General features: G+C 37.6%; 3 protein-coding genes across 8 annotated transcripts; 2 read left to right on the forward strand and 1 right to left on the reverse strand.

Annotated features, from left to right (window-relative positions):
• The first annotated feature begins 5,646 nt into the window (after window positions 1-5,646).
• On the forward strand, window positions 5,647-10,595 carry LOC121322151 (nuclear envelope integral membrane protein 1b-like). The gene is made up of 3 exons (XM_041261709.1): window positions 5,647-6,619; window positions 8,714-8,875; window positions 9,417-10,595. Exons 1-3 carry the CDS (start codon window positions 6,609-6,611, stop codon window positions 9,667-9,669), a joined length of 426 nt encoding a protein of 141 aa, XP_041117643.1. The 5' UTR covers window positions 5,647-6,608; the 3' UTR covers window positions 9,670-10,595.
• A 526-nt stretch (window positions 10,596-11,121) lies between these two features.
• On the reverse strand, window positions 11,122-24,330 carry LOC121322150 (major facilitator superfamily domain-containing protein 6-like). 3 transcript variants are annotated; one of them, XM_041261706.1, is made up of 7 exons: window positions 24,289-24,330; window positions 21,167-22,700; window positions 18,687-18,784; window positions 15,276-15,437; window positions 14,881-14,979; window positions 14,229-14,509; window positions 11,122-12,919 (listed from the first exon to the last, which is right to left on the reverse strand). In XM_041261706.1, exons 2-7 carry the CDS (start codon window positions 22,672-22,674, stop codon window positions 12,647-12,649), a joined length of 2,421 nt encoding a protein of 806 aa, XP_041117640.1. In that variant the 5' UTR covers window positions 22,675-22,700; window positions 24,289-24,330; the 3' UTR covers window positions 11,122-12,646. The 3 variants fall into 3 exon arrangements, with proteins under 3 accessions (XP_041117640.1, XP_041117641.1, XP_041117639.1); XM_041261707.1 differs by lacking the exon at window positions 24,289-24,330 and adding an exon at window positions 24,008-24,282 and having other exon boundaries at window positions 14,229-14,506; XM_041261705.1 differs by lacking the exon at window positions 24,289-24,330 and adding an exon at window positions 24,008-24,282.
• A 4,353-nt stretch (window positions 24,331-28,683) lies between these two features.
• On the forward strand, window positions 28,684-51,426 carry LOC121321534 (probable 3-hydroxyisobutyryl-CoA hydrolase 3). Of its 4 annotated transcripts, XM_041260523.1 has the most exons (6): window positions 28,694-28,769; window positions 31,930-31,995; window positions 33,089-33,161; window positions 33,586-33,638; window positions 48,829-48,907; window positions 51,061-51,426. In XM_041260523.1, exons 3-6 carry the CDS (start codon window positions 33,098-33,100, stop codon window positions 51,162-51,164), a joined length of 300 nt encoding a protein of 99 aa, XP_041116457.1. In that variant the 5' UTR covers window positions 28,694-28,769; window positions 31,930-31,995; window positions 33,089-33,097; the 3' UTR covers window positions 51,165-51,426. The 4 variants fall into 4 exon arrangements, with proteins under 4 accessions (XP_041116460.1, XP_041116457.1, XP_041116459.1 ...); XM_041260526.1 differs by lacking the exon at window positions 31,930-31,995 and having other exon boundaries at window positions 28,684-28,769; XM_041260525.1 differs by lacking the exon at window positions 28,694-28,769 and having other exon boundaries at window positions 31,816-31,995.
• The last annotated feature ends 20,663 nt before the right edge of the window (window positions 51,427-72,089 follow it).

Below are 72,089 nucleotides of genomic sequence, written 5' to 3' on the forward strand. Positions count from 1 at the left end.
TGATTTCGATACTCTAACTTGTGGTAAATAATGTTATATGCATTGTCTCCTCACAATTGGAGAAGTTGGTGTGACAGCTACAAGTACATTAACAGACTGATAACCGCAGACTGTTACTGTGAGGAAGGGTATGTGGCTTATGCCCATGAAGTCCAGTCTTATTTTCCAGACTGGTTGTTTAAACAGTGCCTGTTTCCTCTCATATTCATAATCCCCCAGTGCTCAACCAAGCTTGTAAAGGGAATCAGTTAAGTCATTCAAGCGTAGTTTCCAGGAGGAAGCTAAAATTAGGGCACCTAGATATCAATTAACTAAATGAGTCAATAGCTTTTGCTGGAGTCTTCTAGCCCAGTATTACTGGTAAGAGGGGCTGAGACACACAAGTGAGGCAATGACTGGGCTTGGATCTTCTTTTGCTGTAGACCAGAGCTGTTATTATTACAGAGAAACTTGCTTAATGTCACCACCCTGTTATTATCACCACGTTGAAATGTCCCTGACAGAATATATTGTGAGTCGATGGTGCCGGTTAATCTCACACACATTTACTAGTTGTGAAACAGATTCCATCCTACATAATGTCACTTAAAAGATTAGGAGTTTTACGTCATTTTCTGTAGTGAAGTCGCCGTTTTCTTTTACATTTTGTTTTTTATTACAATGTGTTGCGGTATTGTTACTGCATATTGAAAATAAATTGTATTACTAAAGACTATTGTAATCCATGCATGCAGTATCTATTGCTGTATTTGACTGTGTGCACTTATTTATTTATTTACTTGTGGTGGGACTGGGAGAGACCAAAGGGGTTTGTTGTCATTTGTTGGTTAAGGTTTCATACCATTGTCAGTGATACACTCTGTCGCTCCAACATCTTATACAGTTGGTTTCACAGACCCCAATTATCACCAATCTTGGATTAACTAATGTTATTTTAGGTAAAATAATCCAACACTAGTGCTAATCAGGGCCTGTGAACCCAGCCGATACTTCTACCTTTTGTTCTGTCTCTAGTTCTCTTGCTGGGAGGTGCCCCGACGTTCTATAAATTACGTCCACCACGTGGTTTATTTTATGTAAGGACTTTTTTTTTTTTTTTTTTTTTTGTGGCAGGTAGGCTATCTTTTGTTTCTCTTTGTTGTCATAATCGTTCAAAAAGTGCATTGCCTTGCATAATAAATGTACTGGTTTACTAATAATAATATAATAAAATAAAAACTAATTGGTTACGAAGTCGTACATTTTCAAACATCACAGGTGATAGATGATGACGTAACTTTTTGTTTATTATGTTCCTCCTTCTTTGTTTAACCCGGCGGTGATATTAAAAAGGGACACTTTTCAGAAAGGAAAAAAAAAACTGTTGCATGTAAACCAATGTATTAAACGGTATATTCTGATATACTACATCTTTGTTTGGTTAAGAGTTTCGACTGTATTCTTTTCTGTGTATATCACCTGTTTTGGTGTGATGGACGAGCCCCAGTATCACCGAATTTGAAACTACAGTATTTCTATTTCAACATGAAGGCTCTGTCGGCTTCAAAGTATATGCAGATTTTATTTTGTTTATTCTGGTTTGCAGAGACCGCGTGGAGTAACACAATTAAAGGTATTACATTGTGCCAGCAATCGTATGCGATGTTTTGCTAGTTGCTAAATCATTTCCGTCTTTTTTTTTTTTTTTTTATAGAAACTTAATTATTGTTATATTGGTAGGCTACGCTTCATCAGGCAGCAAGGTATATTGTTTCTTGTTCAAAGAAATTGCATGGTGTTGGATATTACCAGTGCTGATTACATGACACGTAGGTAACCTGTACTGTTTGGATGTTGGGGTTTTGCCAGTGTATCATCATACGCTATATTTTCGAGTATTCTGCCATTTGCAGGGTTCTCCACAATACATGTCAAGGAAGCAGTGGTCTACTGCACAGCCCCAGGTCAGGTGTGGCTGAGGTGATGGGACTCACTAGTACATGGATGGGGTCTTTGTTACAACCATATTCTTAACTGTTAAATTAACTCTGGTGTAAAATCAACCCAGCTATTGTGAGTAACCACACCTCCAATTATACCATCACAGATACACGTGGCTTGCAGCTTCTATAAAACCGCAAATGTAGCATCTTCATTTATGTGAAATTTAAAATTAAAAATAATTCTCCTGTAATAAAAATCACGATCACCTAATGAAATATTAATAATTCTACTGCAGGAATTATTATTGAAGTGACTTTGTAGCCAGACTTCTTAAATACCTTGCCTTATAACCTATAAAGTATAACTGTACAAGTTAAACATTTTCCTAGAGTGTGTTTTTTATATCAAATGTCACGTAATCAGAAGTTATTTCCACCTTGTTTTACAGAATGTATTGAAGTGGTATTCAATCTGGAAATAAGTCAATACCAGGGGCACTGTTTTTGCTACAGTTTAAATAGGACAGTAGAATGGAAGGACATCTGGTCAACATTCCAGGTAAATGCATTTGACTTTCAACAAGACCACAAAGATTTCTTTCGATCGACTTACATGTTCTTAACTATGTGACCCTTCCTTTGATGTCATTCAATATAAACATGCATTTTCAGGCCTAAGACCAGCTTTTCACATTACAGATACTGTAGGTTTTATTTTTTAGGCAGGTTTACCCTCAAGCTTTTTGTTTTACTTTTTTAAAGATGTATTAACCATTTCTAGCCTCACTGTTCTTACACCTGTCAGTCATGTACTATGTGTGTTTCTCCATGTTATTTATAGTAAAAAAAAAAAAAACACTATTGTTGTCTCATTTGTCATTTTTTTTTTCATGTTAACTCTCTTAGGTGAATGTGCAAAGCCAGGACAATGTCCACATTGTTTTTTCTATGGAAGATAACAATTGTAAAGACCCAGGGACATTCATACATTTAATTCAATGTGTTTTAAGATTTTATTGGCCTTTTCCAAATGCATCAAATGAACCAAGCTTAACTATTGCACATATTGATGAGGAAGTCTGCTTTGGAATAAAATCAGTCAAGCCCTCTGTTAAGTACTCAGTGCGTGTAACCAGAAAAAGTAACTGGAAATAAATTGCTTTTCCTTTTAAATGTGGGAGCTAATTTTGAAGCATTTTGCCCTGATTAATTTGATGATGAGATGCAGTTAACAATTTCACTCAAACGACTTTTGCGAAAAAAAAAAAAGAAAGACCATCTGTGGTGTTATTAGATTTCCCTGGATGAGCCATTATTGTTTAGAACTTCTGAGTGAAAAAGGTTGGAAAGTCAGTTTTCCGAAGGAAGAAATTCCGAAAGAAAGTGTGTAATGGGTTGCATACCAGGTTAAAGGTTACAAGAGCAGCTCCTGAGCTATATGTTTATGGTCATCGCAGCCCAGAACACTGTTTTACTAGCTTACAGTAACAACCTGTGCCAAGGGTTAACACTTTTTGTCGGCTGCACAATTTAAAATAGTTTGAAATCTTTTCAGATTTTGTAATATAATATAGTTTAAGGAGCTTTGGCCTGAGTTCAGGGGCTGGTCTTCAGTTGCAAGTCACAGATGTATATTACAAAAGGTAGGTCATCCAAACTGTCTTTACAGGTGTACCATCTCGTGAACAGCTGCCGTGGATCACGTTTCCTTTCACGCTGCTGGCCATAGGCACTACAAACAAGCTAAAAAGACATGCTGTATTTGCTGATCTAGCCCATGGTAAAGTGTCTGTGGCCAACAACTGGAACTTCAAAATGTCATATTAAGATAACGATAAGGGGATAGTTAATGTAAGTGAAGGCTACTTACTCTTGAAATAACAGCTAAATGTTTCTCTTTGTTTCAGAGCATGATCTGTATCGTTTTTCCCTGTTTGTGATCGGAATACTGCTGTTCTTTTCTGAACGAAGATTATGCAGGTGAAGATTTACCGTTCTAACCACATTCTAAGATTGCAATATTTATCATATATATATATATATATATATATATATATATATATATATATATATATATATCTATATATATATATATATCTATATCAAATCTCATAAGTTAAAAGAAGTTAAGTCTGGTCAGTACCTAGAACCCAAAGTGCTCCAGTAATGGTGTCTGGCTCAGTACGATAACAGCAAACTAGGAGCTGTTGCTGTGGTCCAGTGGTTAAAGAAACTGACTTGTAACCAGCAGGTACCCGATAAAATGCCAGCTCAGCCACTGATTCATTGTGTGACCCTGAGCAAATCACTTAACCTCCTTTGCTCCGTCTTTGGGGTGAGACGTTGTTGTAAGTGACTGCAGCTGATGCATAGTTCACACACCCTGGTCTAGTATCTTGTAAAGCACTTTGTGAAAGTGGTCCGCTGTAAAAGGCACTATATAAAATGATGATTATTTTATTATTATTACAAACACTGCACTAGTCACACTTAGCTGAAGGAGGCAGTGTGGTCCAGTGGTTAAAATCCAGGGCTTGTAACCAGAAGGTCACCAGTTCAAATCCCACTGCTGCCACTGACTGAATCACTGTGTGACCCAGAGGAAGTCACTTAACCTCCTTGTGCTCCATCCTGAGAATGAGATGTTAAATTAATGTCCTATTGTAAGTGACTCTGCATATAATGTACAATTCAGAGCCTACCTCTGTAATGCTTAGTGATGGTTGTCCACTATGAAAAGGTGCTGTATAAAAATAGTTATTATTATTATTATTATTATTATTATTATTATTATTATTATTAATAATAATAACTGTATTCACCACAATCATGGGAGCACTGTGACAGGACATGGAGCCGTGCCTGTACATTGCCTTTGTGTATTATTATTTCAGGACTGAAACCATGTATTGTTTGGCTGTGCAATTACACATTGCTGTGTAGTTGCCTGCATTATTGTTTAACGGTGCTAAACCTGAAAACAAATTAAAGAAACTGTTTGGACCATGAACACTGTTTGCTGTCATTGCTTGAAAACTGAATCACCGCTACACCTGCACACTGCAACCCGCTTTGCCACACGTGGTGTCAGAACACTGGATTATGGATGTCGCTGTGCTTGAGAGACGGGAGGCTGCGGAGAGAAAGACAGAGGAGAGGTACACAGTGCTGGTCGAGAGAGTCAACAGCAGGGAAGTACCCCAGGCACCAGCAGGACCCGTGATGGTGCCCCCTAAAGTAAGAGCACAGAAAATAACGGCAGAGGAGGACCCAGAGGGATTCCTGGTCGCCTTCGAGCGGTTGGCTACCACCATGTCATGACTGATGAAGCAGCCAGCCAATCCAACCTGGTTAAACAATCCATCCTCCAGCGACTCAGCATCACAGGGGAAAAGTATTGACTACGATTCATGGAGTACTTAAGGACACCGGAGACCTGCCCCAGGGTGGTTTCACAGCGATTGTGCGACCACATGGTTCACTGGTTTAGCCCCCCCAGGAAGACAGGGGTACGCGTAGGCGAAGCTATTGCCCTGGAGCGATTTTGCCATGTGGTCAGCACTGACACCCAGGCCACTCAGACCTTGCACTACTACCTATTGAGACATTCATTCAATCTGGTCGCTGACCACGCCCCACTCAGATGGTTAAGGATAGCAACGCCCGGATAACTCGGTGGTATGTAGCGCTGCGTTGTGTTTTTTGTATTAACTGTTTATTTGTAATTTGTTAGATGGCTAAGCAAGCCGGGAGCTGTCGCTGTTAAGCCAGCATCCAACCCAGATTACAAACGCTGCGCCAGTCACTTTTAACTGTATTCAACACCAGCACAGGAGCACCACGCAAGGGTGCAGAGCAGTGCCTGTACATTGCCTTTGTGTATTATTATTTTGAGACTGAAACCCTCTATTGTTTGGCTGTGCAATTACACATTGCTGTGTAGTTGCCAGAATTATTATTTAACAGTGCCAGACCGTGAAAACATATTAAAGAAACTGTTTGGACCATGAACACTGTTTGTTGTCGTTGTGTGAGCACTGCATCACATCTACACCAGCGTACTGCAAACCACTTTGCCACAACTATATGTTTAGAAGTTTATTAATCTTACAGTTACTGTTTCCTGGTACAGACCCTGATAGGCTGAGTTCCTGAAGGCTATATAAGATGTATAGAGATGATAATTTACATTAACTCCTACTGTGCCTATTAGAGATAGAAATGCTAATGGTGTGCCTTTAGCAAAGTGATGCATTTTTTCATCTCATGGCTTAACGGTGCAGCAGGCTAATTCTCTAGCCACTTAAGCGTTTCATCTTGGGAGGCTTGTTCAGAACTGGCTCTGGTCACAATTGAAATGAATGAGTCTGGCAGTCTCAACCTAGCCTCCAGCAAAGTCCACATCGCAGAACCACCACACAATTTTCAGCTTAATTGGAAATCTGTGCTTTTAGAGAGGCTGTAAACAGTGTTCTTGCCCTCAATATTTCACAAGCACTTCAAAATAATGAGTTCTAGTAAGTTCTGCAGTATTCATACACAGATTTCATGATGAAATTCCCTGTACTATTTTGTCTTATAGAAAAAGACATTTTTGTTTATGCTCAGTGGATGCTGTTATCTATCCTACACGGCGGTCCAGCAGATAGTGAATCACTGGGGTGAAATAAGGACAGATTACTGGAGATGCACAGTTGGTAAGTAAAGTGAATTTCGTGAATGCGTAAATAAGCTGTTCCCTCACATGGTATATTTATTATAAAAATTGAAAATCCTAAACACATCACTCCATCCCTACATTCTCTCCCTGCTGAGCAGCAGAGTTTTCAGTTTCGTATGCTCAGGTGTTCTCACCTGTTGAGGTCTGTGGATATGGCTTTACCTGGTATTGGCAGGAGTCTTGCTGTGCAGAAAATTTTTAGTTTGCACTCAGCTATGGTATTTGTTGCCTAGCTGAATTTGTTGCTTTCACATTTGTGAAGCTTTTCAAGACTGCTTGACAAGGCCTTTGCCCTGCCGTATTCGTATTTTATTCGTAAAACACCTTGAGTGTTATCAGGGGATTTAACTTGAAATCACTTAGAATATTGTATTGTAATTTTTCAATTCTCCAATGTGTATAAAAGCTCCCAGTTGCATGTCGGGTTCAATCAGTTGTAATAGAGTATGAAAAGTAGATTTGTAGCTGGTGTATCCATGACTTCACAACCAGATGGTGTCCTATAACTCTACTGACGGTGTTATGGCTCTACGGTATATTAAGTATTCTACAGAAACTGATGTCAGCAGACATTTTGCAAGAGCCTTTTTTCTTCAGTTTCAGTAAATCTTTTTCAATGTTTTTCCATGTGTTTTGTTTTTAAATATCATTACAGGCTGCCTGTTATTTTCTGGATTTATCAGCTTTGCTGTCTGTTATAAGTGTGGACCAATAACAAGTAAACAAAGTTTAACCCTCCTGACAAGGGCACTGTTCTTAGTGTACTGCGGGATTACATATCCTCAATATGCATGTGCAGTCATCGCCATCTTAGTTGCAGGGTTTTTGATTTCCAGGTTAGTGGGTCTTCAGACTGGGAGTGTGCTAATTACGAATTAGTGCGGTTTCATTTATTTATTTTTTTGGTAAACAAAATATATTATTGCTTTTGAAAATTAATGTTAGTTCATTGTATTATACAAAAATCATTACTATAATACATTTTTTACATTTTGTATTTGAGTGTATAACATTACTGCCTTTTTGCAGTAATGTAAGGCCATATGTCATTGATGAAATCCTTTGGCCACTCCCTTATTCCTGTTCATATAAGTTTAAAACAATATGTACTGTGTCTACCCTTGTGCGGTTTCATTCTTTATTTAGTTATCCTTTAATGTCTTTCAGTATAAGGAAAAAGATAACTGAAGCCAAATGTTAAGCATCTTTCACGTTATGTTTTTTGCTTAATATGTTATGCTTTACCATTAATATGCAGTAAGAAAGTTATTATGGTGCAAAGGAATTTAAAACATATACAGTACATAAGCATGCACAGGTGACAGGAAAAAGCCACCTCACAATGAGCTGCTTGGTCTTTTGAGAGACTTGCTCATATGCTGGAGCTTCACTAGGTGGCAGCTGTGGGTATTTTAGTGGGATTGCTCTTTACTATTTAAAATAGTCTTGAAGTATGTGTCTATATATTTCTGTGAATCAAGTTTCCCAATAAATTCTTAACTGCCTAAAAAACAAAAGTTTAAAATACATTTTAAAACAAGTTGAGTCCGGTCATGATCTATCTGTTCTTTGTCTATTAACTTATCTGGATCTTTGTGCTAGTGACATACTAGAAGGATGGATTCTAGCATATGTGTTCTCTAGAGCAGGTTTAACAGGACTGGGTGTTTCTCTGTGTTTAGAATAACAATGGATTTTGGATGTGTCACACAATCAGCATGAAATGTCGAGCCCTATTCACAATGCTCATGAGACCTGTTTTGTCAAGCCTTATTAAATTCACCAAAACAGACTTTTAAAAGGCTCTGTAGCTTTATCAGTAGAGCCCATTAACACAATACTAAAAAAAGTACTAGGCTTTACTGTTTTAGTCCTGTAATGTTTAATTTCTCCAAGTTAGGTTAACAAAATAAGCTTTAATGATAGATAGACAAATAATGTGAAATGACAACAAGTCCTCTACTGAGATATACACGGTCAAGCCCTGATGTCAAGCTATTTCCTAAAAGCTTTTTATCACTTCAATTTTCTGCAGAATAATAAGAGTTATATTTCAAATTCCAAAAAGCAGCTCTAAAGCAAATAAACTAGAAGTCAGACTGCTTAGTGAAGAAGAATACAGAGAACAGGGTGACACTGAGACCAGAGCATCCTTGCAGGAGCTGCGTGAAAACTGTTTGAAGCCAGGATTCCCTGCATGGGAAGCAATGACAAGACTCCGCTCTCCTAAGAGGTAAAGACTTGTTCCACTGTATGCTAAGGGCTCATCCTGAAAATTAATTTAAACATTAAAAAATATATTGTTTCTGATTCTGTTTAAATATTTGTAGACTTCAACGATTGACTGCTGTCTACAAAATGAAATGTGCCTATTTGCTGTAAAAATGTGGAAGTGTTTTGTAGACCAGCTGGTTCCAGCAACCAGTAAGATACCAATGAAAGTATGTTCACAGAATCAGACAGCACCATGTACATTAGAGAAATGCACATAGTACATTGGGGGTGGAAAAAAGGAAGCAACATCTGAGATGAGTTTATTTATGCATATACCAATTTTCTGTTTGAATCCATTTCATTATTAGTTGGTTAAACTTGATGTACTTTAGAGTCAAAGTACGACTCAACAAAAGCTGTTGTTGAGTAACTGAACGATACCTGGTAGCCTCAAACACAGTCATCAGTAAGTAAGTGAGCATTTGTGAGTGTAAAGGTGTCAAATAAAAACTGTATTATTTCAGTACTTTGACCTGATTCTCTTTAAATAATTCCTCCAGGTTCGCTGAGTTTATACAAGGGGGTTCCCATGTGACTGATGAAGAGATCCTTGAGCACGACAGACAGTACTGTTTGGGCGGCACCTACTTTGAAGACTGCATCTTTTCCACTAGAGGCGAGGAGCAGGGTGATCACGACTGGCCAAACCCACTACAATCCCAAGAGCAAGAGGATGCTGATGAGGAAGACCTGGAATATTACGAACCCATCAAACAGAACAGTTTACTACCGGTTGATATAGATTTATTCTAAAATCACAAAGGGGTCTATCTGAATGATCTTCTATATCACTAAATAAAAACCAAAAAGTGTAGAATAAAGATAAACACTGATTTAGATGATCAGAATAGACAACTGCCTCAAATATATTTTTAAACTGTATTCAGGTTAGCTTCATTATAAGAATTTAGGTGCGTATTTTAATAATATCTATCCGAATACCTTGTTGAAACATATCAGGCTTGGCTTGGCATTGTGGGGTCATTTTAAACGTGCCATTGATTTGAACCCTTTAAACTCAGGTCAACATTGAGTAACAGCCATTAATCCTTTAAGATACAAGGGTGCATGAAACAGGGTTTACAATTTGGCAACATGTTGGATCTGTTTTATCCAAATTATCGGTTTCCTTGTAATACTTGAGTCACTCTGAAATGTCTTAAGAAAAAAACGTTGGAACAACCACTCATTTCCTTGTGTACTTCAAGGAATTAAAGTACTCACAGGTGTAGATTAGGTTGTTTTTGCACTAAGAGGACCATGTTCTTTTATGACACTTTTAAACTGAGTGTATCTATTAGACACCCCCTGAGGTTTCTAGAATGTTTGATACAAGTACCTATCCATTAGACACGTGGCACAGATTAGCAAAAACAAAATGTAAAATACTGCAGGAGGGAATAATCTAAATTCAAACACACCAAGTGCTCTTTTAACATTTTTAAACTGCAGTTATTGTTCTATCAGCCCAAGCTCTAAATGTTTGATGTATTACAAAAAATAGATTAAGAGTTGCTGCGTTTTTAAAAAAACAAAATTAAATTAAAAAAACCTCAAACTGCTATGTAACAGTTTGAGGTTTTTTACCATGATAATTGGAGTCCTATTTCCAAATATCATGGTATAAAGTAAATAGTTTTTATTCATTTTTAACACTCCAGCATGTATTTCTGAATTTTTTTCAATTATTTTTAATTAAAAATAAATGTTTTATTCCTGAAAGTTTTTTGTTTTAAAGTTAGTTTGCTTTAGATTTGATTTAAAAAAAAAAAAAAAAAAAGTCCTTCTGTTGTAGCTACTAAATAATTCCCTTTATCTAAACTGTCTTGGACTTCCATTTGCTATAGATCTCAAAAGTGTAATCCTATATTAAAGCAAGGATGCCAACGTTTCATTAACGAGTGTAGAACCAGATATGATTTGATAAAATGAAAATACAGTGCATGTTTGCTAACAGCACACTAGAGACTGGCATAGCGAATGGAAGGGCATTACAGAATGTGTTTGCTATAACCACTTTAAAGAACACTGCTGTGGAAGATGCAGTATCAACAACATGGTGTGGGCGCACAGTAGACAATGGTGACCATTATTTATACATTAATTCTAACCTGTATAAGTGTTATAAAGGCCATTACAGGTCTTTAGATTGAATCATTTGAAAAAAAAAAAATGCATTAACATGTGTGAATGTAGGTTACCATGACTGTATATTCAGTGCTATTTATTTAATGGAACATCACTCAGGTATGTACAATCAAAGCTTGCTTTTTTCCCCCCCAATAAACTGTTTTAATAAAAGTACATCTTAATTCCAGTTTATTCTTTTCATTTTTTTCAAGTTAATTGTTTTAACATTACAGTACATTGCATTCCTTAACACTGTAGCTTTCTTTAGCTGGAAACCCCAAACCATTTACAAAATCATTGATTAGAATACAGTAAACAAGAGGTTAAAGGCACACATTGTTAATTATACACAAGTCCTTTACTTGATTAAGCTGATTGTATAGGTATTAAAAAAACACACAACCTATGTTTTGACAAGTTTATAGTGCTGGACACTGACTGCAAACATATTTTAATATTTACTTAAACCCTCAACACTTCATAAATTAACGAATATACGGCTTTGCATTTTCCAGTGTATGCCTTAAATACTACAAACCTTTTTTAAAACCCATAATATGAACCTTGTATGTATTTATTTATTTATTTATTTAGCACAGCATTGTGTTAAAACTCCAATTTCATTTTCAGATGCCTCTGTACGCCCCTGTAAAAAACATTTCTTCTGGAATTGTCAAAAACAACAGGTAGACAGGAAGTCTAGCACACCATTGTTCAGGAAAACATTTCCCCAATTAAACTGTAGCTTAAAACTTAAGCAACAGGGCTTTTAAAAAATAAAAAAGTTATGTAAATGAAATGTCTACTGTGAATATGTGGACTGCATTAAGTATTAGGCACTTTTTGCAGTTTGTAGTCTGGACTTTTCTGATTTTCAACCTGGCTCCAGTTTGGAATGGACCTGGTGTTTGAAGCCGCTGCTAAATCAGCAACAAATTGGCAGTAATAACCAGTGAACGAGTCGACACCTTTGCTTAATTGCCACAACTTAACAAAAAAATAAATAATAATAATTGTAATTTTTGATGAAAACGGAGATGATTTCGTAGGGGCTGTTTCTTCAGTTAGTGTTTACATTAAAGGACCACTATTTTGTTACTATGGAGAGCAATAACAAACCTATTTAGTGTTTATCACTCATGACCAGTTAAAAATATGTGGCAGTTAAGCAAAGATATCAGACTCGTCTGCTGGTTATTACTACCAAATTGTTTCTGATTTAGCGGCAATTTCATACACCCGGTCCGTGTTGAAAACAGAGCGCAGAATTCCAAAAGGAGTAATTTGGGAGTTTTAACATTAAAATAAACAATCTGAAATATTAAATAGTGTTTAGAAAAAATGCCTATCACTGGATGTACATAAGTAGTATTCATTTTATTTACTATAGCTACCAAGGTGGCAAGTTGCACATACTGTAAGGCTTATTAATATTGTGCAATTCTTTTTTAAGAATGAGAATCATTCCTCAGCAGCAAACACAAAAATACCATCCAGGAGTTGTAGCTTCCTGATTTTCTCCTGTGCAATTTGAAAACAAAATAAAAAGGCAACAAACGCCTTGCTACAGATACTGCCAGTATGTACACCTCTTCCGTATTTATAGTTGCTGGAAGGGATTTGTTGGAGACAGGGCTGAATTGGTAACAATATTTCCTGGCAGAGGGTTGCAGTTCTCCACAGTCTCTGCTGGGCTGGTGTCTGGAAGGCCCTGTGTAGCCTGCAGGGAGTTGTTTGTGCCTTCCTGAGCTGCAGGAGCATGTGTGCTTGCTGGATCTTGATTCTTTGCTGCTGCTGGTGGAGTTTCTGCTTTATTTAAGTTGGGAGAAGTCTTTCTTTGAGTGTGAGAAGTTGATGGAGACGGTTCAATTTCCTGAAAGGTATACAAGTTTGAGTTTGAATTTGCCAGGGAGCAGCTGACAGGCAAGTGTGACAGGTAATGTATACAGATGTATTGACAGATGTCCTTTTAGCCGCATTTAAGCTCAAACTAATGTTTTTGTTAAAGCCGAAATAGGTTGCTTTGGGATTGAGAACCTCACAATTGCTTTGCAACGATAAACAAATGCACCTAACTTCTATCCTGAACAGTGCTTTTGAACAGGACTTGCAGTCCATAAAATGTTTATTTAGTGAACAGTGCAACGTATATGTTTTATGTGAGGTGTACATTTCGACACAAGCTGTACTAACTTTGGGCAAATTCATGAATCGCTATATATTGAAAACAATATTGTTAGTTGAGGCAACACTTTGCAGGAAGTAGCCTTGGACTAAAACATGAAATAAAGCTGACAGTAAAATTTCATAGATCAAGTTATTTCCGCACTGCACTGGCAAGAATGACATTTTTTAAAGATGTTCATGAAATAAGTCACTGTATTGAATTTCACATCATGTGGATGACATCTAATAAATAACTGCACTGCAGCACATTAACCCAGTCATCCAACCGAGAACTTTTATGTATACACTTTGTACTGTTTTTTTTTTGTTTTTTTTTAATTATCAGGTTAAATGTTTACCATCAAATAATTTCTTGAAACAAGTGCCCATCAAAATCAGGCAAACTAAACTGTCAAGATATAGATTTCAGAGGATCAGGTGTGGCTACAGTGAAAAAGCAAGTCAACATGACCTACATTCTCAGGATGTTAAACAAGAAAATCAGAGAATGTAGCTTACAGGGATGTTTGATACTATATTGTGGTTTGCGCTATTGCATAAAATACCTTCTCACCTTTCTACAGGGGCCAGGAAGGCATGCAAAAGAAGAAACCAGATGTATTCTGTTATTGCACAATACCAGTATGCAAGCTTTTCACGGTGGTAACCCGGACGCTGACATCACTCTTAAATGTCAGCTTAAGAGTTAAATAAAAAATGACATTGACAAATACTGCCTGTCTGTGTGCAAAACCAGACTAACCTTATCACTGACAACCACCTTTGCTAAAAAAATAAGAGACATAAAATACTTTATATTGCCAGACCCTTTGTTTCTCTCCAGGATATAAATAAGGCTCTCCAAGCTATACCACAAACTTCATCAAACATGGGTTTATGAGCTCAGTGGTTTGTCTAAGTGAGCTAAAGTGTGACTAATGAGAGTCAGTGAAGCCTGGAATGAACTAGACTGCTTTTCACTGCTGTCATCGCTCCGTGTTAAATAAGCAGCTCACCTGTATAGGCTGGTGCTCAGAAGCCTGATTGCGTTTCATCTTCACCATCTCTTTCAACTGATAGATGGCAAAAGTAATGGTAACCCAGGGAGATGAAGAGATCACCCATGCTGGTTTATTCAGGTCCTCCTGCTCCTCCTGGTGTTTGGTTTTCTTCAGAGGTGGTTTGGGCTCCACTCGGGGCAGAACCACTTCAGACTGGTTTTGTACAAGGTCAATGGTGGCTATGGGAACCGGGCTGGATGGAACTGGTATGTTTTCTGCCAGCATCTTATCTTCTGCTTCCCCCACAAACACATGAAACAGTTTTGTATTTTTGCAAATAAAATTTACATGTAGACAGTACATCTAAAAGATGTTTTCGGTTATCTATCTAGTGCAATTCATTATAGTTATGTGCTTGGGACAGAAAAAAACAGTCTTTATTAACAAGTTGGGATCGTTTTCCATAACAGTACCAACAACCACACCTTGGGTATATTGAACCATACCCTTCAACACATATCAGTTTTATCCCAACCACTGGTACTCAAGATTGTATTTAAAAGAGACAGCTCTCTAAAATTGTTAACCTGTGAACTAAAAGTGTAACACAGTGGTTTTCAGTAACACAGCACCGTGGGTGATTTATAACAAAAAATTTTTTTCTTACCTTCATCTTCATTTTTCACAGACAACCACTGAATAAGTGCAAATAATAAAAGAATCACAAGAGAGGCCATTCCGAGTCCTCTGAATGTTTTAGCTGCACCTGAAATATTGACAGACAGTAGAGTCCAAGAATCAAAGCAGGTATGTTATGATAGCACATAATCTCTAACCACTTTTGACATACTATCACCAATCAGCTATATGGTTAGGATATGTTACAGTGGTTGTAAGTGGACCAGTACAGATAGCAGAAGATCAATTTATTATCCACAATCAATTTATTACTTCACCAAAACGTTATTCTACATGTGGAAGCTGATTAGAGCCTATTTATTTATTTATTTTTTAAGTATTTCTACTTTCGTTAAGAACAGAAAATGTGAGGATTGTACTCACCAAAGTAATTCACAAAGACTCCCCCCACCATTGCCCCGCAGCCCCTCCCCAGCCCCAGATGAAGACCCTGCAGGATTCCCTGAGCCGAGGTCCTCAGTGCTGAAGGCACTGCAGCACTCAGATAGGAAATGCAAGCAGCCCACACCGAGGCATGGGTGACTCCTGGAAACACAAAAACATGTATTTTGAAAGTCTGTACAAATTTGTGTGGTAAATCCTGTTGTCAAGCAAGTGAAAGATCTCAGAGGAATACATGAATTGTAATGGTACAACACAAGCAAGAAACACAATTTTAAACAAAAACAAATTAATTATTTGTATTTATTTACCGAGATATACACTGTGGTAAACTATATATATATAGTAGCAGGGTAGGGAGGGGGTTAAAAGCCCCCCTGCTAAACATATGTGCATATTTGTGTTAATTGTTTTTGTTAAATGTTTAATTGTTCTGTTCAGTGGGGAAATAAAACCCCCAAAGATCATTCATTCAGGGCTGCTGTGTAGAAGGAAGCAGGAAGATGTGTGCCCTGCTGCCGAGCAGTAAAACGGAGTACTGTGTGTACCGATTTGTGTATGGTGTTTGTAGTCAGGGCCATTCCCGTTTATGTGTGTCAGGTCTTATTAAGGGGTCAGTTGCACAGTTGCTCGTCTGGTCCCTTACTCCGTTCTCCCAGGAAACCCAGACATCACGACGTGGGGGTGAGCTGTCACTGGTGTTCCCCCTGGGTATCCTGAGGTCGCTGCGGCGGTCTTGAGGTTCACACCTCTGCCTGTCGCCGCACCCTCCAGGTCACTGGCCTATGCGCTGGTCGCCCAGGGCAAGCTGTCAGGGTCCCTTTTCGCTGGTTCTCGGCCCCCTGCCTGGAAGCACCGGATGGACGGACCCACCCTCCAGTTCACCCACGGAAGGGGGCTAAGATAAGAGATGGGACTTAAGGGCGGGTGGTCCTTTAATGGTGGAGGTAGGGGGCCTCGGAATGGCTGGGTGTGTTATACACATGGGGGAGGATATGTAGCAGGAAAGAGAGGGAGTTAAAATCCTCCCTGCCAAACACACGTGCATTGGCTTTCCTGGAACACTGTTTGTGTCGACATCAATGTCTCCTCTAGATGAAAATAGTTTCTAGTCATAACACTATATCTACTATTGTATATATAAAATGAAACAGGTTTTCTTTCGGTATATATGGTATACCACATATATATATATATATATATATATATATATATATATATATATATATATATATATATATATATATACGCACACTTTTAATAATACCAAAAATAAACAAAACAAAAACAAAACCTAGCTCTTTTTGAGCACTAACTACACATTTCAGGAACCTACCTAAATAACTAGAAAGGTAAGCTGTTTAGAGAAACAGGTGTAGGCAGCTGGCTCTAATATACAATAGTGAGGCCAACTCCCAAAACAATAAAACAATTAACAAATTAAATCACACACACATTTCCATGTGTTTAACCCCCTCCCTGCGAACGATCACTTATTGCTATCTATATATATATATATATATATATATATATATATATATATATATATATATATATATATATATATATATATATATATAGACACACACACTAGCCGAAATGTTGTATTTATCTGTTACTTCTTCGTAAGAAGAAGAAGACAACTTGTATACTGGTGCATTTCATTTTAATTCCACTGTATGCTGTTGCACTTTGGGGTGTTCTTCCTATGTTGGCACTTTGCTGTGCGGAAAAAGCTGGTAATAAGTCTTCTTCAGACTGTTCTAATCAAAATGTCAAAAAATACCATTACAATAGCCACTGGTTCCTCTGACAAGAAAAAAAACTAATAATTGATTTTTCATTTTTTAATTGCAGTGCTGATTGGTGGGTTTCTCAAAGACTGCAGCAAATAAAAATGTATGAAGCATGCTCTTTTTATTAAACATGGGCAAAATAGATGATCCTTAGATGGTAATATGTTACCCACAACAGTTTGCAACTTCCTTCCTGTAGAACAGGAAACACTTGTTATTCGAAGTGGTAAATATTTCCCCTTCAGTCATCGACTTTTTACAACTTTAAATAGCAGTCAATATAACAGTTATGTGGTTCCATGGTCACCATTAACTGCAGAAAAATAAACTCAATTGAATACAGCTTTAATTGTTTTCTCTGTCCAATGCCTTTGTGTTTGTTAATGTTAAAATAGCTTTCAACCTTGACAGAAAACTGAAGACCCAAAAAGGTTTTATACCATGTTCTGCATCATTTGCAGGCTTATATGTATTTACTGAAGTGCTACTGGCCTACTTTTTGAATGTTTCCTCGGTGTATAACATTTAGCCTTTGTTTCTCATTTAATTTTGTAAAACGTGATACAAAAACTAAAAAAGAAACAATGTAAAGGTACTGAGTTCAATGTACAATGGCATTAGCTAGAATGTTTAACTGCTACAGTGTGGGCTGTATCTTTTTCTCTGTCAAAAAAATTGATAATTTTCTCTGGAGTTGTTAGACAACAATTGTTCCTAAATATTTAAATGCTAACCTGAAAAACAGTAAATGCTAAATTGTGGAATATTTTGTTTTTTTAAGTCCTCCATCAGTGAATTATCAAACAAAATAAAAACATAAATAAAAATAACAAGACACACAAAATGCCCCCTTCTTGTACTAGATAGAACGATCTTTAGCAGAAATATTTCCAATCTTTGATGCAGCTGGTTTCTTTTTTAAAGAAATCATGCAGCATTATGCAGTATGTTCAATCATTTACTGGAAGCAAACTAAACTCTCTACAGGTTCCTATATGCAGTGTAACAGGTAGTGCGCCAGTAAGGCAAACATTTGTTGTATTTATTTTTAAGCGATAAAAATATGTATATTTACACTAATCTTTGCAAAAAGGGAATGATCATATGAAATTACATATGACACGACAATTAGTAAATTTCAGGGAAAGCATCAAATCCGTGATAACCGTGAAAAAATATTATTGAGTGTTTCAAGTTATGCATGAACTATATTTTAATCTCCCATGATGGGACTGCCACTGAGACAGAGTGTTACACAATAACACATAATAGATGGTTTCACTCTGGTAAAAAAAAAAAAAAAAGCACTGCACTAATTTAAATAGTTTCACTTCAATTACACTGGGTGTGTACTCTAGACACAGGAGTCAACACCCAGTACAAACTCCAGAGTTGCTGAACCTGTTCCAAGAATCTCAATTTAAACTTCAGGGCTGCAGGTTAAGCCAGCTCAACGACAAAAATGTTTTTTTTTTTTTTTTTTGGTTTGTTTGTTTTCTTTGTAGCATGTGTGGTGTGTGGTACATTTTTATATTATGAATACAAATATGTATTCTGCTCATTTTCATTCAAATTTATTTATTGATTCATAGATTACCTTGAAGAACTTCCACGGGGAGAACAATCCAAGCATTTTCCAGGTAGGATATGTACAGATAGCGAGCTGTATTGCAGGCTAATCCAATATACAAAACCCTGTAATGAAATAAAAGAGAATTCAAAATAGGGAACCTAGAGATGTTTAATATTAACAGAACAACTCAAGCAGCTTTTCAAATTAAACATTATCTAGGGCCTACAGTATATAAATACACTAAATAAGTTTACCATTCTAAAATACTTTACAATATAATATTCTGTGGCTGCTGTTGTTCACAATGGGGTTGCTACTTGTTTTTCAATTCAAATACATCCTCACCAGAGAACACAATTCAACCTAAAATTAGTTCGAAGTTCAAAACACTGCAATAACTATATTTAATGGTCCCATAATTACAAATGAATACAGGCCATATAGTGTTTTTTATCAACACAAGAAACTATTGTTCTGCTGATTTAAAGAACACCTCCAGGGGTATATGAGTAGCCAAATTCCCTTATTGTGGTTACTCTTGTTATTGTTGATCAGAAGAATTTCTGCCACAAGGGGAAAGTAAACAAACCACAACAGTAACTGCTGCTTCTGCAATAGTTTAATAGTGAGTGATCTATTAAACTCATAAAATCTATCATACCATGGCTGTCAAGCATCCTCTGCTCCTCTTACATTGAAAACTACTGGGATAGCCTTGTTAGGCAGAGGCACAAATCTAAAAACGTACAGCAGTAATGGCCTTGTCAGATTTAAAATGCAGGTAGTTTTCTCATTTGTATGCATCAGGTCAAAGGGGTGGGGGTGGGGAGTGGGTGGGGGTGGGGGTGGGGAAATGCCCCCAGGGGGGTGATACCCCACTAGAAACTGATATCTTTGAAATTTTGTATTTCATAGAAGGCAGGGGTTTGTCTTGAATTTATGTTTTTTGTCTCAGAATTAAGTAAAAAAAAAAAAAAAACTGTTATAGGCCTAGTAACTGATGAGGCAGTCCTGAACCAGCAATACAATATATCCACTTCAGCACTGAGCACTCACCGACTAGGCCAGCTGTACTCATTGTTTCATCCCTGCGCTCCACTTAACCTTCAGAGTCCAGAGTAACAGATAGAGCTAGTCGTGTGTTTGGGGTGACATTTTAGAAACTGCTTTTAGACAGGGGTGTGAGTTTGCTCGTCTTTTCTCATTGTGGTGACACTCAGGATGAAGGTGACCTTTCAGAACAGCATTCTGTATCATCACCAAACAAGTAATTGGTACTTTACTTAATGTCTCTTTTGGTGAGTTAAATAACAAAACTATTTTTTACAGCCTCCTACTTTGTCATTACCAGAAGGAGCTACCTATTTCCCGTACCGTCAACAACTACATTTCAGTGCAAAGTGAAAAGGCTTTGTGGAACCATTTTAAAGTTTTGCTTCTACTCTACAATAGTTCTTACTTCAACCATACTAGGTATCTAATGTACTGCATCTGAGTCATACTCAAAGGTATGTTTGAGCACCACTCCCTGCATGGCGTATTCATATAGAAACACCGTCATTCACAGCTACAGTATGGGAGAGATACTGTACACTCCCTTTTGAGCAACTGCTGGTCAGAACCATCTTTGCACTATACCTTCTCAATATACAAATGTCACTGGTTCATGTAAAAGAGGCAAAGATGAATCACAGGAGCTGAACAGATCAAAAACTGAAGTGCAGGGGTTTGCAACTCAAATATTGATGAAGTCAGTGGTAACGAAAGGGCTGGCATTACTAGCACAGTAGAATTAAGCTCTCACAGTAGCTTTAGCACAATAGATACAGAATATGATTTGTCAGTACCCAGCCAACTTGCCACTAGATTGGGAAGCAAATTAATTCTCTGATTTATGCATGCACAGGGTTTTGGAACAAAGAAGCTCAACTGTACTGACTGGGTGGTGGTTTTTACATAGTGGACCAGGCTCAGGCTTGCAGAATTACAGAAATGTGACTGCCAATAGCTACTGTACACAAACCCAGGACTACCTATTGAGAAAACCACTTGCTGAGGCAAGTATTTTGTACCCGTGTCTGAACAAAGTCATAATGTCTCAGTAAGGTACAGGGCAATGATATTTTTAATATGACTCCAAAGTTAATTTCATAAATCTGAACTTCCTCTTGAGAGTCCATGGTTTAACGTAAAGATGTCTGTCTTTTGATAAGCACCAAATTCCTTTTTAATTCAAACTATGAAGTTCCAGATCTGAATGGGCCAGAAGCCATCCATAAATAAATGGAAATTACCAAGTGAAGAGAAAGACCCCTATTCTTCAGGGTTCCTCACAAAGTTTTCAGTATTTTCACTTCTGACAGGAGGACCCCAAAATTAGCCTTTTGATTGATATTATATTCTAGTCAAGTTCTAGACTGTGATGTGACAAAGAAAGATGTGTGTTCTAAGTGAGAACCTTCAAAATGCCAATGGGAATAAAACACATTTTAGCCGCCACGTACCTGATGTGTCCAACTAACTCGATCAGCTTATGACTGAAGAAGTAAGCGGCGAGTTCTGAAACATGACTCAAGACAGAGCAGACTCCAAACAGAGTGGTGGTCCCTTTCAGATCCTCCAAGTGCCAGTATAGGAAGGTGAACACAAACCCATAGCCGAAGCCCATAAACCAGGCCACAAAGAGGACACTGCTGTACTTAACACTGCACAGCAGCTTGAGCAGGTATCTGTAGTCAAAATTTTCTCCGCCAGCCTGTGGACTGGTGTAAGAACCATCTCCTGCACCCGTTTCCTCAGGGGCATTGCGAACCACATGGGGGATTTCTATTTCTTCCCTTTTTTCATCCTCCTGTATCAAATGGTTCGAGTCAAAGCGGAACTGGGTGGCCACTATCAGAGCAACCGTCATAAGGACCCCAAACACAATGAAAGCAATGCGGTAGTCGTTGTAGTCTGGCAAATCACAGCCTGTGCCTACAATAAAGACTGTAATATGCGTGTGGTCAATTCCAATGCCAACAGCCAGCATTGCCAACCCCCACCCTAAAGAGCCCCACATTCTCTGCAGTCCATAGCGGTCCCTGTGCTTGCCTAGATACTGCAAGGTGACAGTGTCCACAATGGTAACAGCCGGCGCACTGAAAAACTCTCCTATTATAATAACTAGTAGGATGAGCAGAAAGATGGACTCTACTTGAGCACTGTCAGTAGTGACGATATATTTGTTTGGTGATTTTGCGGTGGTTTTAGTGGTAGTGCTGGTGGTGGTTTTGGCTGGGGTTGTTCTCTGGGTAGTTGAATTAGCAGTCTCATTATCGGCACTTCTGAGAGATAAAACAGGCTCTGTGTTAAACGAAGGTAAAGGAAAACCAATTGTGGATAGCAGTCCGTTTGCATACAAGTCCCTCCTCTGTCGATGACTGGTAACAGAACCATTTGGAGGCATGAGAGAGGAGGAATTGAATGTTACCTTGGGGGCTGTAGTTGTAGTAGAGTTAGAAGGGTTTAGATTCGTACATGTCATGGCAGCAGGCCTTACAAAGCCGATTCCACAGTTAAACAGAATCCAGCACAGAACGGAAAACAGAAGGACAATTTTTCCTTTCTTAAAACGGTCGGCCACCACTCCCCAAAATGGAGCGCTGCAGAATTCAATGAAGTAACGGATGCCCACTAGCAGCCCGCTCTGACTTGGCAAAATACCCAGTTGTTTGTAATACACAGGCAGAAGGGGGTGCAATGATCCATATGCAGAATAGAAGAAAAAGTAAAAGACCTTTGATATCAGGAGATCATTGTCAATTTGTATGCACCGTCTTTCTAACCAGTCAAGATCTTCAGTGGCAGATGCAGGGGTTTCTAAAGGAGGTGGGACAGTTGGGGGTGGGACAGTTGGGGGCTCAGTGACTTGTTCCAAGGACAGTGTGTTAAAAGGCTCAGCCAGTACATATTTCCTTTTTTGCTCTTCTTCGTCTTCCGATAAAATAGCAACTCTGTCATTGCTCGCCATGCTTTGATGAGGGATGTAATCATATACTAGAATAGAAAAAGATAAAGGCACGGATATTAAACAAAGTCTGTTTCTGGGACACCAGTACTGTACTGAATGACTGAAGAAAAAAAAAAAAACTTGACAAAAACACAACAGAAAAGTACAGGGACTATTTACATCTTATGTTAGGCCATCAGGTTTTGCCTTTCTCAGATTTATTGATTTAATAAACTTTCCATCCATTAATTGCCATGGCAACTAAGCAGCTGTATCTGCTTAGCTTGAAGTACCATACAGACACTGCGCCAGCCATTCAGGGCAAACTAAATTTGCTAATTTAGCTTGTGTTATGCTTTATAAAGCCTGCGTCACTTTGAAGCGCTATACTGCTTAACATTGTTCATTTTATGTACTGTGCATAAATACAGCTGCTGCATAATAAACTCTTTTGTTGATTGTTATTTATTTTCATATAACAAATGCCATTTGTTTGGAAAGAAGAAAACACACAGTACAGTACTCCTTAATACATTTTAGTAAAAGTAAATCGACACCACTCTTAGCTAACGTACTATTCATTTGTAAACTGATAAATATTTAACCAATCATTTTTGCTACAGTTTTGCAATTTTGTAAAATGCCTGGAGCATGAAAAAAATATATAATTATATATATATATATATATATATATATATATATATATATATTATATATATATTATATACATATATATATATATATATATACACACACACACACACACACACACACACACACACACACGAGAAAAGTAAAGCAATAATGCAAGTGTATTCTTAGTCTGAACCTGGTTACGTTTGCGGAAGTGCTGAGTGTTTCCTATTTAAAAAAGAAAACATTTATAAGTGTCTTAGCAATAGCACAGCATTAGGAGGGATTGGATTTAGGTTGCTTAACATATTCTGCAAACCCAGTGTTTCAGCAAATTACAGTTTAACAAACACACATGATCAGGTAAAGAAAATTGCAGTGGAATATACATATCACATACATTTGATTTAATTGTTTATAAACTACAAGCATTAGAAGAAAAGAAAAGAAAAACAACTAGACGCAAATGATCACATTTCCATAAAACAAGTACAGGCTATTTTAAGCAATCTATACACTCTAAAAAGACAGCGTAAATGTAATCAAAAGTTACAATATTTTAAACCTATTACCCTATATTTTGCAATGCATCGTCTCAGTAACTCGTCTAAACCAACTCGGAGGCGAATGACTCGCGTTCGTCAGTACGATTTGCTAGGTTACAATTACATGATGTAGCCAAACACAGCTCCAATTTAAAAAAAAACAAACCCGTTATTACCTGAAAATTGTCTTGATGATGCCGGTACGTATAAGATTACAGAAGCTTTATGCCCCACGATCGCAGGTGAATTAATTTGATCTACCAACGTTTCGCCTTTCCTGCATCATCATGGTATACACATTGCCACTCTGGTGAGTGATACCTGACTGTAGATTATAAAAACTCAAAGCACCGTTTTATTTATTTATTTTAAGAAGAGTGAGAAATGGATGTACACCAGCCCTGAACTGCATTCGAATTTCGACTTGCAACGTCAGTGAGGCCTGACGTCACCTCACCTGCTATATTACCAGCGAAGAGCAGCGCTCCTTACTAGTTACTTGACAGATCTGTTTGGGCTGAAGCTTTTTCAGCGGAAATACTCTAGCACCTCCCATTCACCGGCGCCTGAGCCGGCGTCTGGCAGGGTGTTTCATTTTACATATTTTTTACAGACCTGTGCTTCCGAATTATTGTCTGGAGTTTCAAGCTCACGTTAAAACATTTTAGACGTAAAATTTTAGACACCCGTTCAGACGTAAAAAATGTTACCACTGGCAGTTTTTGAATACAGTATGACCTTTAAGAGCCATTCCGTGGAGCATTAAAGAAGTTGAGAGACCAACCATAAAAAAAGTTTGTTAAAATTTGAAGTTAGTACTGTCATTTGAAAATATAAGACTCAAAATGTCACCTTTATTCAACGTAATATTGTATAAATCCTTGCATAGCATTGTCACAAGGAGATTATCATATCACTGAGAACCCCGGATGAAAAAAAAAAAAGTATTTTAAACGTCATCTGTTCAAATACATGTACAATTTATTGAATCTATTCATATGCAGTACACAGGTAAAGTATATAAATAGTTGACAGTAAAAATAACATGTTGTTTTTATTAACTTACATACTGTACGTCCTACACAAAATAACTTAAACGTTCTGATGGAAGTAAATAGAAAACTGACAGATAAACTAGAGCACGATTTGACCTTTAATTTAGACTTTAAAGTGCATTGTATGTGCTTTACATACAAATATTGCATTACACAGATTAACGAGGGAAAACATTGCAAAAAAGTGAGTCTCATTACACTTAAAGATAACAACAACAACAACAACTTGGTCCTTAAAACAATATAACTCAATAAATATCATGCCTGCATCATATATGGATAATATCAACCACAGTGGGGAAAATGCAGTCAATTTATATTGAAAAACTCATGTGAGGAATGTATTCTAATGTAACAATGTATAAGAGATACAGGGTGGTACCATTCATAAAGGAAGTAGGCACAACATGGGCCAATTTTAGGCAAAGAAGCTGGACCACATGACATGTCACATGATCAACTGTAATATAGTGAAAAACGTTGCCATTTAGTATATTACATTTATTTCATTAATCTCACCACTAAGGCGTGTTTATTGGTTATGGGTGATATATACTGTAGGGCTTAGAGGCAGTGTTTGTTAGCAAGAAAACGGGTTGAGACAAAGTACAGTGTATTGCATTGTGAAAGTTCAAACTCTTCTTAATTAGAGGTTGTGTGCAAACATGAACACTCAAAGTACCCAAGCTCTGTAATAGCAGTGCATCACACAACACTTCCAGTTACACTAGGGGCACATTTACAGCACTCCCGTGCTCCACCATTCCAGTAGCCAGTGACCACTGAACTCCAGGTTTTTGTTTTTACCAGGATCTCTTTTCATTTTCCTGTACATTCTGCACTGCTTTCCAATATAAATAAATTCAGATTTACAGGCTTTAGACTGGATAAACTTTAATAAGTATTCTGTGTGCTTCAAACTACAAAAGACATTTCTTAGGACCAAGCTGAAACAAAAACCTGAACCGATATTCAATGGTTAGTGAGGACTGGATTTGAGAAGCACTACAGATTGAATGCAAACAGTACAATGTATAATCTACTTACAGTAGTACAATGCCCATTAGAAAATGATAAAGTGATTAGGAAAACAAACATGTAGTATCTATACTGAAATATCTGATAGTAGGTTTAAGATAGCATCCAAATGCTTATGGGATCTATATGCCACAATACGCCCTTTATTTGCCCACCTATCTGCTCCTTTGGCATCTTGCACTGGTGCATTGTAGACTAACCCTGAACAGTTCTCCAGATTCCCATCATGCCTCCTCCTCAGTCAGTCCCTGAGCTCAGCCATTTCTCCTCCCAGTGACTTTAAGATAGAGGGGAACAGCAGTCCCTTTTAAAGGTAGTGTCTTCTGAGAACACACATACATCTACAAATCCAAGCACAACACAAAGGCTCTTGCAGCCAGCATCGGCTGCATAGTGAATATTACCTCCACAGGCCCCCTTTAGCAGGGTCTGGATACACACTGTTTCCCCTGTGCTTTGGACAGCTGAAAAATGTTCCTCTTCCAAATCAGTGGCGCTGCCCTTTTTCAGGTGGTGGGGTGCAGGTACGGAGTTGGATGCCGATAAAACATCCCTGTTTTTGCGATGTGGCCTGATAGAACAAACATTCATTGTACCATAGGAAATCCCCCAATAGTACTGTCCACTCCATTTGTGAAAGAAGAGGATGATTTCAAGAGCAACCTTTTTAATACTCATCATAGAAATCTATATCTCCAATATAATTTAGAAATTAATAAATGTGGTCCATTGTATTTTAATGACATATGCATATTTTGAGAGAATAATGGCATGCTACTGAGCTACACTTTGTCTTTAATACATTAGGGTAACCCCCAAGAAGAATTACAGTCAATTCTCATTAAGACAAACTTGGATTAAACCTGATACTTCGAATTTTCTACATGGTTCCGGCCAAATTTAGCAGTCGCTTAATGTAAATTACTTTATAATTGATTTAAATAATACAAATGATTTTGGAGACCCCGCACAGGGAAGAAAAATTGGAATAAAACATATTGCCCTAGTTCGAACAGCTGAGTATAAAGCATATTGGGAAGTGTATTAACGTGCATCTAGATTAGTTCCTCTGTATTTTAGTGCTGTTTTGGGAGTGATCCTACAATGTATTTCCTGTTGCCATAGACACAGTTTGAGTTGCCATAGTGCTCATGCATGACGCACCAATGCCACTTCAATGAAGCAGTGCAGAAAATATGCATTATCCTTGCACTCAAAAGTGGAGGTGTTGAAAGTGTTGGATAATGCATCACAGAACAAGAAAAATATGTGGCTGCAGATTTCAACATTCCTGCAAACACTGTCAATCATTCAGAAAAACAGGGGTACATTAATACAGGCCTATCAACAGCAAACTGTGGAGGCAAGTTATCAGGGTTCTGATTTGCCTTACTCCCTGCTGTTGAAGACGTCTTGTTTTTGCGGTTTAAAAACCCATGTTCAGAACAAGACATGCAAATTTCAAATGCAATTAATTTGCAATGTACACTTTTTATGTTCACTTCCATGGCATTTTCACTAAAATGCATGGCACTTTTACATTTAGTTTTCATTCTACTGCAATTAAAATTAGATTGTATTGTTACTCTAACTTCAATAAAACGGAGAGTATGCATATGGCTTGGACTCCTGATAACAAGAATTACTGATAAGACATTTTTTCTTGGTCCCTTGAAATTCATATTAATGACAGTTGACTGTAGTCGTTGAAAATGGAATGTAATGGACAGATGAGGTTATCAACATTTGCATTTTGAACACCTTCAACACTTTCTCACCCTGTGGGGCCTGAGTTACACCGCTCTTCTTTTGCATGCTCATGGCACCTACCCTGGAACCATTTTCTCAATCACATGGTTATGCATATTCAAACACAAATGAAGGAACACCTCCCCAGAATTTAGTCAACTTGGGCTGAAACATTGACGTTATCACTGATTTATCCAAATTCATTAAAACTCTGGCCTAGCTACACTGTCCAGTGCATCACTGTAAATGAGAATAGTTGGTTCTGCCTGGTAAAATATCATCCAGCACGTGACACAAAATGTATTACAGTGCCACAGCTACACTCCCTGTCATTTCAATATACATTCACAATGCAATGGCGTGTAGTTCAGCAATAAACAGAGTACCTTTGTGTTTCTGGATCCTGTAATGCAAAAGACTGATTGAGAACTCCCATTGTTGGTGTTCAAGTCATATACACCGATAAGAACAGTCACACACTGAAGACCACAGCTGTAAATGTTATTGTTCGGTTTGGAATCAGAAATCCCTTTTATATGCTGAAAAGTTGAGTCTAGATAACAAAAAAAACACATGTTGATATTGTAGCAGATGATATAATCAGACTATTGCACAAACAAATACAAGACACACATAATATGAAGGTTGTTTCTTTTATGATGTTCTAGTGTAATTGCCATTTAAAGTCCATCTGTATGGACAAAGCAACTATATACTGTACTTGAAAACATTACGCTATGCAGTCTCAACATTTAATTGTTAAATAAAAATCCTGAGCCTCAGTTTTCACCGAGTGACCGCGTGAGCTACACCACGTGTGTTAGTGTTATATTAATAACGTTAATATTTTATAATATAATATCTTAGTTAATAACGATGTGGTAATTTGCCACAAAATACATGCAAAAGTCTTTAGCTGGAAGCAGAAAGAGAAGGTGTTTACAAACGATATTTCACTAGCACTACACAATCAATTCTGTAGCACATCTGCAGATGGCAGTATTGCGGAGCTTTGATTTAGAAAATGTCGGAAGTCCGTCGTTGGAAACTGTTCTTTTGCAGCGCTGTACGGTCACTTACAGCAAAGCTCTAGAAGGTATTTGCTCCCTTTTACGAATGGCTTTGTGAAAATAGTGTGTCTTTGGTGAAAAGCTTGCTGGAGCAAATGAGTAGTTGATCAAAGAGAAAAGCAAGGCGATAGAACAACTACTACAGTTAAGACATTAAGTACCGCTCCGTCATGTCTGTTACAGTTCCGCGTTACAATTTCAGGTAGGTTGCGAGGAAAGCAATGCGTTTTGCACAAGTGTTAATTTAGTTATGTTGTGCAACATATCAATGTTAAACGCAAAGTTTGTTCGTGTTGTAAAATACCGTACAGTAATTGCTGATGTTTTAAAAAGAGGAATGCCACTAAGCATTATTAATAACCACGTGAACATGATAATGATTCTGGTAGTAACAAAGCTGTATTTGTAACTGCTTTATCTTCATGCAAAAAAAAAAAAAAAAAAAAAAAAAAAAACTGCACGGATGCATAGCTTTGACTCCAAAAAACGGACCGAACCTGGCATAGGATCGTTTTATAATAAATAATCAGTTAGTTTAAATGTTAGTTAGTATGACTAGTATAAGACAAGCCCCTGTTCCTTTACTCCCACTTGGATGTGTCAAGTGTTCTGAGCAGTTCATGGCAAAAGAACCACAATTTAACAACTTTCTATCACAATTTTCACTTGCTTCTGGTTTCTGGTACATGTTTTTATGACCCCCCAAGTTCATGATGGTGGAATATTGCCGCCCCCCCTGAATCCCTTAGCCCTATCTATTTTTTATTAGCATGATGTTCTGGTCAATTCAGCCCACTGCCTGCAGCGTTTGGGGTGGTCGGTATTGATTAATATTTTACAGTCTTCTCTTATGTACCAGTTGTTTCTGATGACATGTAGACTAATCAGTCGTTTGTCATTACGTAAAGTCACCGCTGGGTTTACTTTCCTAAATACAGGTGCTTCAGTAGGTCAAGTTGTGGCTAGCAGGTGAAATGATGCAGGAAGTGCAAGACTACCTGAAAGCAATGCTTACTTTTTTTTAACCTAGTGTTCCAGAGATGTTTCAAATGAAAACACTTGCTTTCAAACCTAATATTGCTGTAACATGTGTTTCTTTTAAAACTGCACATTTGAGACCTCTTTAGAGAATGGAAGTGTATAACAGGAAAGATTTATGGAACAGGTTTTGTTAGCTACAACCACTTTAGCAACAATGTAACAATTTCATGAATATTAAACTTTGATTAATTGAAACATTCTTTAAAAAAAAAAAAAAAGTTTGTACGGGGAAAGAATCATTTTGTGGTTATAAACCCTCTTTGATTATGGTCACAAGTCCTAATCCTCATTGGACAGTCTTTCACATCACCAAACTAGCACACATTGTGTTTCGGTTGGCAGTCTGTGCTTGCAAGTCCTATGAGGTGCTTTGCAGGAGTTTTTTAAGACCTTTGCATAAGAGCCAAGCACAACTAAGCATCACAGTTTGCTCAAATCAAGGAAGCATGCAGTTCAGCCTCAAAACAGGAGGGGACGTGGAGTGCCAACAAAAAAGCAGTAATACCCAGCCATGGGAAACAAAACAGACTGATGGGCTTGATAAAACAGAAAGGGAAATATTGTTTCATCATTAGCTCCTCGTTCAGTCACTCATTAACATGATCACAATGAGCTAGGTTATTGTGACGAGACAATGTTCAACCAGAATGGTCTGGTTTTGAAAGGAAAAGCAAGGCACCACACATTTGTGCTTGTATGAAGATGCTCATGAGTCCTGACAGCTGCTTGTTTTACAAACAGAACCATTACATTAGTAACGTGGTTTTGTTTGAATACTGTAAAACAGGATTTATTTGCGGCAACTTAATTTGGTTAATGGCCTTCAAAGTCAATTTTTGCTGCAATAAATGTTTGCGCTTCTTTTTCTTTTAATGCACAGCACATATATGAATAATATATTTCAGGCCACATTAATTTTGCGGATTTTTGATAAACGTGAAATTAGCAAACATTTCTTGCTTGTGAAATTTTCTTTTTTTACAGTATGTTTAACATGAGCATCCACCATCAACAGCACCACAGCATGTTTCTGCTAAGTGTGTAGCATGCCTTGTTCTGGAGTAAATGATAAGATTAATTGACTTGAAGTGACTCTGTAAGAATAAATCCAGGGGTTTACAGCTGTCTTTCATAATCATTCAATAACTCACTAATGTGGTCAGTTCATGGGTAGTGTAAACAGACCATTTTTGCACGTATGCAGTACAATACTCATAAGAAAACCAATTGTCATTATGGATCTGTCAAAATTCCAGTACCGTAAAAGTTCAGTTAAACGCCTCCAGTGTTTATTTACAATATTTGCCTGCAGACCTGGAGTATTATGGAGGCCGGTGGTTATTTGAGAACAGTGTTTATATTAGATCACTAGCTTCGCATGCTTCATGCGGTCATTGAGAAGCCTCTGACACACAATCTTGCAGCAACATCGTAACTCAATTTAAACATTCCAGCAACTTTGTTAAAAGGTTGTGTGTCAGTGGGAACTAACAGTTTTGTTTTATTGTACCTCAAGTATAAAGCGAAAGTACTATTAGTCTTTTTATATGCACTGGTTAACAAGGATACGGTATGCAAAACGCTGGAAAATGAACAAGCAGAAGTACAAATTTGTATTTAAGAACGGAATTAGGTCTACCATTATTAATAACAACAACAATAACAACAACAGTTAAATCTACTAGAGGCAGCCCTGTAGATATCAGAACACAGGTGTGTAGGCTACGCTTACAGCATAATAATAATAATAATAATAATAATAATAATAATAATAATAATAATAATAATAATACAAACTTCTAAAATCTTTTTTTAAAATGAACAGTAAAAGCAGTATGTATCAAAAATAATGTATTGTTTAATCTCAAACTTGTACACTGTTAATACAACAAAACACGTTAAAATACACGAAGAGGTTTGTATCTGGCCTACTTTCAGCACGCTTAAAATTTTAAAAACTTTTAATAACATAATAACTGCATTAAACAAATATGCATTACATGTAGGCCTACCTTAAATCATGTTTTCTATTATTATTATTTATTAATCCTGAGAGTCACTTTCATCTCTGGCACTTATTAGTCCTAAAATATACATATCCTGTATAAACTGTTTGATTGGTGAATTATTCTTCCCGGTTTGCAGAAGTGGGAGAAACTATTGTTCTCATAAAAGGAACCAAAGCCTTTTGTGCCGGTGGAGGTATCCGAGGTAAGTGCGTCACAAACTACTTGTCTATTAAAGATATAGCCTTTTAAGTTTGGTGCATTTTACCAGCCATCTGGGAACAGGGGCTAGATCAAAAAAGCTACTCAGTACTTGGGGATAAGTGCAACATCCTGTTTGTTCTAGATGTAAATGACTATTGTCAGGGCTTAGGTATATAATGATGTATACTGCCAAAAATGCAACAGCAAATACAACATTAACACTAGATAAACTGCTTTCAAATTGTTCAGTAACCCTCATGCATTTTTTAAAAACACTGCCACTGCTTAAAAATGATCTATGACTGAAATTGTGGAGAGCTTACAGGACGCTGTATAATATTGCAGTTTTATTTCGATTAAACAAATGAAAATGCACTGAGATTTGTAGCAAGTTGTGTAATGAGGTTAATATGCCTGTGTGATTTACACAAATTACAATTGTTCAATTATGACACTGGGGATAACACTTTTAGCATTAACTTTGGTCTCAGAGATTTTTTTCATTGCAGTTTTATTAAAGAGATTGATCATTTTAAGAGGTATGGCTATGTTTTATGCTAATTGTATCAAGACTTTTCCAGAGAAAGTATTATTAGGTGTCTGTCATTCTTTCTCCTATATATTATTGATGCCCATATTCACTCTGGTAGATACATGTTTACAAATGAGCAGAAATCTTAAATTTGGTAACCAGCTCCAGTGGACTAAATCCTTACGAGATGTATATTTTCCATATATGGTTGGTGATACATGTGATGGCGAAGGGCAGTAGAGAATGCCCCACATAGGAAGAAGGTGTCTGCAAAAATGCCCATTCTGATGACTTTTGACCACATGAGTTTCCATGTTGGGGATAACCTAGACAAATAACATTAATGTAGCAACCCCCCTTTGGTCCACTAGAGCTTGGATGGCCCCTATTAAATGAACACCAATCAAACAATTTAGCATTGGTTCAGAATAGCCCTAAAAGAAAAGCATCTCAACATCCGACAATAATAAATGGTATGGGCCTGGGTCTTTGCCTTGGCCGTTTACATCCATTTCTCTTGTATTGTTTCAATGTTGAGGGTCATACTCTTTGTCCTATCCAGCTGTGACAGATGCTGGAAAAGTGGGAGACAGGCTATCCCAAGACTACTTCTGGGAAGAATACCAATGCTATTGGTAAGTATACACTGGGAGATAGTGCTGGCATCTCATTAAACAATAACAAAACAATGTCTGAACCCAAAATTGCCCAAGGCCTGAATTGCTGTAAATTAATAACTGTAATGCAGCTCTATATGTCTATATTATTACTGTAATTGTAATTTAATCCAAGTCTAAGTAATGTTTCTGGCGTACTGAAGCTAGATATACTGTACAAAGTAATGTGTTGCAGTGATTGCTGGTGTATGATCTTCTGGTATCAGGGAACACAGGGCAAGACCAGCGTATGCTGCAGTAACAGGTTTCTGTATGAACCGGAGGGCTTAACATACTATACCAAAGCAGTATTTTCTTTGGGATAATGGAGGCTGTTTTCCGAAACTGATGTATATCATGTGTGATTGATACACTGTACTCACTGTGTTTTCTCTTTTTGAAGGTACCTACCAGAAACCATATGTTGCCCTTATTGATGAAATTACAATGGGAGGTGTAAGTAACCATTTTTTCTTTCAAACTCGTCTATAATTAAAACAAAAAATAATAGTATCCGATGAAGAATTATATGACAAGTGCATATCTGTGCAATTCCCTGTTATTGGGTTTCCTTATCCGATTATCCTGCGATAACACAAAACAGTATACCTGAACAAAGGATCCCAAAACACTAATTCAGGAGGGCTGCTGAGTGGGTCATCCAGTAAAAGTGCTCCGCATGGAGTGCAGGACACTCCCTATAGTCTGGACATTGCCGGTTCAAGTCCAGGACTTTCCTTTAACGACCGAGGACCGGAGCTCCCAGGGGGTGGCGCACAGTTGGCCGAGCGCCGCCCGGGGGGAGGGAGGGCTAGGTCAGCCAGGGTGTCCACCGTTCACCGTGCACCCAGTGACCCCTGTGGTCTGGCCGGGCGTCTGCGGGCTTGCCTGTAAGCTGCTTTGCCCTCCGACACTGTAGCTCTTGGTGACTGCATGGTGAGTCTGCAGTGTGTAAAGAAGTGGCCGGCTGACGACACATGCCTCAGAGGACAGTTTGTGTTTGTATTCGCCCCTCCCGAGTCAGTACAGGTAGCGGTGGGTTGAGCCTAAAAATAATAAAAAAGCACTGATTCAGTCATAAGAACATAAGAACATAAGAAAGTTTACAAACGAGAGGAGGCCATTCGGCCCATCTTGCTCGTTTGGTTGTTAGTAGCTTATTGATCCCAAAATCTCATCAAGCAGCTTCTTGAAGGATCCCAGGGTGTCAGCTTCAACAACATTACTGGGGAGTTGATTCCAGACGCTCACAATTCTCTGTGTAAAAAAGTGTCTCCTATTTTCTTTTATGAATGCCCCTTTTTCTAAACTCCATTTGTGACCCCTGGTCCTTGTTTATTTTTTCAGGCTGAAAAAGTCCCTTGGGTCGACACTGTCAATACCTTTTAGAATTTTGAATGCTTGAATTAGGTCGCCACGTAGTCTTCTTTGTTCAAGACTGAACAGATTCAATTCTTTTAGCCTGTCTGCATATGACATGCCTTTTAAGCCTGGAATAATTCTGGTCGCTCTTCTTTGCACTCTTTCTAGAGCAGCAATATCTTTTTTATAGCGAGGTGACCAGAACTGCACACAATATTCAAGATGAGGTCTTACAAGTGCATTGTACAGTTTTAACATTACTTCCCTTGATTTAAATTCAACACTTTTCACAATGTATCCGAGCAAAGTCCTTTTGAAGACTCTGAGTGAAGTAGGCCAAAACTCACTTTTTTAAATAAAAAAAAACAGTTTACAACAGTATTAGCTCAAGTAGAGTGCTCCTCTAGTGTACTTGGAGACAACCATCTCCATTACTAGTATTAAAACCTTGTCTCTGTCTCAGCTTTTAACCACGGGAAGGCCGTTGGCTGTAGTTATCACTTAAATATATTGGGATTGAATGGAACTGTTGCAAGGATGGAAGTAAAACTCCCATTGCATTGCAGTTGGATCCATTCCTGGCTTTACTATGGGTTTAGTAAGGCCAGGCATGGCTGGTGTATAAGGAGCGTTGGGCATTGCCCCACCAGTATGAATTTAATAATAATTTGCTATTTTGTCGCTGGCCGCTAGCAACATTACAGAGATTACATTGCCTACTGCTACCATGCAAATGAGCATGTACAGTAAGGATTTTGGACGGTTTCTCTGCTGCCCCTGTAGCACATGTGCAGCAGTGATTCCTGAGCTCTGAGTTGAAGGACAATGCTTGCATGTGTTCAGTGCTCTGTGTTATCTGTCGCCCAAACACAATGTTTCGTGTGTAATACAGCCGTGAGTACAGTTGAATGTAAGATATAAGTTACATATTGTGCTGTATTAAAATTCCTGATTGTATATTGTTAATTGTAATATATAATGTGTGTGGGTGTGAAAGAAAGAAATGTTATCTTGTTACTTCAAATCTTTTTTTCTTGACTTTTTTCCCCCAATTTGTAGTTACTGTATGCATGTAGCTTTGAAAAAAGCTATTTTGCCTAAACCTGTCCTTCTTAATGTATGCATTTTTAGTTTTTACATTAACGCCCCACATGTTTCAGAATTTACCAGCCACTACTGAATAAGACACACCTGAGCTTGTTACCTAGACACTGGGGCTAATCAAGCACATATGAAAACCTGGAATAAAAGCATGTCAAGGGATAATTTGCCAGGTGACCGAGCCCAGCAGGAGCTGGTAGGGAAGACATTCTGTTCTCTCTTTGTAACCTGGCTGCTGAAGGAGGATAGAAGTAGTTTGATTGATAATGACCCCTTCTATCTAAACATATGGGACCAGAAAACCAGATGCACATAGCTCACTTAATATAAAACAGCAGCACGTGTGTTCTCTGCACAGTTTATCCCTTATAAAAGGATAACCAAGTGTAATAAAGCATAGTGAAAACATGGTAATGCATAGATAAGGTAAAGCATATTAATAAACATGGCAAACCTGGGTAAGACATAATGTAACTAGGAAAAAAGCATAGTAAACCTGCAAAAATACCACGGTACACTTTTATAAAGGATTGATTAAAATTGTTGAAAATCTAGAGACGATAAATGCATATTTATTAAACACAAATTCACAAATGAATGCATTGCAGTTTTTCCTGTGGGTTCCTTGGAATGGGTTGCACCTTTTCGAATACTGTACTAACTACTGACTGCAACATAACCCAGGGGTCCAGCCTGGCCTGTTGCATTGCACCAAAGTTCCACCAGGTGGCAGATTTACAATGCCTTACAGTTAATTTCTGGGATCCTGGCATTGGGATAAATTCAGGGCCTTGGTTTTCACTGCAGAGTAACTGTCTGTTTACTCCCTGTAGAATCGGGAGGCATTGGGAGGAGCAAAGTGTCAGTTAAACTAGACAGGAATAAAGCAGCATGTTCTGGGTCTAACAAACCTGTACTAGACATTGAATGGCAGACCTTGTACATACAGTACTTGCAGTCTGTGAAAGACCTGACACGCACAGTAAAGAATGCAATCTTACCTTGTTTATAAGGACTTAAAACTGTGCTCGTAAAGGAGCGCTAAAACACATATCACTGCATTTGAACGTAATATTTCTATTCATATCTCTAGCCTCACTCTTCTGTTGAATATCATTTTTTTTTAGAATCTAGAGTGGTATACTTCAGATCTATTGGAGAATCTGAACCAAGAGATCTTCAACGCAAGGGTTAATTAGCTAATGCTACTGTAAAATCAAATGGGTGTTAAAATATGTAAGGGAATGCAGCTTAGATTGGGATCTCCTCTGGGTCTGACAGGAAGGCTTGGTCTGTGTAGATATTCAAATTGATTCTAGTCTTCTCACTTAGGTGGTCAGTTTCTTCTTTATCCAAATTCAGATGCTGTATATTTTAAAGGGCATCTCTTTAAAGCAGGCCATGAGAAGCTGATCTAGATCCGAGGGTAACTGTCTAGAAGTCTCTTTAGGCATTTGCTTTTGTTTGTCTGCCTCTTTATTAGTGCTGCATCCCATTTTTGTGGCTTACAGTATTATTAACTTAGTTTTTTATTTGATCAATTCAGTATTTGGCATCATTTATTTAATTCAAACATAAGCAAGTGTTATTTAAATAGTAACCAATGTCACAGCACAGCCATAGTAAGCACACATGCTTAAATAAATGCAGCATTTTCTATTTCAAAGCCTTTTTCTACACAAAACTGGTACTGGAGAGCAGATGTGACAGTATTTAACTTGGAAAAGGAGAAACAGCTGAATTAATGAGAAGATTGCCATCATTAGATAAAAATCGAGGCTGTGTGGTCCAGTGGTACTGGTTCAAATCCCAGCTCACTCACTGACTCAGTATACGACCCTGAGCAAGTCACTTAACCTCCTTGTGCTTCGTCTTTCGGGTAAGACGTTGTTGTAAGTTAGTCTGCAGCTGATGCTCTCGCACCCTATTCTCTGAGTCACCTGGATAAAGGTGTCTGCTAAATAAACAAATAATACAAATGGAGCCACGTGAACTAAGCAGTCATCTGCTTTCACCTTCCTGTAAACCCTTGAGTTTGTTTTTCAATATGTAGGAGTGTGAGAGACACAGTTATTTGGTTACCAGCGAAGTATTTTTTTTAATGTTTTGGTAAGATAACAAAATCCAGTATTTGGAAGAATGTAATCAATGGTCTGCAATCAAAGGCCTTGGAATTGAAAATGCTGCATTTATTTAAGCTTACAGCATGTGCTTACTGTGGTTGTGCTGTGACAAGCATTAGCTGCCACTAGAAATTATTCTTTGGGATGGACTAGGTTGGTCGAGCATGGATAATGTATTGGCCTTTCAAGTCTGGAAGCCTGTGTTAGATCAGTTTTGATTGTGATAAAAGCATCTCTGAGATGGAAGGGGTCAGTATTTTCTGTATCTGTTTTATTACGTCTGCATTGCTAAAGGATAAGACCTGTATTTGCAGGGCTTTCTAGGGGTTAACCTGTTGTCATTGTCTTTGGCACAGTTTTAGAGTGCTGTCAAAGCTTGCATGAAGAGACTCCTGGGGAGAAAGCACTTCTAACAAGGCTGGATTTACATTCACCTGAAAACTGAGCTGCAGCTCCCATTGAGGCTTCACAGCAAGAGCATCAAACAGCTTGTCCTATGACTGCTTGTGAGCTCCCAGACAACAACATATTTTATATCTTCCTGTGGCTACTGCACCGCACATTCGCATTGATAATGCTGACTGAAAAATAACACTGCTTCACAGCTGGTGTACGACTTCGGGACTTCACAAAACAAGCTTTTTAATATCTGTTTGTATTCATACTCATATCTCATAAATAATCTGTTTTACTGCAATGCTTTTACAGGGTTGTGTCTGCAGATATTGTGATAGTACCAAGCCCATCACTCAAGGACGCTGGCATATGGTATGATAGCGTCTGATGTTACATACTATATGAGTACAGTATTATTCTGATGTTCACTGTAGATCGGCTGTATGTGTGCTGTGCAGGAATTAAAAACAACCACCAGCAACAGGAAAATAAGTGGCTATCTAGCCTTTATACTCATAAACAATAGAATAAGGGTTATATAATATATTACCATTCAATAATTTCTATAGTTTTGGGGCTGTAATACCAGCCAACGAACCAGCAAGGGGCTTGTGTTACGCTGTAATCATATTTTTGACCCATAGATGATTCCCAAAGATTAATTAGATAGAGTTACAGATGGGTTTTCTGTTGTAAGAAGCCAGTACCAGGGCAGCAGCATTGTTTTTTTTTTTGCACTTATCAATGTATGAACATGTACTAGGATATATAGAAAGAGATTATCTTTCTTCCGGACTTCATCCATCCATTGTTTTCTGGCATAACATTCATAAATGCTTTGATGGCATGGAATGTACTTTTGCATGTGGCTTTCCCATTATTGTTGCCTTATAGTCGCAGACAACTCTTACACCAGGGCTAGTGGATCACATCAGTTTTTTGGCCAGTCAAGTCTATAATCGCAGGGAGTTACCAGTGTGTTTCATTTATAGCAGATGGCATAAGTGTGCCTTCTCTCCCCCCAGCTACCTACCTTTGGATTTATGAATGAATGAAGATTGCAGTGGTTAACATTCAGGAAGAGATGGAAGATTAAGAATGTGCTCAAGTAATATTCTGTGCTACCTAATTGTAATGTATGTTCTCTTGTAAAGTGAAGTACTTGTTTCTGAAAGGATCTTTTATGCATTTGTAAAAACCACAGTAAAGTTAACGGTCAAATACACACTATAGTATTGTTGCAGTATATTCCATTGACTTGTTTTGTTTGGAGGGGGCAATGGGGTTAGAGCTTGTCATTTAAAATATCCCAAACATTGATAAGACACAGATATTTTTAGTCTAGGTGTTAGTGTAGAAGCAAGTGTTTGTATTGTATGGTCCACACCTGTTTGTCTTACCTCTGTCTAAGATATTATTTGGATTCTTACTTCAGATGCTGTATTTATTTATTTTTTTTTCATTTATATAGCACCTTATGTCTTAGACTCCAAGGTGCTTTAGAGAAAACATAAAACGAAAAAAAACATAACACACAGCATAATAAAACATTCAAAATCGATAATAGCATAAGGACTATAATAAAGACTATTTTATATGAGTACATTTCCAATCGTGTATATTAAAAAAAAAAAAAAAAACGGTAATAAATTATATCAGTAATAGGAAGACTATGATAAAAAGGCTTGTGTATATATTTAAGTCTTCAATCTTGACTTAAAAACAGCAAGACTCCTAGCTTCTCTGACAAAAAAGGCAGAGCGTTCCATAATGTATGAGCCATAAGAAAAGGCCCTTCCTCCCATACTATTTGTATTTACACTCAGAATAACCAAGAGCCCTGCATCCTGAGATCTAAGATTCCACTTAGGAATGTATGGGATCAGCAGCTCTTGTAAATAAATGGGTGCTAATCCATTATAGCCTTAAGTTAAAAATAAAATCTTAAAATCTATTCGAAACTGCACAGGAAGCCAGTGTAAGGAGGCCAAGACAGGAGTGATATGTTCACTTTTTCTGGTTTTAGTTAGAATCCTTGCAGCAGCATTTTGAATAAGCTGCAAGCGAGACGCCAAATATTTTGAAATCCCAGGAAAAAAAAAAAGTGCATTGCAATAGTCGATTCTCGGTGAAACAAAGCATCTCTTAGCATCGGATACAGAAATAATAGATTGAAGTTTAGCTATATTTCTCAAATGATAAAAATATGCTTTAGTAATGTTCCTAATATGGGATAATAATGACCCCCGGATTTCCTGCTTCAAGTTTTAGTTCTGAGGAAAGGCTGCTAAGATCTATTTTATATAAATCAACATTTTTTAGTTGATGCTGTGAACCTACAAGCATGACCACCGTTTTATCAGAATTCAACATTCTGTCAAATCCAAAACTTAATGTGCACAAAGCAAGCAGCTAATAACACCCCAATAGATGGATTGTCTTGATTGAAAGACAAGTACAGCTGAGTATCATCTGTGTAACAATGGAAATTCACTCCATGCCTGTAGATAATATCACCTAAGGCAGCACTAAGATCAAGAAGAATTAAAATTGAAGGAAAGCAAGAGTCAGAGCCTATCAAAAAATAATTTACTACCCTAACAAGAGTCATCTCAGTGCTATATGCAGATCGAAATCCAATCAGAAATTTCTCAAATAAAGCATTACAAGCTAAAAATTTGAGTAATTGACTGCCAACAACTTTCTCTAAGACCTTGGCTAAAAATTGAATTTTTGATTGAAAATTGGCTTATAGATGCTAATAACTGTAGGATCCAGATAACTTTTTTTAAGCAGATGTTTAACCACGCAACCTTAAGTGTAGCAGGAACTATACCAGATGAAGGTGATTAATTTATAAATGTTAAAATGCTTGTATTAGCAACACTAAATACATATTTTAAGGTTTTAAGGGAGCATGCTGTTGGCATGCTGACTGCAGGAATGTCCACCAGAGCTGTTGCCAGAGAACTGAATGTTCATTTCTCTACCATAAGCTGCCTACAACGTCGTTTTAGAGAATTTGGCAGTACGTCCAACCGGACTCACAACTGCAGACCACGTGTAACCACGCCAGCCCAGGACCTCCACATCTGGCTTCTTCACCTGCGGGATCGTCTGAGGCCAGCCACTGGGACAGCTGATGAAACTGTGGGTTTGCACAACTGAAGAATTTCTGCACAAACTGTCAGAAACCGTCTCAGGGAAGCTCATCTGCATGCTCGTTGTCCTCACCAGGGTCTTGACCTGACTGCAGTTTGGCGTCGTGACCAACTTCAGTGGGCAAATGCTCACCTTCGATGGCCACTGGCACGCTGGAGAAGTGTGCTCTTCACGGATGAATCCCGGTTTCAACTGTACCAGGCAGATGGCAGACAGCGTGTATGGCGTCATGTGGGTGAGCGGTTTGCTGATGTCAACGTTGTGAACAGAGTGCCTCATGGTGGCGATGGGGTTATGGTATGGGCAGGCATAAGCTATGGACATTGAACACAATTGCATTTTATCGATGGCAATTTGAATGCACAGAGATACCGTGACGAGCCCATTGTCATGCCATTCATCCGCCGCCATCACCTCATGTTTCAGCATGATAATGCACGGCCCCATGTCGCAAGGATCTGTACACAATTCCTGGAAACTGAAAATGTCCCAGTTCTTTCATGGCCTGCATACTCACCAGTCATGTCACCCATTGAGCATGTTTAGGATGCTCTGGATCGATGTGTACGACAGCGTGTTCCAGTTCCCGCCAATATCCAGCAACTTCACACAGCCATTGAAGAGGAGTGGGACAACATTCCACAGGCCTCAGTCAACAACCTGATCAACTCTATGCGAAGGAGATGTGTCGCGCTGCATGAGGCAAATGGTGGCCACACCAGATACTGACTGGTTTTCTATCCACGCACCTACTTTTTTTTTTTTTTTTTTAAAGGCCTCTGTATATATATGCGCTTTATAAATCATTAGTTACTAGAATATAAAACACTGGTTCACAGTATTTAAATATCTTTAAATTTGGAGACAATCTGAAGGTCAGGTCAGCTTCTTGCATTATTGTGGTTGAATAGGCAGGAGCCTGTATTGCCCTGCTTTTCTATTTACTGTGTAATATACCAGTGCACTAATAGCTTTAAATTTAAGGCCCTTGACAAGCACTTTTGCTTTACCAATAGAATGCAATTAAAAGAATGATACTAGAACCATTGTGTGGAAAAATGCAAGGAGGCTTCTCAAGAAGTTGCTGTTCTGGGAAAAGGCGTAAGGATAATTGGGCTCCTCTCAAAGATTGATTATTTCTGTCAGTCAAAGAGTGAGTCATATCCTAGCTACAGTGTTTTCATTAGTGGCTGTTTCAACCTTGGCAGTTTTAAAAGTAAATCTCGATGTGCCATCATTTTGTCTGTTCAAAAACCTTTTAGTATAAGAAGTACATTGTTTTTATATTACTGTTCCTGTCCTTGAACTTCAACTGACCCTGTCTTGAGAACATGCAGACTTAACATTTCCAGGCTTAGAATTTTCAAAACTGGGGACATTTTGGTGGTGAAATTGACCTTGACCTCTGAACTGCCGTATGGCAGTTGTGTGACTTTTTTTTTTTTTCAACAATGATAGTCACCAAATATTAAGATATTGGCGGTATTCAATGAGTGTCTAGTCAAGTTTTATCATGGATATTGTACAATAAAACACTATTATTTAATTAAATACCGATGACAAAGCAAAACTACTGTATATGCATTTCCAGTGGCAGTTTTTTCTCTGTCACTCTTCATGGTCAATCACAGAAGGTAGAGTTAATATAAACGTCTAGAAAGGTATTTATTTGTTTGTGTCTCTTTGTCACCTAACTAGCTTTTGAATCCTGGATCAGGTTTTCAGCCAACCAGCACTGTACCAGTCACGTGTGTCTGTCTGCAATCACTTTGATTAAAAATATGTATTGTGTCAGCGTTGTCTTGAAAGCTAATGATGTGACATGGACAGAAAAAAAGTCATTTTTAATCCTGGATTTCTTACAGATTGTGACCCAGTGCCTTTAATTGCACATCAGAAGGCAGGATTAGAGTGGGCCTCGGTTCAGGGAAATACAGCCAAGGTAGTGGGACACTATATTTAGAGCTTCAGGCTATGGGAATCAGATTTAATTTGGCATTGCTGAATCTGGAAGGATTATACTGCAGATGTTCCTGACAGCACAGGATAACAGAAACACTGAGCTATAGGGTTAGTGCAGTGTGGGTTTGAAAAAAAAACAAAACAGTTCTGTTACGTAGCGTATCTTTTATTAAAGTGTGCTGTATGGTATTGCTTTTTTGAAGCTCACTGTCTAAATCAGTGATCAGTGGGGGTTTTCATTATAGTATAATATGTTGGCTGTCGTGTTGTGATTGACGGTAAGCCTGAAGTACAGTGTGCTGCACAGACGCGTCCGCAGACCTTTCCTGGCTATTCTTTTCTTCTTGTTTGCAGCCACACACCAGCTTTGATAGAGCTGAAATGATAGAGCTGATAGTTTCAGCATGGGTTTATAAAGTAAGAGCCATCTAAATCTGAAAGAAAAAGAAAGATTTATAGAAAATATATAGCCTGTAAAGTTAATTGCTGCCACAGTGAGCTTCCAGTCTGCCCTGGAGGGAGACACCCTCTTGGAGACTAGAATGGGTAGTAAGTTCAGCATCCCAGGGATATAGTGCAGGCACCCAAGGGTTATGTATTTTTCTCATTTCAAGCTTTCTGTTCCACTTAGATTTTCAATTTCACAGTATGTTGCGGAAAAGTTCTGGTTAACATTACTGCATTTAAACATTATGTCAATATGTCATAGGAAGATATACAGCTCCATAAACGTCCGTCAGATCTTTTTTTTTTTTAAGGATGCAAGGTTACATTAATCTCTCAGTTTGAAATTTTGTTTTCCATACAAGCATCTACAGGACTGACTGCCTGGAGAGGGAGGTATTTTCCATTGGCAGAAAAGCAGCTTTTTTCATTCTTTTAAGAGGGCAGTGAAGGTGCATCTGATTTTTTTGACATGGCTTTAATGGATGTGGATACTGCAAGGATTACTAATGGTTTCCGAGGCTGTATCTCTTTTTTGTGTGAAATTGGATTCAGAGATGTTTGACCTGAGCGATAAGAGGGTTGTAATGCTAGCTTCTACCTGATTGGCTCATCATACTGTTGCTTCAATCAGTGGAGGTCCATGTTGTTCCCTAGATAACTCCTGTTCAGTCGACTACCATATAGTATAGTGAAACAGGAAAGTCAGTTTCTATGAGCGCTGCTGCTCTCCGGAAAGGCTATGACAAGTCCACTGCTTTTTTGGAGAGCAGTAATCAGCACAAATTCAAGCAGCTGTTTCTTCAGTTGTTTCAATGGGATGACAGATGTACCATGGATGTCATAACCTGCTTACTGTGGAAACAATTGGTTTGTCCATCTTTAGTAATGGGATATGAAATGGGTAAAAAAAAAAAAAAAAAAAAATAGATGTTGATGATATAAGTACACAAACTCTGACGGACAGAGTTGTTGAAGCAGAGACTATCGGATCCTTCAACAATAGACTGGATGTTATCATGAACATTACTCTGTAGCCCTGTCTGTGATCATAATAAGACCTTTAGCTAGCTGCCTGGAGAAAGGGCAGTCCGTTTTGCCACGGATTCCCAGAGGCTTCATTTCCCTTGATAACTAAATGGTTACGGGTTTTTTTTGTTTTTCCTTTCCTGAGTGTTAACTGACCACGCTTGCATTACGTGAGCGAGCACAGGTGGGCCAAATGACCTTTTCTCGTTCTATTTCTTATGTTCTTATGTTCTAAATAAGTAACTTTGTTTAGCAGCATGTTTAAAACAAGCTCTGTTCCCATCCCAGGGTGTTTTAATGTGTTTGCTGTTTGAACATTATCTAGGAATAGACACTAAAACAGTGCAGTCTCCAGTAATAAGTGCTTTATGCACTGTACTTTTTTTTTTTTTTTTTTTTACTCATGCTGTGTCACCCATTAGACACTAACAACGAATACTGTGATGTCACGCTTTGGTCATACTTTAGCCGTAAGCTTTGCTTTGTAGTAAACTCATCCTGCTTAACCTTTCTGGGATTGCGTCAAATAATCTGCTTCATTGAGTCTACTTTACTTGGAGAGTGGTCAAGAGATGAAATCCCCTTTCATCGGTTATAGCAAGAGGATTTTGCTATGTATGAATGTTCCTTATTAAAAAAACATCTTGACAGCCCAGCACCATTAATGTGACCTATTTCTTTTGTGATAGCAGTTTAGTTTTTTTGAACAAATAAACTGTACCATCCCCCCTCATAGAATTAACAATACAACTAGCACAACCGATTTACATACAAAGACCTCAATGTACAGTAGTTCATAATTAATAATAACCTAGCCCTGATTGATGGAGGCACCATTGCGGACAGCCACTGTGACCTCACAAACCATATAACTGTGCTGTTTTAGTGATGGTAACAAAGCCAGTCATCTTAAAGATATGCTTATTAAAGTTGTTAAAGGTATGGTTCCTGATTATCTTATTACTTTGGTCAAAAAGATCAATCCTGGCTATAGTTTGCGATCTCATGATTCTGTAGTTTGGTAAGGATACGGACAGTTAGGAGAATTGGCTTTTTCTTATCTGGAACACTTTTTCACATTATGAGGCTGCGTGGTCCAGTGGTTAATGAAACGGTCTTGTAATCAGCAGGTCCCTAGTTCAAATCCCAGCTCAGCCACTGACTCGTAACCTCCTTGTGCTCTGTCTTTTGGTTGAGACATTGTTGTAAGTGACTGCAGCTGATGCACAGTTCACACACCCTAGTCTTGTATGTTGTAAAGTGCCTTGTGATGGTGATCCACTATGAAATGCGCTATATAAAAATAAAGATTATTATTATGGTTTAAGAATGGTATTTGATATCCTCATCTATTGGTTTAAAGAGCGTATTAGGGATTTGTTTAAAACTCCTTGCCATTGCTTTTCTTTTAGTCCACATTGAAAAGAAAAAAAAAAACTGCTGTATTACTTACTGCTCCTTTGTTTATTTGTTGTTATTGTCTAAGGCTGGACCACACAAATATTAATTGTGGTGTTTTATGTATGATTGTGTCTGTGTATGACAGGACCCCCTTGTAAATGAGGCCTTGGCCTCAATGGGTTAATTTCCTGTATAAATAAATAAAAACCTTCTTGGTTGAAGATCTTTATTTTTGATGAAGATGTAAATATTTTAGCTGGTTTTGGGATTGTACAACACCTTGAATTGAATTACTCTTATTACCAAAGTGTATACCGTAGATTAGAAAAACAAAAAAACCCACCGCCAGGCTTTGTATAGCACACAGTTGGCGCGGCCTAATCGGGATACTGAGAATCAGGATTGCTGCTTAAATAGGATACAAGAGGCAGTTGAGATGACCGTAGTGAAATGAAAAATAAATGAAAAGAAAAAGAATGAAATCGCATCATATTCTAATTAAATGTTAAATACATAATTCAAAACACAAGTCAATGTTTTGTTTTTTTTATTCCTAAACAAAATTAAGTTGCACCTGCGATGTTGACACGCCAACTTTCTTTGCAACAGCAGCCTGAGAAGCCACAGGAGACTCCTCCTTCAAGAGTTGAACGTGGTTTACGCAATTTACTGAAGTCAGAGCGTAATCACGTACTCACTGCACTGTGCTACGCGACCTGACTTGCTCTGAAAAGCGATCTCCGTTCACTCTGCAAATACTGAATCCCAATTAAACGACATAAACAGCTCTTTTCATTTCTTTTTCATTTCACTACAGTCATCTCAACTGCCTCTTGTTTAATTGAGACAGCCGCCAATTTCTCGATATTTTTCCTTTTCCCGAGGCATCCAGACAGTGGCACCGACTGATTTATACATTTATGCAATAGATAAAACACGCTTTACTGTACTAAAAAATGTCTCTCTAACCAGGCTTATTTATACTCCTGAGATATTTATATATTGGAATACAGAGATAATTTATTTAAAAAAAAAATAATACAAATTGGCTGACATGTATACAGGGCAGGGAAAGATAACCCCACGCAAAATTCCCAGCAGCTCTGGTAGTTTAGAAAAGACGGCTTGCTCAAAAACAGGAAAAAAAATTGAATAAACCAATGTGAATATTAATGCCATTTTTTTACATTCATTTTCAAGTATACAAAAAAAAATATGTATTTGTTTCTTTGTATTTATTCTGCATAGGACCAGGATTTCAAACTAAGAATATTATTTATTTATTTATTTATTTATTATTTAAACCAGCAAATCTGTCAGCATATTTGTTGTCAGCAGAAACATATTGTTGTTTTGAGGATACAAAAACTGCTGGCACTTTATTGTACTGGTAGAATAAACCAGATTACATCATCTTGAATACTGTGCAGCAGCCTTAATGAGAGGAACAGTGGTAACTGCTGTGCTGAGAATTGCCCCATCACCTACTTTTATCGTTCCTTTTGTGTCAAGCGTCCAAACACATTTTTACAGTATGTAACATTAGTGAAATCCAGAACCTTGGGATTCCTCTAGAAAATCAGAACAGATGTCCCTGGTGAAACTACAGTAATCTCAACAGCTCTAACCACAACATAAAAACCTTTTTAACTACTGAGGAAAACATTTGTTTACTTGGCTTTTTATTGTTTTAAGATTTTTTTTTTCTTTTTTTTTTTTTTAAGTGCGGGTGTAATGATAAGGCACCGAATTACAGATTATTAATTATGGTGATGTGTTTAAAAAGTTGCAGTTACAGCGTGAATGAATCTGTTTTGTGAAGGAGATCATGTAGAGAGCACAGCAGCATCCTCTCCCCTGAAAGGTGCATTGCCTTTCGGTTCCTCTCAACAGAAGTGAAAGTAATAGTTTTTGTCATTGTCTGGTGGCTGGACAGTAACAATTAGATTTTGATGTAACAAATTTTGACAGGGTCTTTGCAATTTAATAATAGCCTAGTGTTTGCTTTTGGGAGCCTACTTTCTTTTAAAAAAAAAAACATGTGTGATCAAAAATCATGATAATTTAAACAATGGCTCTGTATATCTCCAAAAAGGCACAATGCTACCAGATAGGGTCTGATCTCAAGAGTTGTTAACACTGTCTGTCTTGTATTACATACACCAATAGTATGGGTTTAGAAGATACTGTCATATCTCTCAGTAAGTGTTCATTCGTAATCCTATAGATTTAATAGCAGTTTTTATATTTAAATAGCATTTCCTAAAAAAAAAAAAAAAATAGTATTCAACTTAAAGGTAGAGTGTCCCCATAAGGTTTTAAAAACAGCTGGTATTTCCTTTAAAATAGTATCAGCATGACGAGGATTGAGGATGACAGTCATAGCCTTCAGGTCCAGGACCAGGATTCTTAAAGCCAAGCTGACCGAATCTGGGAACTCTTTAGACTGAGGCCAGTGTCAAAGCGTTACATATATAAAACACATTCAAACCTCCACTTGTAGTTTTTAGAACAAGTCGGAACCCAAGCAAAGACCGGCAACTTCGCACAACCAGGAAGCAATCCTGCACTGCCTTGACTATATGACTAGAGTTTATTGATTTGTTTTTGGTTGGTTTGATTCTACAGAATTGCCATAGTAATTATTACTGCTCTTTTGTTTTTAGGGTGTCGGCCTGTCTGTATATGGACGCTTCAGAGGTGCTACAGAAAAGACGGTGTTCGCCATGCCGGAGACGGGAATAGGTAAACAGAAGAAATGTGTTCTGCTTTTGTTAGACTGGATTTGAAACTATTTCAGCTGCCAGTGAACAGTGAGTGCGGCTCATCTAAATGTTTATAATGCATTAGTTGTAAAGATGTCAACATTGCCAGGAAATTAAACCTCAACAAAACCAGTCTGTGCACCTGTGAGAAGATGCAGTATTACAATATTTGCTGTGGGTAGCTTAGCGGAGCGGTGTGTCTATGCACTAAGCGCATAGAGTATCAGAAGAGCCTGTCAAATAATCTAATGAAGACATTGCAGCTCAATCTGCTTTTAATACATTTTTATTGTTGTACACTTTTATATAAAAAAAGTCATGGATAGTCTGAAGATGGATTCATACTTCATTCATACTCCAACATCATTTCTGGTCTGCGCTTTAACGTATCACATTCATATGCAAGAGAAGTATGAACCAACCGTTAGACAATCTGGATCTGAGTAGAGTGGTCATTATGCTTCTATAGACTTCCTGATAGAGCTTTAGAATCGTGGAATTATTACTATAATAGTGACTTAGTTTAAAGCAGCCAGTCTTTTGTAACCTAGAGCAACTCCCCAAACTAAAAACACATTTTAAAAGCATCTTTACATGATGAAACTTTTTTTCTGTTCATACTAGCATTTATATCCACTGCATGGGTCCTTGCCTCATTAAAAAAAAAAAAAAAAACTAATAAAATAAACAACAAAAAGTGTGTTTGTTGTTCGAACCTTAAAATGACATTCAAGCTCTCCCAACTTTTTTGAAATTGACATGCTTCAGTCTCAGTCTTACTGTAGTTACATTATGTTTAAAGCCTATCTGATCTTCCGAGCCATCAATATTATTAGCAAACAACGAACACAGCAGATTACTGCTCAACACTTCTGTGTCTTGTTTGCACCATGGTAAAGCAGATGTTGAGAACATATTTAATATGGCTGGAAGCATGAGGCACTCCTCATGAACACTTTCAAAGTTGAGAGGCTTGAGTGTAAAGTTCTTGCTGACATGTATTATACGAATTGTTATTGGAATGAATGCTCCACTTAAATGAGTCTGTATTGTTGACTATCATGGCACATGTATCTCTCTACTGCGGGGGCATATTCAGTGTGTGCTCCTTAGTAACATTTTTGTCAGTTGGTGCAGTAATTTCCAACAAGTCAGTCTGAACAAATGTATGTGCCAGTGTAGTTTTTCTTTTATGTGAAAGCATTGGTTTGAGGTTTGTTATAGTTACATGTATTAACATGTATTAAGCTCAGCCAAAACTTAAAAAAACTATGTGAATCTAATGAAAAACATCTACCTTACAGGGCATCAGAGGTTCCTAGTCTTGTTTCTATTTGGAAAGAATGTTCTCCATGGCAACGAATACATCAAACTAAATTATACTTTAATTGTACTGGCATACTCTGCATAGCACAGCAAAATGTGTTTGGATTGCTATCAAAGGTTTCTATTATCATTTTATGGGACATCATTTATCTTCTAGCCTAGCTCCACTTGGGGGTAAATCTGAGACATATTTATTAATTTTTTAAATAAAAAAACACACCAAAAAAGATGTTTTTACCTCTTTTCACAGAAATCCATTAAACTCACTTGCATGGTTAAATGTTTGATTTATGTAAGGGAGCCTACTGTTAATTAGCTGTCATATTTACCCATTGCACTGGAGATTCAGGCCTGCATACACTGAAGCAAAGGGTGGGAGAATAGCTTAGTTATCAGGAGAGCTGTTACATTTTGGCTTGATGCTGTAATTAAGAAAATGAATGAGGGCTCTTTGTTTTAAAGTGTATTAGATCATTACTGTATCTCAATTACTCCTGCTCTTTAGTTTTATATACCTGTTAAATTGGAGGCCAAAAATTGTCAGTAATTGTAGTTGAACTTTGATTCAGACAATTTTTGGTTTGAAGAAAATGGTTGGTTAATTTATTTAGACACTATTACACTACAATATTAGACACTAATACAGCTATTTCATAAATATATCTGAACATCATGTAGTAGTCTGAACTAATTTATAACAATAATTATACCTAGTGGTTAGAGTAGCACTCCATACAGATGCCACGTAGGTCAAAATGGGGATTCATTAACATTGTATGACGGAAATTATGATTTCTGTTTTAACAGGATTGAAAGGCTGGTCTGAAGTTCAGTACTTAATCTCTTGGTCCTTTAGTGAACGTGAACGGTGGGGGACAATGGCACTGGCTGCAATCAAGCAGGCATCATAACCTCCCACTACAGCTGTGCAAGAGAGTCCCTGCCAAGATTACTGTGGCCGGAAGAGCCTGCCTGTGTGCAGTCAGCCTGGCCGCTACAGCTGTTGGGGTGGGAGGAAGACCTCCCACAGTGGCCCCCACCCTTGGCCCATTGGTGCCCCTGTTGCTGGACCGGGACTGTGAAGCAGGACTTTGGGACTAAGGGGGGAGGTGGCCGTTGGGACAGGTGTGCTTTGCACAAGGGGAGGGGGAATATGTGACAGGGCTAGGAGTGGGGGGGAAGGGGGCAGGGCAAAGCCCTGCTGTTTTATTTGTGTTGCATTTTATTGTTAGTTTTAAAATGTATTATTTAATATTTAATGAAAAAGTTTGTTTATTTTAGAACAGGGGAAGCCCCATCCACCCTAAAACCTTGTGCAGAAGGTGGCCATCTCCCGAGTTAATTAATTGATTAATTGTTGCTAATCGGGAGATGGTCACCTGTATAAAACCCTGCGATTTTCTGTGTTCCGGGTGGTGTTTAGGAGAGAGAATGAGAGCGAGCAGAGAATCCAAGAACTAAGAGAAAAGTAAAAGAAAAAGAAATAAGGATCAGTGAAGGCAACTGCCCAGACTGAACTTAGGCCTGATTTATTTTGTGTTCAAGTCTCTGTTTGGTTTATCTGTTTTATTTGCTCTGTGAGCAGTGTTTTCTGTTTGAACCTTTTATTTATTTTTTGTGTTTAAATAAACCCGGCGCCACCATACCTTTTCACCTCAGTACCTGCCTGTCTGTGTGTCTCTCTGGCCTGTCATCACCACACAGCCTTCTGTGTCACAGTGGCATTACTAAATAACTGCCTTTTTCTCTATCGATTATTTTAGCAAATTGTTCAGTTTCATTTTACATCACAAAGAAACACTCCCATTACAGAGCATCCTGTGACAAGATAATCTCAACAAGTGATTAAGGTTTTTATCCTTCTGAAAGATACTTTAATGGTTCCCTGGCAGCTTTTCACCTTAATAAAAAAAGTGGGACAACCTTCATGAAACTTCTCAGCAGCACTGGCCCCTGGGCAGCTCACCGCCATTCCATTTTCAACATGAAACTCAGCATTTTAGAGTAACAGGCAGTTTAGTTTAGTATCATCTAGTGATGCTATTAGGAGTTGCCTTCTCAGACAGGAAGGCTTTGCAGAAAAAGTTGTCTTTCTTTGTCCTCCACAGCTCTGGTTGGTTTTGTGCTCAAAGTCGTTTGATTCTCCAGGCAATACTACACTCCTCAGAATGGCAAGTTCCCAGCTGTTTTGTAGACAAAAATACATCCTGTCCCAAAGCTAGGTCTCTGCATTTTATTTTTTGTCATTTTGTTTGAACCAAATTTCAGTGTTTTTTCAGCAGTGTTTAATTTGTTCTTCAAGTGTTGAGGCACACACCATTTAAGTAATGCATGATTCAGGAACATTCTCCAACACTAATTTCTAATCACCGCTTGCTATTGCTGGATTGAAGAAACTACAAACCTCTGTGTTGAAGCAGTCACTTAGCAATGCTCTGAAAGCTTAGCTCAGGCATCAATTTCTGTTATTTGCCAGGCTTAGATAGTATATACCTTTGTCCTGAAGTTCATGTGGGAGTTTATGACAGAACCCAAATCTTTGATTGGTTTAGAGGTAAGAGATAGCTACATAATAAATACAGTGTGTTGCTGAAGATTATGTTGTCTCATTACCATACTCTTGTAGCTTGTATGTATTTAAAAATCTGCCGTTGCCACCATAACTGCTAATAACTCGTCAATTGTTTCAACTTCATATTTTATATATATTATATATATATTATTTTATTCTAGCGGCCCTATGAACTGTGACCTGTGACCCAAGATGGGTGCCATATTCGGTTCATGTGACTTTTGGTTTCCGGATGTTAAAGATATAACGCTTTGAGATTTTGGCTGCATACTCAGCATACGACTGTGTTCTATGATTCTCTAGGTCAAATTCAGTCATCAATATTATTCCAGTTGTTTTACAGTGCTGCCACAGCCCTGTCCATGACAAAAATTTCACACCCACATTTAATTTCTGTGAAATATTAATGATACAGATCATTTCCACACATCCATTTATGTTTACAAATCTGATATGGCATTCCCCTTACATTATGCCCCTCAGGATGCTTTGTTTTTAATCACAAAAAAGTTTTCATTTTTAATAAACCTTGGAACTAGACTGCCTTCAGGATACTCACTAGGGATTTGCTGTTGCGCTGACTGTGTGTGTGTGTTATATTGAGCAGCAGACCAAGAACTGCTATAGCATGGTATCTACCTGCACTTGGATCGTTAATCATAACATTTGACAGCTAATCAATGGATAACCCAGACTGTGTTCTTTATTCTTGTTTTCATATTGGTCTGTAAAACAAAGCACATCACACTACCTTTAATTATAGTTGATGATCATGGTTATTCATACAGAGAATATTTAAATAGTGTAGCTACTGTGTATGAGCTTTTGTGCCTTAATCATCTTTATCTACTGAACTGGATGTTTAAAGCATTGGTGATGCTCTACAATGGTTTCAAATGTGCTGAATAGCAAAAGAATACAGGGATAGAGGATGCAGCAGTCTGATGGCTGAGAGACTAGACGAATAATTTAAGACAAATTCTTACTGACGTGAGCTAGACTTGGGTCAAATGAGTTTTATAATCTTTTATAATCTTTCAGTTCTTGCATCTCAGTCTGCCAAAGCAAAAATAATAGTGACTGTTTTAACTTCATTTTGTATTCATTGCACTGTATTCTATAACAGAAGATTAACTTAGATGATGTAAAATACATATATCATGATATGACTGCCTCTGCCTCATTTTGGTCAGACTGGAGTCAGTAGCGTAACCTGTTGTCTTCTGTGTTTGATATAAAAGGGCACTAGGTATAAATAACACATTCCAAAACTTGATTTTTGTTCATGAAAAAATAGTCACTGAAGTGAATAATAATTTGTAGGGGGTTTGGGGGTTTTCAGTTGGTCTCATCATTAAAATATGATACTTTGCTGTAAACAGAAATATCTCCTCTTCTGATCTGTAATAGGATGTAGGAATGAGCTGATCTCTGGGCAAGGGCTGCCATGGAGCTTTATTGTTTACAAAACTTCAAATGAAACCATGTAGCTGAAGCCTCCTTAAAATGAAAGCTGACAGTGATGCATGAAACACAATAGCTTTATCAATATCACAGATTACAGTTTGAAGATCTGTTTTCATGAGACACTAATACAAAACTCAAGATTGTATTTGTATTGGCCAAGAATGGTAGCCACACAGGTAATGAAAAGGTTTAAATCCCTACTGAAAAAACAAACAAACATGTATTTGCCTTGGACTCGTGAGGATCAAAGGGTTTGTTGTGTTTTTAAAGCAACACACATCAGAAACCGTCCATGCACATGCATAAGTTAGCCCTGCACCCCATCTGCAAACTGCTACTCTTGCATCGCATATCTTTCTCAACTTACACAAAGCTGTATTTCTTGACAGGCCTGTTTCCTGATGTCGGTGGAGGATACTTCCCAGACTCCAAGGAAAGCTCGGCCTCTTCTTAGCGCTCACTGGCTTTCGGATCAAAGGAAGGGATGTTCAACAAGCAGGAGTTGCCAGCCATTCTGTGGACTCAGAAAAGGTATCAATTTCTAACTAGATTGAGGGGATAGGCGGATAAAGGAAAGCCAGGTGGCTGCACGCATCTTTTCAAATAACGAAGACAGAATAACTAAAACAGAGGTCAGAGAACCACTGGCAAACTCAGACCACAACATGGTCTCATTTTAAGTGTTTTTTAAAACCCCAAAAGTAATGACTAAAGCTAAGGTTTACAATTTTAGAAAAGCAAACTATGAAGGTATGAAACAGAGACTAACAGAAGTAGATTGGAGTAAAATAGAGAAAACACCCACAGAAGAAGGATGGTTATTCTTCAAAAATGTAGTACTAGAGGCTGAAAACAATTACATCCCTAAAGGAGACAAATCTAAATGTAAAACTAAATTGCCAAAATGGTTTAATAGATCAATTAAAAAAAATATTCAGCTAAAAAAGGCACTTTACAGAGCATTAAAGGACCAAAAAGAAAGTACGCAGAAAGAGTACACGGAACTGCAAACGCAAGTCAAAAAGGAAGTTAGAAAGGCCAAGAGAGAAATAGAAATGAACATTGCTAAGGGAGCTAAAACCAATTCCAAAATGTTTTTCCAATATTACAATCGCAAGAGAACATTCAAAGAGGAGATTAAATGTTTAAGAGATGCAAATGGCAAAATCGTAGATGAAGAAAAAAAAAAATAGCAAATATATTAAATGATTACTTTTCACAAGTTTTTACAAAGGAAGAAACTGACAACATGCCCCACATGTCATCCAGTTCCAATCCAGTTTTAAATAACTTTAGCATAACTGAGGCAGAAGTGTTAAAGGGACTAGGAGCTCTTAAAATAAACAAATCCCCTGGGCCGGATGAGATCCTCCCAGTAGTACTCAAAGAAATGAAAGAAGTAATTTACAAACCGCTAACCAAGATCATGCAGCAGTCTCTTGACACAGGGGTGGTACCGACAGACTGGAAAATTGCAAACGTAATACCGATCCACAAAAAGGGAAACAAAACTGAACCAGGTAACTACAGACCAGTAAGTCTGACTTCTATTATATGCAAACTTATGGAAACTATAATAAGATCCAAAATGGAAAATTACCTATATGGTAACAGGGTACTGGGAGACAGTCAACATGGTTTTAGGAAAGGGAGATCGTGTCTAACTAACTTGCTTGATTTTTTTGAGGATGCAACATCGAAAATGGATAATTGACAAGCATATGACATGGTTTATTTAGATTTCCAGAAAGCTTTTGACAAATTCCCGCACAAAAGATTAATTCTCAAACTGAACGCAGTTGGGATTCAAGGAAACAAATGTACATGGATTAGGGAGTGGTTAACATGTAGAAAACAGAAAGTACTGATTAGAAGAAAAACCTCAGAATGGAGTGTGGTAACCAGTGGTGTACCACAGGGATCAGTATTAGGTCCTCTGCTATTCCTAATCTACATTAATGATTTAGATTCTGGTATAGTAAGCAAACTTGTTAAATTTGCAGACAACACAAAAGTAGGAGGAGTGGCAAACACTGTTATAGCAGCAAAGGTCATTCAAAGTGATCTAGACAAGATTCAGAACTGGGCAGACACATGGCAAATGACATTTAATAGAGAAAAGTGTAAGGTACTGCACACAGGAAATAAAAATGTACATTATAAATATCATATGGGAGATACTGAAATTGGAGAAGGAATCTATGAAAAAGACCTAGGAGTTTTTGTTGACTCAAAAATGTCTTCATCTAGACAATGTGGGGAAGCTATAACAAAGGCTAACAAGATGCTCGGATACATTGTGAATAGTGTCGAATTTAAATCAAGGGAAGTAATGTTAAAACTGTGCAATGCACTAGTAAGACCTCATCGTGAATATTGTGTGAAGTTCTGGTCACCTCGCTATAAAAAAGATATTGCTGCTCTAGAAAGAGTGCAAAGAAGAGCGACCAGAATTATTCCGGGCTTAAAAGGCATGTCATATGCAGACAGGCTAAAAGAATTGGATCTGTTCAGTCTTGAACAAAGAAGACTACGTGGCGACCTAATTCAAGCATTCTAAATTGACAGTGTCGACCCAAGGGACTTTTTCAGCCTGAAAAAAGAAACAAGAACCAGGGGTCACAAATGGAGATTAGACAAAGGGGCATTCAGAACAGAAAATAGGAGGCACTTTTTTACACAGAGAATTGTGAAGGTCTGGAATCAACTCCCCAGTAATGTTGTTGAAGCTGATGCCCTGGGATCCTTCAAGAAGCTGCTTGATGAGATTCTGGGATCAATAAGCTACTAACAACCAAACGAGCAAGATGGGCCGAATGGCCTCCTCTCGTTTGTAAACTTTCTTATGTTCTTATGTTCTTATAAACTGCTCCTTCCTACTAGATTTTCCCAGCCATGGACTGGTTTCGGTGTGGAAATTACAACACTGACACAAGGTCAGTTACCCTGGAATAGCTGGGTCAGCTGAGCTGGAGTGAGCTGATTGGAGCTGGCATTTGGAGTGAATGGTTAATTGCTTGTGTGACAGAGAGGCTAGATTGAGGATGTTTAAAGAATGTTCTTGTGATTTTTTTGGGTTATGAACTGGCTGGAAAACATCTCTCAGTGAGCAGAGTAGAAGGCATTGTTAGATTTTGCTCACAAGTTCGCTTTCATTTCACACCCAGAAAATGCAAAGTAAATGACCCATATTTGTTTGTCAGTGGTTAAAATATTTCTGTTTAAGGCTGACGTGAATGACACTAGTGTAACACTTGCAGTGTAAACTGTTTGACAGTGTTTACATTGCAGTGGTTGACATTAAAGTGAATGTCTTTCAACTGTAATCAGAGGTAATCTCATTAGCTGCACTGAAGGAACAGCCTGTATTTGTCAAGTTGGTGCTTTCTTTCCTCCTAAAAGCTGCCTTCCCTAGAGAAAGATTTGGTGCAACTGAAGACTCCATCCAACACAGATAGGGCAGGTGTATTAAATTCGTATCAAGCACAGGTAAAAAAGATGTGTTACAAATCTTTATTTCAGGTCAGGATAAATGTCTGCAGCAGCTGGTGATTGAAGAGAGTGTGACAGATAGCAATATAGTCTGTTTAATGAATATAGAATAGTTTGATATTCATGATGTTTTTTCTGCACTTGTTGACTTCTATACAAGGAAAATCATACTTGTAATTTATTCATAAAAGCAGACGTAAAAAAAATAAAAAATAAATAATTAAATAACTCGCCAGTTAAGTTTTGTGGAAAGGGTTCATAAATACAAGTATGTGAACATTAAAAAACAAAAATGACTGTTTACTAGGTAGATAATTAAAGAGTAACTAAGTCTTACAGGGTTTTTTGAAGATTCTTTCTGAATATACAACATAGTTTATAATCGCAAAATAAATATCTGAAATGCATGCTTAGTCTTTTAAAGGTGTACAAAGCTAAACCTGTAAGATGTTTCATAATTAACTTCTAAAAAAATATCAAAATGATTTCATACTTTGACTCAGAAATAACATTTATTAGTGTGAACAGAAATATAATAGTGCTACAGAACACGTAATAACCTGATTCTGTATATTTCTGGTTTGATGATGTTATTCCATGCCAGATTTGACCATCCTTTGATCAAAACTCTGGGTAAAGTAATGCATTTTAAATGAGCCATGTGCTTTGAATATCTTTCTGTTAAGAAGGACAGCAGTGTTCATCGGTTTATGTATGACTGCTTGGCACTGCGTAAATGATGTTGTCTTTTCTTAGGAAGACTGAGCCAACATGTTCTTCTTTATTCCTGACAGAAATGTATTTTGAACAGTCTATTAAAAATTCCGGCAGTGGCACAATATCTATGATCTGAGGTTTACTAACAAGGAGCCACTTTGTTATTTTGGGGGTTTTGGATCTGTGACAGAGCACTGTGCTGGTTTCGGTATAAAGGAGGAACATTTTTAAGAAACAAATAGAGGCAAAATGAAGGCTGTCAAAGTTTAACTGTGTAAAACAATATTCTACAAACAGTTCTGGTCTAAGGGTGTAATGTTCTATCTTCCTGTAGCTTTCCTATTATTATGCATTTACCATAGTGTACTATGTTTTGCCATGTTTTAATATGCTTTACCATACCTCCCTGGGCTGTACAGTACTTCTATATGCTACACTATGCTTTCACTATGCTTTATTACCCTTGGATAGGCCTTTAGTATGATACACATAAGTTTACACGACTTAAAGGCTTTATTATGGTGCTGAAAACACACTTCACACCAATAGAAAATCAGGGACCCTAACTCTTCTAACCCTCACCCAGAGGTAGTGCCCAGCACTTTGGCATTAGATAACGTCTTGCATCTTCCAGTATAGACCTCTGGCTCCTTGACACAGTTTCAAAGCAAGTTACCCTACATTCTGTCTCATTTTTCTAGACCTACCTTATGTTGCTAAAATGATCAGATGACAACAATAAGGCCCATGCTAAATCTGTTTAGAAGAGGTCCTTGTAAAGAGTTTCCCTGCCATAAACACAAGCTAAATCTAGTTATATACATTAATGTATATAATGTTATATACATTATATAATATGTTTGTTTCTATTCATGTCTTCTCTTAACAGAGCAAGCTTGATGATGGAAAGCCATTCATCCTCGCAGAGCACATGGATCAGATCAATAGGTATGCTACTACTTTAACTATGCTACTCCCTGGAGTCAAAGCATCCACCTGCAACACCCAAATTAATGACCCCTCTGAAATGTCAACTATTTCTAGTGGCAGCATCACCAGAATAATGATTCTGGGGGAATATACAGCACTGGTTCTTCCCCAATATATGAATTTTACCTGTGTGCATTAACAAGCACATACATTACCATAGCAAAAGCTTAACAACATATTTTGTTATATAGGATAGAAACAGGTGGAGCCAGCCAAGCTGAAAGATCAAAACAATATCACATTTTTTAAGAACCAGGAAGCAAAAAAAAACCAAACGTGTCTGCAAGCAGGTTTGCAGCCAGTTAGCAGGGCAGTGGAGAAGAATTATTACAAATACAACAACATCATAATATTAGAACAGAAATATTAAGAATGATTGAATACATCATAAAAGGATGGGTGTGGAGGATTAGGGTTTTGTAGCTGTACAGTATGTACTAACTTTTTTTTTTTTTTGTGAGCTTGACTAGCCACAGTGTACAGGTAACGGAGCTGAGTGGATCAAGGTGCTGTGCAATGGGAGTCTTATTTCCACCCTTGCTGTTTACCCATTAGAAACACATGCTGGTAACGTTTTCTCCAAATGGTTTCTCAGAACTGAATCATTTACAGAATCACATGTTGCTGGATTTGTATTCATTAGGAAGATATCTATTGTAATCAGAGCACAACAGTCCCAACCAGAGCCACTGTCTAATTGAGAAAGGTGGTGCATAGCTATAGAATAATTCTTGCTTGTTCAGACGGATGTATTCATCATTGCCCTTTTGTTCAAAACAAATGTCTTGCAAAACCTTTTAGCTACCATGCTACTGGGCTGTTGAAGTATTTGCTAATAATACTGATTCTGTATTTTGATCACATGGCTTCCCATTTACGAAATCTATGCGTTCAATTTAGAGTCGGTCTGTCTATTTCTTTAAACACTACAGACCTGTGTATAGGACAACAATTCTACAAAAAACAATGGACCTGTCTAGTACAGCAGTATAGCAGACCAAACGAATATATTTATCTATGTCCATTCATATTTTCAGTTGTGGGCGGGATTTGGGATCAAAAATTAACCTTTCTTTAATTTCATCAGCGGTGTTATCCAGTACTGCAAACAGAACTTCTCTTCAGTAAAAATCATTAACTTTTTTGGTTTCATTTAAAAGGTTTTCCATCAGACAGATAATATCTTTGCCTTGGCAGCTGCGGGCCTTGAAAACTATTCTTAGTGCGTATGTCACTTACATGGTTCCACAACTGCAAGAAGAAATCTTCAATTCTCATTATTTCTATCGTAGCACAAGCCATATTCTTAATAGAGGCATAGTTGAGGGTGGATGACTGCAAAGCTTTCGAAAGTGCACTGCACTATGTTAGAACTCACCGCATCAGGAAGCATGAGAAAGGGAAGTGAAAGTTGGTAATTGATGCCATTATACCATTCGCTTGACCTCTCAGTCACGCATCATTTTCAGATATTTTGGCCAAAACAGCAACAACTTGATCAAAATTATTGAGAAGGCTTTTCAGTGCTTCAGAACAACTGCATATTTCATCACTGAGGGATTTTAAAGTTGTAGCCTGCCTATAAAGTTCACTCTTCTGTAAAGCTTCAAAGATGGCGTGGTGTTTAGCTGACGCCTCAATAAAGGTGTGTAGCGAAGACACATTGCTCATCATATGCCGAATTGCTGGGACGTGGCTACCTACACCCACAATGCAGAGATTGAGAATGTGCTCGTAACAGGGTATGTAAATTGCTAACGGGTTATCTTTTAAAATACGAGAAGCAACTCCACTGTAAGTCCCCTCATATTTGCTGCATCGTCGTAACACTGGGATGTTAGCTTGCCTATGTCAAGATCCAAGAATTGACAGCGTGCTTTTCAGGAGCAGCATCAATGATTTGCCATCTGTTTTTGTAGTTCGGTAAAAGCCGACAAAGGATTCCTGCACTTCAATCTCACTGCCAATGTATCTGAGGACAACTGCAACCTGTTCATGTCTACTTATATCCTGTGTTTCATCAGCAATTAACGTGAACATGCCTGCATTCCATACACGTTATGTGATTTCACTTATTCGGTCTTTCATTATTGAAATCAGCTCATTCTAATGTTTGCCCTGAACGTAATTGAACGATTTCTCCGCTTTTTAAAAAAGCCATCAATAATAGGGTTGTCAGTTCCATTAACTCTAAAAAGTTCCCACGATTAGAAGACCCCAACACTCTCATCATGGCCACGCAGTGCAATACCGGCTCGTCCACAGAAAATTTAACTTTGGCACACAGCTTTTAAGTATTGCCTGTTTTCCTCCACTTACCTGCAATGTTCCGAATTTATTTTAGAAGCAACTCTACCGGTCTTTTGGGAGTCATTGTAAGTAGAAAGCTTCACTGCTGCAGAAACATGAGCAGTGCTTTTTTGGTGACCGTTAAATCTGTCTCTTGTTTTTCTTTTTTCAATTTGAAAATCCTCTTGTCCGAAAGGTTTCCTCTGTGCACCCACTTCCACCAACTTTACAAGTAAAACAAAATGCTCCATCTAATGCTGGACTGTATTCAAGGTTAGGAAACATACCACTCTTTTCTAAATTTCCTCCCTCTACCCACCGGGAATGATGTATCTGGTTGGTATGGTTTCGTAACGGTGAAATGGATTCCTTTCCGAAAGCTCAGGAGCTGGCCCAGTGTTTCTCGAGCCCATGTCCTGCTGCTCTGAGACAGGAGCTTCATTTTCTTCTGTGAGCGACACAGCAATTGATTGTGTTTCACTTTGAACACTGGTGCCGGTATTGGTAATTTTATTACATTTTGTGAAATATGAATCCAATGTATAAGTGGGTTTAGCCATTCTTAAATACCAAGGCATTACTACACTGTCGAACGAAAAGAGAAAACCACAGCTATGCAATACAAGATGGCGCAATAGAAACATACCATGTGTTTCTATTGCGCCATCGTGTGATAAATCAAAACAATCCTATTACATTTTTTATTACAACTGCCCCCCCTTGCCCTCTCCGTAATCCCGCCTGTGTTTTCAGTATAAAAAAAAAAAAAAACTTGAGAAACTGTTTAGTCATTCTAGGGTAGTCTTTGCTGAAAGAGTAGGAATGAACAGAAATATTCTCACCCAAATGACTCTGACAGATGACAAAGCAAAACTGTCCAGCCCAGGATATCAACTGTTTTTTTTTTTTTTTTTTTTTACACTAAAGACAGTAAGGTCTGAGGTCCTGGCCGTGACTCTTATTTTCTGGGTCTCCTATGAATGGGAGAACCCAACTCCTAGAATGAGAATTGCTGGACCGTGTGATCTGATTGCAGCCAGTCCACATTGTAGTCTGAACCAGTCCTCACGCAGGGGCTTGATAAAATTGAGCTTGGTGTCAAAAGTAGCGTTGGTGGCAGGTATTCTGCCCTCTGGGCCAAATCACAAAAAATATCCCAGCATGGTATTAGGCATTGTGCTGTAGGAGGGTCTGTTCTTACGGATGAAATAATAAGTGCCCTCAGATAAATCAATGAGGCATGAATGTCTAAAGTCTAAAGCCTATACATATTGTGCACCCTTAGATTTGTCATGAATTGCATTGGCCATAGTCTAACTGTCTGTCAGTGTGGGTAGAATGCTGAGGCATCTGTTGGAAACAAGGCATTTGTGCATCTACTATCAGCCCTCAATCAAGGTCATTCAGGTCTGCCTTGCTATAGTGGACTTCAGAGAATCTGTTTGCATGGGACAGACCATTCACACAAAAGGAACATGCAACACATAATTTTTTTTTTTTTTTATCCAACCATGTATAATACATATATGTACATATTAGCGATGGGACAAATCTCCCAAGCTGATTTCTACTTAGTCACGTGTGGGAAGATTTAAAATAAATAAATAAATAAATAAACACAGCGTCTACTTTATGTACTGTTTTTGCCTCAAATGCAGACACAGTGTTTAACTTAAACTACTGTAAAGCATCCTTTGTTTTATTAGGTAATTCAGTGGAGTAAAGTAAGCTTTCACAACCTATTCTTTCTTGGAAGGATATTTTCTTTACTTTAATACAGTGCTATATATAATACTTTTGATTACATTTAGTGAGTGAATGAATATTCCGAATTTTGAACGGATATGCAAACATGACACTACCATGTTTGTCTCAGCACTAGTACATATACAGTGAGTATGTTTAAGTACAGTAGAATAAGTGCCATTGCCTAAGCTCTCCTTATTATCTTTGTCTTTTCTTACAGAGGAGTCATGATTTCTATGAAGGACTGAGGTCAGGTAAGACATATTGTTACTTCTATTTGGCTTCTAGTTTTCCCTAAAAAAATAAGGAAAATCCAACTGGTCTAATGCTTGATATAAAATGACACAATGCTATGCCGAAAAGTTATATACTGGCAGATTAAATTGTAGTACATTAAATGCAAAGGCTTATGGTACATAGTTGATAATTTGGATTTATTGCATTCCGTCCTCCCTTTAATATTAAAAATAGTTACGAGAGAGAGAGAAAAGCGAGAATAACAGATACACAGGTGGACGACTGTAGTTCATTATTAAACAAAACAAACTTACATTCGGAACAAATCAAAAAATGAATAAAATAACATTGTCACAATATATACATTGTTGTTATTCAGTAAAATGTTTATACAAGTTTGAAATACTTGTTTCAAGCAGCACCCTGATGGCAACAGCAGCGTAGTTACTGTAAACAAAAGAAACTGGCAGGTCATTACGAAAACAACAAATCCTGTTTATAGAGCACTTCATCACATCAGGACACCATTTCAAGGTGTAGTGTCCCGTACAGGTCTAATGTTATTACAGAAGGTATCGGAGGTTCTTGGGAAATCCATGATTGGGGTACAGCAATGGCAGGAAAGCTCTTGCCTTGTTATTTTAATCCTGTTCTTCCACTCATTATGACATGCTGGGCTGTGCTGGGGGCAGACTACTCCGCACACTAAAGCATGCATTAGCTTATCTGCACTTGAGTCATCCTTTTAGTATGGTTGTATCAAAGTGAATGTTTTTAAGTTTGTGTTCCCAGCAATTAGGTAAAACAAGTACAAGTGTCATTTCCATAATTACTAATACAAATAAAACTGATTTCTTATTGATTAAAATTATAATCTTTATATCTGTAAACCCTAGCTGTTTGCAAAAATAAGTATAGCACAGCGCCGACATTCTATAACCCTCTAATACAGTGTGATTATAAAGCCAATTAGCCACTTTGTAATGCTGTTGTCAGAGAAATCACAAGCTGGGAGTAGTGGAGGAGGTGACTGGGGATTTGGTGGATGGCTGTTTCAAGTCCCTTGGAAGCAATGATCTGAAGTTGTGATTCTTTCATCCAGATGGGAATACACACTGGGAGCTCTGCATTAAGCATCCACATTACTCTGGCTTGGCTTCCCATGTACCCCACTCCCATGACCAGAAGCATTAACAGATGTATGCCATCACAACGCACTGAAGAGCCATTTGAAGTTATTATTGCGGATGTAGGGCCATATTTTCAAAGCGTTTACACCAGCCTTTAATGAACTCCTATTTTTGAAAGCGGTGAAACTCCTAGAACCAGACAACTTAAGTTAAGTCTTAGAGTGTTTTGTTTTTCGTTTTGTAACAGTAACATGTTTTTCTCCTTAAGGAAAATAGGAGTTAATTAAATAATGTAGAAAATGCTTTGAAAATAGGTCCTATACAGAGGAAGACCACAGCTGTGCATCAGTGTAGTTTCAGGTGATGCCAGTACATTCCCTAAATGTACAGTATGAACAGATTCAGCTGTTGGGTGTAATAAACCACATTCATTTCAAGGAGCTTTTTTCAGTTTTTATTTTGCGCATTCCCACATGAGGGTTTTTTCCATGTACGCTGGTGCAAAATTTATTTTGAATCCTTTTTGGGACACTACAGTAACTTTAAACCTAGTAATTAACATACACCCTTGGGGGAATATGCTGTCCAACCATCACTGCCGTTGAATCATAGTTACTACTTTGGTAAATGGTCTGAATTTAATTCATATATTTATTTGTTTATTTCTCCCCAAAGAGGTCACCTTCAGTCCTGTGTGACAAGTATACCATAGATACAGGGTGTAACAGTTCTCTTCATTCCCTTTTAAATAAACTACACACTGGAAAAGATGCCTGGGAAATGGCATTATAAAGACATTTAATTGATCAAAAATGGACATGACTGCTTTTTGTTAAGATGCTCTATTTCTATAAGAAAGATTACTTTACATCCGGGTGACTTTACAGATTCAATGATCTATAGTTTTAATGAGTTTGTAAACCTTTTGGATACCCTTTCTAGAAAAAGGTCATTTAGATGTCAACTGGCTTGATTCAAATGTCACAGTTTCCTCAGGAATGATTTCATAATCTTTTTGGTTTTACACTACTTGACCGTCCCTATAGAGATAGAAAAAAAATAATCCCCCCCCCCCCCCCCCCCCCCCCAAATGTAAAATAATGCTACTACACTAGCCAGCCATTTTAGTTTTAAAAATGGGTTCCTTCATAGCGTTTAATGAGGCATTTGTGTTAATCATTTATGTCCAATTAAGACTAGCCATAAAAAGTTCTGCTGGTACATTTTTGTTCCTGAAATGTAACCTGTGTTAACAACCTATTAAACTTTTCTCTAAAAAGTAAAAGTATAGCAGGCAGCACTCTCAGGACAGGAGAGTTTAATATTCAAAGATGTACTTTTTCATGTTTATTAATCTTAACCTTGGATGCAGGTGGTGCTGCCCACAGAAAACAAAAGATCTGCATTTGCCAAGAACAACTACAATTACTAGAAATCCAAGTACATATAGTGTACCTTACTTATCAGACAGTTTTATGGTATTATTGAGTTCACGGTTTAACTCTGGGGTGTGTGCAGTGTAGTCAAATGAATACCTGACTTTACCTTATAAGTAACATCCTGACAACTTCCGTTGAGATGTTTGGACTTTGATTGGTAGCGGAAACGTAACTAACTGAGCGTTTATTTTTTGTTTTGTTTTTAATCAGTAAACCATCCTAATTAGATGAGGAAGTACACACTATGAAATTTCAACTAAACTGTCAATTCAGTACAGTCAGTATAGATCTTATGGGTTTAGAGGTTTGTTTATTATATTGATGATATGTCTGCTTGGAAAGGGTGATAATATTTTGGGGATGACAGTAATTTAACTCAGGGCAGCTCAAATGTGTTTCATCACTGTACAGCAGCAGCGATGCTGACATCAATTGCCGATGTGCTTTAAATAAATAAAAGGTCGGCTTTGAAAGTCCATTTATCTTTTTCTGAAGAAATCAAATATGATCTGTTTCCTGTATGTAATTTCCTTCTATTTTATTTTGGAGCTTGTAAAGGTCAGTTGCAGGTTTTAATAGATGCACAATCCAAAGGATATACAAAACTCACAGTAGTTTTAAGCCATGCATTTGTTTAATACGATTTGCTGTGTCCAATAATGTCCAGTTGCAGTTGACTCTATACTTAAGTATATTGCTTCTCTGAATATTAAGTGCATGTACTTCACACGTTCCACCAAGCCTTTCGGCGTGAACCTTATACACAAATTCATATTGATTTTGGCTTGCAATGCTTTTTCACATGAATTACTTGAGTGGAACAGTTAAAAAAAAAAATATATATATATATATATAAATAAAACCAGATTAACATAAACACTCAGCAACACTGTTTAAAGTGATTAGCAACACTTCACTGATCCTTTAACAAAACCGAGGCAGAGTGATGTCGTCTCTGCAATATTGCTGAGCTACAGCACTGCATCATACAGAATCACATTCATTCCTCTTGGGCTATATAGATATGTGTTCTCACTGGAGAAATGAGCAGTAAGACATGAATAATGAATTAAGATTGATTACTTTTGTCAGAAGAAAGGCGTCAAGGTGCTATGTTTCCTCCTGAGCAGAGATTACAGGAAGTATTTCTGTTCTCTCTGTGAAACAAATGTCCCGGTCATTTTGCATTCCTTGAAAAAGATTATATTTTTGAAAATTGTTAATTAAAATCTTTTAGCTATATATTTGAAGAAGGGATGACTATCTACCTAAGGATAGTGTGCCATAATCTAGTAAGCAAGTAGGGAAAACAAACCAGCAATGCCCCAAACCAGCCATGGATCTGTTACTATACTCTCAGTATATTGTTTGACACCCTAATGCAGGATTACTAGTTTGTGGGTTTAATATCCACCTGGAGTGGCTTAGTGTCCATATAGGTCCAAACAGCAGTTACACTTAACATTCTCGGAGAACAGGATTGGCTTGTCACTTCCATTATTCATGTGTTTGGTTACATTTATATCACATCCCTGTCTCCATTTAGGTGTAGCAATCCCTACAGAGTGAAATTACTAAGGCAAAGGAAAGTTAGAATTTAACACCTACACGGTACATTTTATTTTTGTAATTTCTCCAGACTAGAAAGACTGACATTTCCATTTGTCTTCAAAACCAGGATAACAGCAATACAGCTGTAATAAATTGCATAATAATAATCAACAGGGATGAGTAGTGCTCCTGTAAGAAAACTGGAATGACTTCCCAACTGTAACTAATGTACACAGTAAGTGGATTAAATGAATGGATTAAGTACGGGATAAACAAGTGTTGAATCTGTAAAAACAATTCACTGTTTTCAGTGCCATATTGCATGAGAAAATTGATTATGTTCTTAGTTTATGCCACTTTAAAACAAGCAATGCAAGACCTAATTACATGATTTAAGGTTGAAAGAAGAATGCGTATTTACCCGGTCATAAACTAGCAAATAAATGAAACACAGAAAATGTATTGAGGTTAGGAGAGTATTTGTTTTAACAATTATTTAGTTTTGCAGGTAGACGGTTCATAATGAAACAGGACTTTTACACATCACAGCATTTAGGCACAAGTAGCACTTGGTCCAAGAAAATGAAATATAATAGAAGTTATAAAACCATAATGTATTGGAATTCATTTTTTCAAGCCTTTTGTTTGTTATATTGAGGGGTTCATTATAGTGAAAGGACAATCAAAATGAAGGATAAACTGTTGAGTAAGTTAATGAGATGAGATTGTGAATAGATGTAGAATTTCCTGTGCCGGTACCTGTTTGTCTCATGTATGCAGGATTCTGCTTTTGCTTTATCCAATTTTGTTAAAGAATTAAAACACAGTACAAAAAGCAAAAAACTTGAGTTGAAGCTGAACTCAAATCAATCTGCCATGAATCATTTCAAAGTTCACCAAATCTTAATCCAAAATGCAAGAATCCCAAAGTGAGTCTTTATTCCAAATCAACCCGACATGAAAAGTTTGACATGAAAACTTCATCAGATCTTTTTTTTAATATATCTTTTTTTAAATCAATTTTGCTTTGCCACATGGTGGCTGAACAAGCCAGAAAACGGTGCTTTTTGACAACCTATATTCACGACAGAGACATGCCTGCATTACTTCTTTTTTTTCAAGAGATCTTTATAGTTTCCAGTTTTGTTGCAATATAAAATGATTTTTGTTTCAGAGGCAGTTGCACAGCGTGTGCTTTTTATTAAGACAACAGAGTTGACTTCACTGCGGAGCTGGCATCCTGTGCATACAGACCGGGATGTTGACAGTCTTTATATGATCTTTTTTTTTAAATTTTTATTTGGGGTCCAGGGGCCATGTTCATTCTAGTGAAGGTGTACAGTGTGTGTGTGTGTGTGTCTGTCTGTCTGTCTCTCTGTCTCTCTCTCTCTCTCTCTCTCTCTCTCTCTCTCTCTCTCTCTCTCTCTCTCTCTCTCTCTCTCTATATATATATATATATAAATATAATGCACAAATAATCATTCAGTTTCTTTAAAAAAAACAAAGCAACAAAATATATAAAGATTTTCCACAACAGCGTATGATTTATCCTTTTTTTTTTAATCCAGCACTCACTGGATGGATAAGAGGGTAACAATTCACATGCTGGTGTTCAAATGCGGGCCATTATCTGAATGCTATGGGGTTTAATTAGCCTTGCGCTACTGAACAGCCTAGCCTTGTGGCTATTGTGCCATATTTGAACACAGTAGTGTGTGTTATTGGCAGCCAGACTGCCAAGACATACACTTGACATGCCTGGCTATGGGGATGTGCTGATTTTACTGTTAGGTTAAAAATATTTGTATTTTCTTGTTTAATATTACATTTAGCAAGGATGATAATTAGTGGAACTATTAATTGTAGTGTTAAATGCATTTAATTTGCAAGGCAACTTAAAAAAAACCCCTCTAAATTACTTTAAAAACTGTATTTATTATAATAACCTTTTGTCAAGAAACAATAGATTCTGGTGAAAAAACTGAAGTAATAATTGTTAACAATCTGAATATTAAAAATTAAATCAATATATATTTGTTTAAAATATATTTTTTCAGAAAATAGACACCCTATCAATAAATTTAATTATTTATAATGTGTTTATTCAGGAAAGTTATTCTAAAAATTTAGTTTTTTTTTTAAAATATTATTTACTGTCACACATGTGCAGGCTATTGTATTGCTGCTTTTTTTTGCTTTAAACCTGTGACTGATTTATATTTTTACAGTACATGTCATGTAGACTGGGCATATATTCATTTCTTATGAGTGCTCAGTGGTAGCACACCTTCATGATATCAGTATGTTCCATATATCTTTTGATCATGTGGGCATACTAGAGAAAATTTACACTGGACATTTTCCCAGTCTTCAGAAACCAGTAGTACAATGGTAAGCAGATTGCACAGGGAAGTAACTGTAAGAGTCGAGTCTATTATTATACATTTTAAGGAGAATTTCCTATGTAATCAATGTATTGTGTTGTGTTGTGGGGTCTGTCCTGACCAGCTGTTTGATTGCAATGATTGTTAAGCAACATACATCCTGATGAGTTACATCCAAGTAGAGAATATGTGATGAGTGAAGATGAAAGTCATTATATTATCTCTGAAAAGATATTTAATACTGTTACATCATCTTGTTGGTCATGGGATAAGAGGCCTGATCTCTCTATCTTTCCCTGAGTCTACTGCTCATCATATTAATGAATTACTCTTTTTATCAGTAAATATGTGCTATATTTTGTCAAAAATTGGCCTGTTTTGCAAAAGGTGGCAGTACAATATGAAAATGCTGCGCAATTTGTAGGATCAAAACTTTATCTCAAAGTTACCAATTTAATATATATTTTAATTAAAAAAATACTCATTTTTTAAAATAAATAAAATGGTTAAAATTTTCCCTAAACGTGTTATGTACACAAAAGTGTGTCAAGTGGTCTATACTAGTTGTTTATCAATTAACAAATTCATCCACAAAAAATGGCCACTACCTGACCCATTGTTCTGGACTGCTGTGCAGTGGCTGCATCGAGGTTCTAGGGAGCTTTGTAGTTATTTCCTGAATTAACCTAAACATGTAAACAAAGGCCATAACCACTGGAGACACAGCTAATCAATAGGTTAATGACTCCACTGATGGCTCCACTCATTCATCTTTTTAGCATCCATATGACTGTTTGTACATCTTTGCTAATGTTTTTTGAAGCTGTCCTTCCAGTGGACCCTGTAATTATTGATTAAATGGTGGTTGATGTCACTGACAACAAACAAACAAAACAAATAATCACAATGTTAAATTACAATACACATATTGAAATTTCCTTTAAAAAGGTCATCTATTTCATGAATATGAAGGTAGCTTCTGGCTGTATATGTATAAGGAAGTTTCCCCCCTGCACATTGTTATTCAGCTAGCTTTAACAAGAGTTAGTGTTCAGCATATTGATTTCCCTTCTCCGACCCCCTGGGGCTGCCGATGAGCACCAGCTCTCAAATGCTTTGCTAAAAACGCTGGTTTCCTGAATCGTTTCTGCAGCATCCAAATGATTCAGGGCATGTCACTTTCTATATATGGGATGTTGCTGTACCTGCTGTCTACTACTGCCCACTGTTGCACTGCCTTGCTCACAATCTCTTCAGAAAGGCGCTGGGCGTAGTCCAGAAGCACCGGATTGACCAATGCAGATCCATTCTCTCTGTAGTGTAGTTCTGAGTTCACCAAAGCTGTTTTTCCCTCTGTGGATGTCTTTCCCTTGCTGTCTGTCTTCTCCACCAAGTTGGCATTTTCAGCCGGGTTACTGTGCTTTGATTTTATGCATCCCATGATATAAATAATATAGCAGCAACACTTTTTTTTCTTTAAGTACTATGCCTTCTCCTTGTTTGGTTAAAATATTTCCAGTGGTTGTTGGGGCTAGCAGCTGTGACGCAGATTCCAGCAGTAGTTTGAAGGGATGGGCAGCCAAGACACCTAAATACGTTGTGGACTCATGGTTTCATTGATTTGTTCCTCTGATACAGCCTAATCTGGCAACACAACAGAAAAACAAAAAGGTTACTGAGGATGAGGAAGCATGACAGATAGCATAAAAGAACATCCCAATGAGGAGTTGATAGGCTTGGATACAACTTTTGAAACACTGAAACAATGAAGAATGATCACTAATCCCTCAATAACAATTTAAACACTTTGCAGAACTGTTAT

This window comes from Polyodon spathula, chromosome 10 (assembly GCF_017654505.1).
Source record: "Polyodon spathula isolate WHYD16114869_AA chromosome 10, ASM1765450v1, whole genome shotgun sequence".
Taxonomy (NCBI): Eukaryota; Metazoa; Chordata; class Actinopteri; order Acipenseriformes; family Polyodontidae; genus Polyodon; species Polyodon spathula.

What these genes read in the sequence shown, in the direction of transcription:
- LOC121322151 (XM_041261709.1), top strand. An exon ending in AGACTCCGCTCTCCTAAGAG is followed by an intron (nt 8,876 to 9,416) that starts GTAAAGACTTGT and finishes TAATTCCTCCAG; the next exon opens with GTTCGCTGAGTTTATACAAG.
- LOC121322150 (XM_041261706.1), bottom strand. Translation starts at nt 22,674, where the DNA reads ATGGCGAGCAATGACAGAGTTGCTATTTTATCGGAAGACGAAGAAGAG. An exon ending in GAGTTAGTTGGACACATCAG is followed by an intron (nt 18,785 to 21,166) that starts GTACGTGGCGGC and finishes ATTTCATTACAG; the next exon opens with GGTTTTGTATATTGGATTAG. An exon ending in CCCCGTGGAAGTTCTTCAAG is followed by an intron (nt 15,438 to 18,686) that starts GTAATCTATGAA and finishes TTGTGTTTCCAG; the next exon opens with GAGTCACCCATGCCTCGGTG.
- LOC121321534 (XM_041260526.1), top strand. Translation starts at nt 33,098, where the DNA reads ATGCTGGAAAAGTGGGAGACAGGCTATCCCAAGACTACTTCTGGGAAG. An exon ending in ATGAAATTACAATGGGAGGT is followed by an intron (nt 33,639 to 48,828) that starts GTAAGTAACCAT and finishes TTTTGTTTTTAG; the next exon opens with GGTGTCGGCCTGTCTGTATA. An exon ending in CATGCCGGAGACGGGAATAG is followed by an intron (nt 48,908 to 51,060) that starts GTAAACAGAAGA and finishes CTGTTTTAACAG; the next exon opens with GATTGAAAGGCTGGTCTGAA.